General features: G+C 46.3%; 3 protein-coding genes across 3 annotated transcripts; 2 read left to right on the forward strand and 1 right to left on the reverse strand.

Moving 5' to 3' along the window:
- Window positions 1–4,340: 4,340 nt before the first annotated feature.
- Window positions 4,341–9,292, forward strand: LOC123401374. Its single transcript, XM_045095161.1, has 14 exons — window positions 4,341–4,621; window positions 5,268–5,955; window positions 6,029–6,143; window positions 6,342–6,459; window positions 6,628–6,726; window positions 6,817–7,110; window positions 7,187–7,294; window positions 7,600–7,671; window positions 7,738–7,824; window positions 8,055–8,126; window positions 8,246–8,335; window positions 8,405–8,512; window positions 8,595–8,663; window positions 8,758–9,292. The coding sequence occupies exons 1-14, from the start codon at window positions 4,367–4,369 to the stop codon at window positions 8,830–8,832; spliced, it is 2,250 nt and encodes a 749-aa protein (XP_044951096.1). The 5' UTR covers window positions 4,341–4,366; the 3' UTR covers window positions 8,833–9,292.
- Window positions 9,293–10,973: 1,681 nt separating this feature from the next.
- LOC123401375 (wall-associated receptor kinase-like 8) lies at window positions 10,974–18,194 on the reverse strand. The gene is made up of 4 exons (XM_045095162.1): window positions 16,903–18,194; window positions 12,928–13,398; window positions 12,438–12,587; window positions 10,974–12,369 (listed from the first exon to the last, which is right to left on the reverse strand). The coding sequence occupies exons 1-4, from the start codon at window positions 17,807–17,809 to the stop codon at window positions 11,120–11,122; spliced, it is 2,778 nt and encodes a 925-aa protein (XP_044951097.1). The 5' UTR covers window positions 17,810–18,194; the 3' UTR covers window positions 10,974–11,119.
- Window positions 18,195–19,830: 1,636 nt separating this feature from the next.
- Window positions 19,831–26,349, forward strand: LOC123401376 (wall-associated receptor kinase-like 8). Its single transcript, XM_045095163.1, has 4 exons — window positions 19,831–21,587; window positions 22,916–23,377; window positions 24,641–24,790; window positions 24,892–26,349. Exons 1-4 carry the CDS (start codon window positions 20,399–20,401, stop codon window positions 26,136–26,138), a joined length of 3,048 nt encoding a protein of 1,015 aa, XP_044951098.1. The 5' UTR covers window positions 19,831–20,398; the 3' UTR covers window positions 26,139–26,349.
- Window positions 26,350–72,089: the final 45,740 nt, after the last annotated feature.

The following is a 72,089-nucleotide window of genomic DNA, read 5'->3' on the forward strand; positions in this document are numbered from 1 at the left end:
CGGCGGCAGGAGAGGCGGCGGTGGAGCAACGGGGAGTCTGCGGCGCGAAGCACGGGGCAGGGAAGGCTGGCGGCGCATGGCGGCAGCGGCGAGGGGGCGCACCGGCCGGCGTAACTCCGGTGGGGTTCCGGCCTGTGGGGATCCTGTTGGGGAACGTCGCATGGGAAACAAAAATTTTCCTACGCGCACGAAGACCTATCATGGTGATGTCCATCTACGAGAGGGGATGAGTGATCTACGTACCCTTGTAGATCGTACAGCAGAAGCGTTAGAGAACGCGGTTGATGTAGTGGAACGTCCTCACGTCCCTCGATCCGCCCCGCGAACAATCCCGCGATCAGTCCCACGATCTAGTACCGAACGGATGGCACCTCCGCGTTCAGCACACGTACAGCTCGACGATGATCTCGGCCTTCTTGATCCAGCAAGAGAGACGGAGAGGTAGAAGAGTTCTCCGGCAGCGTGACGGCGCTCCGGAGGTTGGTGATGATCTTGTCTCAGCAGGGCTCCGCCCGAGCTCCGCAGAAACACGATCTAGAGGAAAAACTATGGAGGTATGTGGTCGGGCAGCCGTGAGAAAGTCGTCTCAAATCTGCCCTAAAAGCCCCATATATATAGGAGGAGGGAGGGGGACCTCGCCTTGGGGTCCAAGGGATCCCCAAGGGGTCGGCCGAGCCAGGGGGGAGGACTCTCCCCCCCCCCCCCCAAATCGAGTCCTACTTGGTTTGGTGGGAGGGAGTCCTTCCCCCTTCCCACTTCTTCCTTTTTTTTCTTTCCTTTGATTTTTACTCTCTTGGCGCATAGGGGATTGGTGGGCTGTCCCACCAGCCCACTAAGGGCTGGTGTGACCCCCCCAAATGCCTATGGGCTTCCCCGGAGTGGGTTGCCCCCCTCCGGTGAACTCCCGGAACCCATTCGTCATTCCCGGTACATTCCCGGTAACTCCGAAAACCTTCCGGTAATCAAATGAGGTCATCCTATATATCAATCTTCGTTTCCGGACTATTCCGGAAACCCTCGTGACGTCCGTGATCTCATCCGGGACTCCGAACAACATTTGGTAACCAACCATATAACTCAAATACGCATAAAACAACGTCGAACCTTAAGTGTGCAGACCCTGCGGGTTCGAGAACTATGTAGACATGACCCGAGAGACTCCTCGGTCAATATCCAACAGCGGGACCTGGATGCCCATATTGGATCCTACATATTCTACGAAGATCTTATCGTTTGAACCTCAGTGCCAAGGATTCGTACAATCCCGTATGTCATTCCCTTTGTCCTTCGGTATGTTACTTGCCCGAGATTCGATCGTCAGTATCCGTATACCTATTTCAACCTCGTTTACCGGCAAGTCTCTTTACTCGTTCCGTAATACAAGATCCCGCAACTTACACTAAGTTACATTGCTTGCAAGGCTTGTGTGTGATGTTGTATTACCGAGTGGGCCCCGAGATACCTCTCCGTCACACGGAGTGACAAATCCCAGTCTTGATCCATACTAACTCAACTAACACCTTCGGAGATACCTGTAGAGCATCTTTATAGTCACCCAGTTACGTTGCGACGTTTGATACACACAAAGCATTCCTCCGGTGTCAGTGAGTTATATGATCTCATGGTCATAGGAATAAATACTTGACACGCAGAAAACAGTAGCAACAAAATGACACGATCAACATGCTACGTCTATTAGTTTGGGTCTAGTCCATCACGTGATTCTCCCAATGACGTGATCCAGTTATCAAGCAACAACACCTTGTTCATAATCAGAAGACACTGACTATCATCGATCAACTGGCTAGCCAACTAGAGGCATGCTAGGGACGGTGTTTTGTCTATGTATCCACACATGTAAATGAGTCTTCATTCAATACAATTATAGCATGGATAATAAACTATTATCTTGATACAGGAATTATAATAATAACTATACATTTATTATTGCCTCTAGGGCATAATTCCAACAGATCCGTCGAGGGAGAGGCGAGGGGCGACTCCGGCGGTCCAAGCTGCTGCCTCGGGCACGGGCGGCGCGGAGCGCTACGGGCGGCGGCGGCCGGATGGGCTCGGCCGGGCCCGATCTAGGCCTGGCGGGCCGGCGGCGCGGGGGAGGAGAGAGAGAGAGCAGGTGGGAGGCTAGGGTTTCAGGTAGGTGGCACGGATTTCGAGGCAGAGGGGGAGTGGCTCTCTAATTAATGGCATGGGGGCTATATATAGACAAATGGGGGGGGGGCTCGGTTAACCGGAATCGCGTTCCGGATCCAACCGCGGGGTCGGATTCGGAATGCGGGTATGGGTATGCGGCCGTGTAGAGGGGATATCCGGAGACGAGAGGGAGAACGGGCGGCGCGGCACGAATTTTAAAACACCGACAAACGTCCGATGGTAGACCGAATACGGTGCCGCTACGGTCGACCGTTCGGGTACCAGACGGTCTCCGATCGCGACGAAATTCGACAGGCGGCCTAGCTATAACTAATCACGACCGCACGTCAAATCTCAACCCGATCACAGAAAGTTTTAAACGCACTTTAAAAACAGGGTTTCGACGGTGCCGCGGGCGCGTGCGTGTGCGATCAGGCTCGGAACGAACAACGACGAACGCAAAGAGAAGCGGCAACTAATAACGGATGCAAGTTTTGAAAACTGGCGGCAACGGAGATGCCGATGCAATGCAGATGATGCGCATGATGCGATGATGATGCGACAAATAGAATAAATCACACGATGAAAATGAAAGAAGGGGGAATCTTCTGGAACGTCGGCATCGGGCTGTCACAAAGGCCGACTGCCCGAGGGGCGGCGCGCGGGGCGGAAGCGGTGGGTGGCGGCTAGGTCTAGAAACTTGCGGCAGATACCATGTTGAAGGGAATATAGGGATTGGTGGAATAGTTGTTGTATTGCTTGAGCCTCATGGGCATATATATAGGAGTACATGATTAACTTGGAGTACAAGACAAGTTAAAACAATTCCTACTCTATCTTATGTTTTCTAACTAATCACGATACTGAACAATGACCACAAAGTTTCATTTTTTTTGAAATGTTTTGATATATTTTCTTGCGTGGGTGCACCGAGCAAGGTGTAGGATAACCACTCTCCATGAACATATGAAAATCAATCATGAAAAACAATTGATGCATCTTTGTCTATTGATATGATACACTCCTATGACTTTGTTGCAATAATGATGAACATATTAGACCGTTGATTGGAACAAATCTAATGGTTGGTGAGGGGTCGGATCTTTTCGAATTATTGATCCGCGGACTCATAGCACCGCGCATAAAAAACGGGAGCTGCTACAAATCACCCGACTGTCCTGAGATGTTAGATCCAACACTTGCAAGCCGTTGGATTTGATCAACGTTCGCCATATGTATTTCTCCGCATCGCAACAGGACGTCCGCTTTGAACTTCTCTGACTGCAGCACCGTCCGTGGCCTGCACATTGTGGCCAGTAGAACCGGAAGCGTAGTCACTGCAAGCATCATAGCCGCCAGCAACAAGAGCTGCGCTGCAGCACTGTGAGCTGCCGACGAAGCTTCGTTGCAACACCGGGTGCTGCATCGCAGCTCCGGGGCCACCAACAAGCGCTTCATCGCAGCATCGAAAGCCGACGGCGAAGCTCCAATGCAGCACCGAGGTTTCATGAAAGCTCCGTGCCGCCCACGAGCGCTTCATTACTGCATTCCGGGAGCCATCGGCGAAGCTCCATTGCAGCACCGAGGTTGCATCGCAACTTCGGGCCGATGCTGAGTGCTGCATCACAGCTTCTGGATCTGCCGACGAGCGTTCCATTGCAGAGCCGCCTTGCGACCATCCGACCCTTGAAGCACCTCCATGCGACCCCATTGCAGCGCCGGTGACCCCCTTGCACCAGCGTCGACCGACTGGCTTGTAGCGGCCGTCGTCTCCTAGCTCGTCACTGAAGCACATGGGCAACACCCCTCTCCCCAAGGCCGTCGTGCTGGAACGTCGGCGACGGGCCCTTGCGACAGCATCGCCTCCGCGTGGTCTCCGGCTGGCCTTCCAGTGCCAGTGAGTTTGCCTCATCTCCACCGGAATTGGAACATCTGGTTCAAGAAAAGAGCTGACACCGGCGCCTCACAGAACACAACTCTACACTCAGCTGCTGCTTCGATTCACCGGTGAAAAGGATGGAGGGGAGCAATGACAAGAGGGAGGAAAATGATCTAGGTTTACGATCGGACGGTGCAGGGGGCACCACGTGGCGCAAATCCGGCCATCCACGGCCTCCCGGCCAGGAGAGAAGGGGGGCCAAGGCAGGCCGCAGGTTTATCCGTTACCACCGACCGCGCCTCTCCATTCCGCCAATAAACCTCTCCGGCCAGAGCCATGGAAGCCTTCGCCGCCGCCCCCGCGGCCGGCGTCTTCGCGGCCGCGCGGCCCTCCGTCGCGCTCCGCCGCCGCGGCAGAGGGGCCTCCTCCTCCTCCTCCTCCTCGCGCGTCGCCGGCGCCGGACGGGTGCGCCTCGTGCGCGCCCGGGGCGGGGACGGCGGCGGGGACCTGCCGGCTCTGGACAAGTGGGACATGATGGAGCTCGAGTTCGGCCGGTTCCTCGGGGAGGACCCCAAGCTCACCCTCGCCAAGGTCGCTCCTTTTGCTCCCCTCCGTTAGTGTTGCCGCGGGCCGTCTCGTCCCTAGGCTCCGGATAAGGTTTCGAAGTGGTGTCTCACCTCAAGATTTGAAATTCAGAATGCGAATCCGCATGTCGGCATGATCGCTCTGAGAACCTCAGTAGAAATGTTTGGGCGTGATTTTTGCGTTCAGGCGTAAGCTGCATTTGCCAGTACTTTAGTTTCTGTCTTGGCAGTGACAAACCACTGCAACTTCCAGTTCAAAACTTAAAATACACTGTCCCATGTACTGTTATCTCTGTTGTTTAATTTAGTTTAAGCTGGTATAGTTTTATATACTGGTTGGGAAGTTTCTAGCAACACAGTCAGACTGTTCCCTGTTGTTATTCGTCAGAGAGTCATAAGCAGTTCTTTGTGCGAGTGGGCGTATTACTGTCATCTTACAAGTACGGAAGTATGCTAGCCGTATTACTGTTTTTTGCAAGTATGGAAGTAGAGAGATCAGCTCTTGCGATCTGTTAACCATGAACCCGTCTGTCACACAATATGACAAATTGGCAATACACATTTGGTGTTGTGTTCTGAAACATGTTGGTTTCTGTAGCTTCATTATTCTCAGCAATCGTGATCCCTCATTTGTTATGGATTTACTCCTTCAGATACTTCTCAAGAAGTCAGACCCAGACGCTTCATCCCTCGACGTAGAGAAACTAGTTGCCAGCAAAAAGGACACGCTGGACGTTATTTTGAAGGAGTTCATGGAAGCTAATAAGCAGGACAAGACTGCCACCGCAGGAGAGGCAATAAGCGCACCAATGAAAGACAAACAGCCTTTGGGTGTTTCAAGGCCTGCACTGAGCAAACCAAAGCTGGATGAGGCTTCTTTGGCTATGATACGGCCAGCAGGAAGCAAACCGAAGCAAGTTGACCCTCCTTTGACTTTTGTGAGACCAGCAGCGATCAAACCAAAGGTAAACAAGCCTTCTTTGACCTTGATGCGGCCGATGGGGAGCAAACCAAAAGTACAAGCAAAGCTGGTGCAGGATAGTTGGCCTAGCAAGGAGAGTTTAGCTGCAGGGACAGAGACAAGTGAGGTTGGAAGTACCACAACAGAGGATATTGTGGACGTCACCTTGCGTAAACCCGTTGTGCATCAGAGTGAAGATGATGAACAGGAGCCGGAGCTGAAGATGAAACCAAATCTGGACTTGAAAATGAGGAAGGATATGGATGAGGATTTATCCAACATTTTTCTTCTTCAAAAGCCAGAGGCCGCAAAAGAGATGGCTAATGCACTTGGGTCGACCTTAGTTGCTGCTGGAGAGGATACCAATGAACGTGAGGAAGGTAAGGAAGGCATAAGAGATTTATAATTAGTTTTCTATTATCCATGGTGCTAATGTTATGTAGTATTCTCAAGGACTACAACCATCTGAGGAAAGTTTAACTCAACAAATAGACTCGCCTGCTCTGGATAACCCATCAGTGACTGACAACAATTTTTCAATGCAAGCTTTCTTGCAAGGAAGACCGAGGTACATTCTGATGGAACACTACAGTTATATTTTTATCGAACATTTTTATCACTTGGTATCCAATGATTCGGTGAAGCTCGAATTGCACTATTTATCCCCTTTGTCTCTGCTCTTGTGTTTGAGAAGTAATATTGTCTTTGTGGCTTCCTCCATTTTGATTCACCTGGCAAGCTAAATGTGGCAATTATTACATTGTAGGAAAGACCTGCCCGTTGAAACTTCGCCATCTCAAGTGGATGCTGAGAAGAAAAGTGATAGTGATGATAAAAAAGGTTATGTTGACGATGGGGGGAATGTCTTATCATCAACATTAGAGGTAATGCAAATCTCCTGATATTTGAGCTTCATCATCCGATTGTCATGCAGAAATAACAACCGAATTTACTGGAGCGAACACAACTTTTGTGGGAGGAGATAGTCCCCACTAGTAGTCTATTTTAGTTCTTGCGAATATGGATATTGAGCCACTGAATCACTAATACAGGACATTACTGAGAGTGACTGGACAAGGCTAGAGCATTACGCAAGTACTGGAGAAAGGGTTGAGGTGGAACTGATTAACTGCAGTGCGAAGGGATTTGTGGTATGTACATAGTCCTCTTGAAATCAATGCTTATAATTATCACATAATATCCCTGTTTTTGTCTGAGCTTTGTCTTGAATTCCTCACCAGGTGTCACTCGACTCAATGATAGGTTTCTTACCATATCGTAACCTTGCTACAAAATGGAAATTCTTAGCTTTTGAAACTTGGTTAAGAAGGAAGGGTGGTGATCCTTCCTTGTACAAGCAGAGTATGAGCATGGAGGAAGGTTCCGAGGTTAATGATAGGAGCATAGAACCAGAATCAGTTTCAGAAGTAGCTCATCAGGACCAAGGAACTCTGCAGTCTAGACTCAAATTTGAAGAACTTCTTCGAACATATGACGAAGAGAAATCCAAGTTCTTATCATCATTTATTGGTCAAGTATGACTCTGGTCCTCGTGTCCCAATGTTCAACTACTAATTTGTATTCTTTTGTAACATTGCCATTGTTTTGCAGAGGCTCCGAGTATCAGTTGTCCTGGCTGACAGGAATTCCAAGCGACTATTCTTCTCCATGCGGCCAAAAGAAAGTGACGAGTTGATTCAGAAAAGGAAAAGTCTGATGGTACTTTTGCACTCATTAATATTCTCGTTTTTATGATGAAATTGCAGAAACATATTAAACATTTCAAGTTGAATTGTCTCATTGGTTTAGCCAAGTTTTACACAAGAACATTTATTGAACTTCCTGTACGTGCATCCTAGTTCTTACTAGTTGCACCCTTCACTTTAATATAATCAGAAATAAATTATCTCGGTGACACAATCATTCTTTGAGCTGAAATAGATCCTTGCCAGCATTTAGTATCCTATTGGAGTAATGTCATTGTCTATTTATCTGATTCTGTTGGCTATTTTCTTATTTTGCAGGCTAGGCTTAATGTTGGAGATATAGTCACATGCACCATCAAGCGATTTGTTTACTTTGGGATATTTGTTGAGGTGGGTATCATTCCTTGTTGTATGTCTTTTTTCTTCAAGTCCAGCAGCTAACTGTTTCTTTCAAAGGTTGAAGGAGTTCCTGCACTGATTCAGCAGTGGGAAGTGTCCTGGGATGAGACCTTAGATCCATCAGTTTCTTACAGAATTGGTCAGGTAATATTTAGCGTTGTGATTAGTCCCGTTGTTTAACTTTTTGCTCTTTCAAGTTTTGTATTGAAGCTCCTAATCTCTGGATAATGAAGCTATATTTTTTCATGGAAATAACCATGTGTTTTCCTCATTTGTTACATGGTTCGCTGTATATTTAACATCTCAATTCAGTAGTGCTAAAATGCTCATAATTCTACATAATTTTTGGATGCTAAAGTTGTTTTCATTTCCAGGTTGTTGATGCTAAAGTAATTCAACTGGATTTCAACAATAGCCGCATCTTTTTGTCACTTAAAGATGTAAAGGTACTGGGATGTTCGGCGGTTCACCCCTTGTCCTCATGTTATCTGTCTTAAGTCACTAGTTTCAGATAGTTTTTTTTTTCTTCTCACTTGTTGTTCTTGTATTTCTCCCTGCTATGCAGCCAAGTCCGCCAGTTGGAGCATTGGAAGCAGTCATTGGCGATGAAGCGTCACTTGATGGATCTCTGGAACCTGCACAAGCAGATTTTGAGGTATGTACGAGCTATGTTTCATTGGTCACCATTCAAGGGTATTGGATACTGAAGTCTAGGCTATTGTAGTGGCCTGAGGTGGATTCCCTTATCGAGGAGCTGAAAAACATTGAGCAAGTTAAAGATGTTTATAAAGGAAGGTTCTTCCGGAGCCCAGGATTGGCTCCAACATTCCAGGTGAGATGAAAGTTTCAATGTTTAGTGGTCGCAGAGTTATGCAGCCTGGTTCCTGGAACTGAAGCCATCTATTGCTTACCAGGTATATATGGCATCTTTGGTTGGCCAAAAGTACAAGGTCCTCGCGCGGTATGGGAACAGTGTGCAAGAGGTACGAGCTTCCGAATTTAAGCTTACTTAAATCAGCAAAGGATGCTGGAAACTCCAGCTGCTTACATACATAGTGTTGGCCTACTCGTGTGCAGGTGATGGTGGAGACGTCACTAGACAAAGAAGGGCTGAAAGAGGCAATTATGATGTGCACAAACAGGGTGAGCTGATCATGACGGTTTTCATGCTCAGACTGCACGCGGCCAATTTTGATGGGATCATTTTGAGGTTCGAAAGCTTATGCTCATACTCAACCTCGCCGGGGAGGAAGAGACCCTCGGGGCGAAGACCTCATCGGCGCAACCACATTGTGCCGATTTCGACCACTTTGTAAATCTCTGGGTTTTTTCTTGTTGTTGCCTGCAAAACCATTATGTAACTTCCACGACCGGAATGGGTCATCACGACACGAGTGAATCACCAATCTGGAAACAGAGCGCTGCGGTTAGTATAGTGCTAAGTTGGCTCTAGATTGTGCTGAACTTTTTGGTTTTTCTTTTGAGCGCCAAAAATGCAAATAGTGTGTCTGAGTGCTGGCCCATATACATCAAATGTATTGCAAGTTGGCAGCTTTTCCAGGCCATGGACGCACAGATTGAGGTGATTTCAAGATGACCATGATCTAGTATCTATCTAGCATTCGAGGTCTAGCCGTCTGAATTCAACCAAGCACATTTCTGTTACTAGTCACTGAACCTGAAAACATTGATCTTCGTTGTATGCAGGAGCAGGACAGTAAGAAAAACTAGACAATGGTCCAGAACATTAAATGCGGCCGGACAGGCTGATCTCCGTTGTGAATGTTTTTGTACTGTTGGTATCCTGCCGAACTTTTTCCCTCCCACAAAGATAGACCTCCGAAACTAACGAAATGCCAACAATGTTTCCGGGACGCAAAGATAGACGATGTGCAGCACTGATAGCCAACAAAAAAAAATAGCGCGCTATAACGACGCTATAGCGCTGTTATAGCATATTAGGAAAGTAAACACTATATTTTAGCAAATTTAGCCGTTACGGCGCTATTCGTATAATTAGCGCGCTACATGATGCTATAGCGTTGTAGCATGTAGCGTTATAGCGTACATGATGAAAATATTCAAAAAATAGGAAAACGAGGCTACAACCCAGCAAGTAGATGTAGAGTCGGTGCTCAATGTTTGAAGTTGATATGTTAAATGAATTGACTACAGTTTAGATTTGGCATTTATGCATGTATTGCACTTGGGAAAAATTTAGTTGCTGAATACTATATTTCTGGGCTTATTTATCTTTTTTTCTTGCAAACGTTATTTTGAAATATAACATGCTATTAGCATGCTATAACTTGTGTAGCATTTGAAGAAGGGTCTCGCTATATTTTGTGTGCATGCTCTCTGGGAAGCTAAGAGCATCTACAACGGCAAACATCAAATCCGGTCCTTCAACGCCCGCGTACGTTCGTACGTTCCCCAAACCTGTGTACAACTCTTATTTTTTTCCCTTTGCATCCGAATACCTCATATTTGATATTTTAAATCGAATGTCGACAATCTCCGCGCCGAACTCTGGGTAGATGGCCGCCTTCCTCAACTTCGGCTCCGCCTGCTCCTCCTCCGCCTACAAATCGATGAACACCTCGTCGATCTCCGTCGCTCGCTGGTGAAGGAAATGGGTTTAGCTTCCACCTCTGCCTCTGACCGGATGAAGGTCAGGATGACCACCTGCTCCGCTGCCGCCTCTGCCTGGACCACCTCGTACTCTGTCAGTGCCTCGTGCATGCCAAAGTACGCAAGTGTCGGATCTGCCTCCTCCGCTTCCAGCTCTCCCCCCTACTCCCCCGCCTCCGCACGCTCCTCCTCCTCCTCCTTCTCCAACAAGTTTGGAGGCAAGCTGGTCGTGACCGGACTTCGCGCCTAGCCCAGATCTCCTCCGTAGCTGTAAGCACCGCTCCGGTATGCGCGGCAAAGATGGTGACCTTTTGGCGGGCCGTGGTGGCACGAAGGGAAGGGAGATGAAGTGGAAAATGGGATGCGGCTAGGGTTGGTGTCGCCGCCGGCTTAAATAGCCGGGCTTGGGTAATCGGGCGGCGCGTCGGAGTGATGCTATGCGACGCCCTCAATGCGTCCTTACTGCCCTCGTCAACATTGGACGTTACACTCGTCAGACCCATGGTTTCCGACTGATTCCGCGTGGGTCCATGCGGTCAGTCTGAGGTGGTGGACGAGCCCGGACGCGCCTGGGCTTTCGCATATCAGCCCCAGATTTGGACCTTGAGCGCATGTGCATGGAGGAAATACTTCAATTCGAGTTGAATTACTACAATACAAGGTAGAGTGCCAATGGGCATGGAGGTATATATCAGTGCAGTACACTTTATGTCTGAAGAGTATATTTGGTTCGAAATCAATATTTTGCAGTCCGTTACAAAAATAGTTGAATATTTATAATATATACGCACACTCTAGACTAACAGTGTTAACGTCGTCGAGTGGTTGATGTGCTGGACTCTTGCTCCAAGCTGTAGCAATTTTGGCTCGATTGCCAGGATGAACTGGCCGGGTCTTCGCAATCTACACTCAACGACTGATAATTAGCTCTTGTTCTTGCATTCAGTAACGGTTTTCTCTCTGCATCATTGTCTCTAGTAACTGGACGAGCACTCAGCCTTTTTGCTTGTAAAATCTGCAATTTGGTCTCAACTTGCTTCATGGTAGGTCTTTCCTCGCCCCTCGGCCTCAAGCACATCTCTGCAAGTAAGGCAATATTTTCCATTTCTTCCTCTGTTGCTTCTTCAAGGACCTGAGCTGCCACAATCTCTGTAACCGGTCTCGTATTTATCTCTGTCAGAAAGTAGTTGGACAAGTTTTGTTTGAATCCTGAATGAACTGTAAAAATAGGCTCTCTTCTAAGGAGCAGCTCCAAAAGGACCACGCCAAAACTGTAAACATCACTCTTCTGATTTAGTTGAGCAGTGTAGAAATACTCTGGATCCAAATATCCATGAGTGCCTTGAACATTTGTAACAACATGGGTCTTATCAATGGGGACCAATCTTGAAGCACCAAAGTCTGAAAGTTTGGCGGTACATTTTCCATCCAATAGTATATTGGAAGACTTGACATCACGATGGAAGACTGATACTGATGCTGACGAATGGAGATAACAGAGAGCTCCTGCAGTTTCTGCAGCAATCCGCAGGCAGTCGTCCCAGTGCAAAGCCAGTTCACTACTTGAATTTCCATGTAGGAGCCCAAATAATGAACCATTAGGAATAAAGTCATATACCAACAATGGCACTTCAGCTTCAAGACAACACCCAAATAGCTTTACTATATTTCGGTGATCAATTTGGGAGAGGATTACAACCTCATTAATGAACTGATTGATCTCATCTTCTTCAATAACCATTGCCTTTTTAATTGCCACAACATGTTTGTTAGCTAATATGCCTTTGTAGACCGTCCCATGGCCTCCACGCCCCAAGATGCGCGTTGGGTCAAAGTTATTTGTTGCCTTCTTCAGATCTTCGAATGAGAAAATCTTTGCCTTGTCACTCGCATTTTCATCGGATGCTATCAGTTGTTCCAGGAGAAGGCCTTTGTTTTTTCGGAAATGTGCCCTTCTTTGTTGCCTTTGAATGTTTCTTTTCCATGTTACTACCAAGAATATCACAAATAAGCCCAAGAGTAGAATGCCGACCCCACTGCACAGTCCAATGATAATACCTACAATGGACATGCTCCGTAAGTAATCTACCTTCTCGCTGATGTGTCCAGGAATAAATATGGCTTACCTATCAGGAGATTTTGCTGTTTTGTTGGAGTGCATTGCCGTTTTGTGGGGTCATATTCTGTTTTGGGAGGACAATCAGTACAAGTGAAGGTTCCGACAGTATTAAGGCATATCCCGGTACAATTGTTTGGTGCAAGACACTCATCGATATCTGCAGTTAGCCATGTATATCTTGTTCAGGTGCAAAGCATAATCTATGAAATGAGGAAATTTTCTATTGTACATATTAAAAGTATGATGATATGCCAATTACAAAAAGAGGCAATTCAGAGTGCATGGAGTTCTGCTAAATTATACCAACTGGCTAGATGGCAGTTGTGTGTGCATTTAATTTTAGTTAGTGGTTTCTTTTTCATAGTACTGGAAAAGAAACCATGCAGAATAAATATTTTCTTGATCAGTTAAGTGAATTCTCCTTCTATACTCGAGGTAGTGCATGAGTTGCAAATGACCGGTGACACAGTTTACGCACACGTGGATCAGGGTTTTACCTTCACAGCCTTGTTTAATATAGGGATTTCCATGGAAGCCATCCTTGCACTTGCAGCGATAACCAAAGTAACCACGGTAAGAAGTAACAGGTACGCATGTACTTTGGGAACTCACACATGCATACCTTGAGATCTGTTGAGCCTCCAGACAAGTTAAATTGGCAACTGCCCATTGCCGAGAGGATGTTTGGTTGGAACCTGTATAGTATAATCTTTGCCCTTGGAGAATAGTTAAGACGGTTTCATCCCATCCAGTCCCGGGATCCACATACTCAATGAGTCCCTCATTAACATTTATGTTGGTCACATGGTAGTATTGATCGAGCAATAGAACAGGTGACGTTGAATTTGTGCAATTGAGGTAAAATATTTCTCTTCCGAAACAATCTTCCGCCAAGCCAAAAGTGTATGGAACACTGACGTTGCCACAAGAACGAGTGCAATCATCTTTCTGTTGCGCGGGAATATAGCCTAGTTACGATGAAGAGGCAAACACAGTTACGAGCTTATTGCCACAAAATTTTAGCAATGCAGACTATCTTTTTATTAAGTAAAAACTCTTGCTTACATAGGGACGTTTTTTTATTTTTTTGACAGAAATCCTTGCGTTTTCCTTTTACATGCACGGAATTCATAGCCCAATTGCATTTTCTATGGATGACATGAAGATTTCCGCTTGTTATATTTCAAGATAAGTACAACCTCCATTCCATAATACTTGGCGCGGAGATCGCATCTGTTCGCCCGACCCGCTCCCGCGAGCGGGGAAGGCGAACCCTCGCCGCGCCACCCCCAGTCCTCTCTGCTCCGTCCCTCCCCCTCACCGCCGCCAGCGCGCACCGCTGGGCAAAGCCCGGTCGGTGGAGGCGGCGGGGGGGAATTCCCTTCCCCTTCCATGGGTGTGTGCAGCGCGGGCTGCCGCATCTAGTTGGAGGCGCACCCTTGCGTGGGGCGCGACGGCGGCGAGTCGTCCGACGTGTCGGAGGCGTGGTCGGAGGACAGGGTTGCGGCGGCTTCGCGGGGATCTGGTGCGCGACGGGCCTGCGGTCGGCTGGCGGCGGTCGTCACCTGATCCGATCTGGGATCCGCGGGCGTCGGCTAGCGCGGATGGCGCAGATGGTGGTGGGAGGCTCGGCTCCGTTGATGCGCGTCCTGGAGGTCTCCTGCAGCGTCTTCTCCGGCCTGGGGCCGTGGTGGTTCGGGCTGGGGGATCGGCTGATCGACTGCCTACCATGATCAGGATCTGCGGGCGGCGCGAGGGATGGTGGCGGCCGAAGTGGGCCGCTGCAGGGGTCAGGGCTCATGGAGTCGTTGACTCTTCTGGTGACCAGCGACAGCTGATCCGGTAACTGTCCTCTGGCCCCTAATCGGTGTGCTTCTCTCCTGCGGGTTCCTGGCAGTGCCAGTGTGGCCGCGGATGAAGCTAGTGGAGGAGATTCAGATTGGGGGAAACCCCTTGGTCAGCCCTGGCCGGCCGCGCCGCCGACAACGCTCAAGGGCGCCGTTGTTCTTCTTGGAGACGTCGGTCTACGTCTGCTCCTCCACTTCCTGCCTCACTGCCTCTCGGGTGAAAACCCTAACTCCGGTGGGCGACGGCAGCGTCCTTGACGCCGTGATCTTCCTAAAGGCGTCGCCTTGAGGGCTGAGTGGTGGTGGGCACTGTGTGGGTCCTTGACGCATGCTGGAGGTGGGCACTGCTTCAGGGGAAACCCTAAGATCTGGCCTTACAGATCGGACGATGGCGGTACTGTGCTGCCGTTTTTCTCTTGGGAGCATCGTTTGTGGAGCAGTGCTGGATGGCAGAAGCTGGAGATGGAGTGCCTTTGTCTTGCCCGAAGATTTGGTGGAGCTGTCAAGTCATGCCTGGCCGACAGGTGCTACGCCGAGTCATGCCTGCTTGGCAGGTGCTTCGCATGACAGTTCTTCCAGAATCTTCACGTCTGGACGGATGAGCACAGGGCGGTGGCGTTGTTTTGCATCGTGGTGGCGTCGACGGATGTTCGGACTGGTAAAGATGATACGGATTTCTCTCCTGAAGATGGATCAGTGGACCGATGATGATGGCGGCTTCTAACATGTGCATGTGGTGTGCGTTTTAAGTCTGCTGCATCGGCTGTTGGTCCCGATACGTTATGTGGATGGATTGGCGACAACACCGGTTTTAGATATGTGGAGTGAGAGCATTTCACATTATCGAGTCTGTAGGTGTGAATGGTGGCTTCAGATGGTGTGTTGTATATCTTTGTCAGACCTTCATGGAATAATTAATAAAGATAGTTGTATGCATCGATTGATGCAGAGGCTGAGGGCCGAACCTCATTTTCTAAAAAAAAATAGTTGGCGCGGTTTACTAAACCTCGACAAGTATTATGGAACGGAGGGAGTATCAAACATAAATGTGGAATTAGTGTCATGACAGATAAAACCATCACAATGGTTTATTTCTATTTAACAACGTGCAAGGGGGTGAACTTCCCCCTTTAATCACATTTTTTATCACTATCAACACCGAATTTACTCTACTTGTTTTTTTATACTGAATTTACCCTATTTTGTTTCTTGATTTGTACATCAAATCTAGATTTAAATTTTTGTACACCGATAGATGCATGATGCATCTATATATGTGCTTATTTTGATTTAGAATCATAACATGTGGGTGTACCGGGACTCAAGACATGGGAGCATAGGATTCATTCTCTGTTTCCCCCTGTTTTGGATGCTACAAAAAAGCCGGGGCAAAGGCCCACAAAGTTACAGGTACTACATCGCTTAAAGGCAAGACCAGCAAAGTATAAAGAAGACAACACAGCCTGGTGTTTTTTGTTCCTACCACCTGATCTATGCTCTATCAGCAGTGATAAATGACTTCTGCAAATTCACTATAAGACAATGAAGTAGTGTGTGAAGAAAGTCCAAAAAATTATCTGAAAACCCAAGCAGTGACAGGTGTCTAAACTGAAAATTTACTCCTTACATAGATGCATCTACTGAAGAGAGAAGAATGACTAGCGAACTCGCCGGGGAATATTCACTTGTTTCTAATGCATCACAACTCGATATTGAATATATTCACCTCTCTCGTCCCACTGACGCTATATTCAAATTCTGCGGTCTCCTACAGCAGTGGCGTCCCCTGAGCAAGCGAAGTGACTGGTCAGCCATCGACTCCATGACAAGGAAATTCAAGGAGCTAGCATCTCTGCTGCCTATAGTGACATATCCTCCTTGAGCCGTGCATGTCTATTTTGGGGTCTGTGTTGAGCTGTTGCCCCAGCATGAGCCTTGTTTAGTTTGTGTATTTTGGGACCAGTTTATACCCTTGTTTTTCTTTTTCATACTTCGGTTTGTCGGTTGAGACTATTGTATCTGCGTGCGGGTTGCTTTATTTATAAAATATGACGAAAGCCTTTTTTGATTAATATTTACTTGTCATCACATTTGGTCATGTGCCACTGAAGTGCTGTGGTGCATGTTGTGATTCAGGGTAATAGCTGATAGGTGCTTGGGCCATGTATGGTGCACCCGTACATCCCGAAAAACCAACGGAACTGTTAACACTTGTGCAAAATCAACCTACAAGTTATAGGTGCGATTTCGATGTAAAGTAGTTATTTGAAGACTAAAAACCACATCTCAGTATGTTAGCGTGGTTCCTAATAAAGTACTCCCTCCGTTCCTAAATATAAGTCTTTGTAGAGATTTCACTAGTGGACTATATACGGATGTATATAGACATACTTTAGAGTGTACATTCAATCATTTTGCACTGTATGTAGACACCTATTGAAATCGCTTAAAAGACATATATTTAGGAACGGAGGGAGTAGGCACTAGCAGTTTACGGTTGACTACCATTTACATGTTTTCTCAGGTAATAATAATATGCATCTAGGTAAACCAGAAAAAGGCAACACTACACAGTTTTATACACAGCACTGTTCGTCAAAAGAAGATTATTAATAGATTTAGCACCTGTAGTGTCACGTGAGCACCCCTCGAGAATATATGGATTGCCTCCGTATCCATCGTCGCAGTAGCAGTAGTACCCAAAACCATCAGCACTGAGGCACCTGCTGTCTTTGCTAATACAAGCATAGTTTGTCTTGTTTTTCTCTGTGTAATGACAGTTTGCTTGATCAACGATACTCCACTGGAGTGAGGTAGAGCTAGTTATATGGATTCTGTCCCGTAAGGAGCTATCACTATTACGTGGCTTGAGCTTGCCATGTTCATGGCGGACAAACTTGAGGTGAAAGGTGCGAGGCGCAAAACCATAATCACTGAAATTAATGGAGCAACACCCAGTACCATTACAGATCTTCCTAGCCACCATGTCCGTGATTCCTTCAACGGGGCAGGAAGCCTCGCAGTCATCCAAGGCTGAACCTGTCTCGTTGCCGACCAGGTACGCATGGAAGCCACAACCGGTTATATTAAGCTGGGCATATGAGAGACTAAAGGATCTCCCTGGAGATTTCCAGAACATATGGTAAACATCGACACCAGATCTCATATCAATTTTGTGTGAAATGTTAATTGGGATGCGGAGGTTCAAAAAGCTGTACAGCACCGGAGAGAAGTTATCAATAGTAACAATGTTTTGGAAAACCTGAGTGGTGCCATCGCATAAGAACAGCTTGGGCGGCTGAGCGGTGTCGTCGCAGGTGAGCTTGAAGTCGGGATTGCGGAAGCAACCGGTCCCGATGCCGAAGGGATAGTCAAAGGTGAGATTGCCGCAGCGCTTCGGACAGTCAGCGAGCATGGCTGCGGAGGGAAGCGTCCCCTTGAGCCCCGATGCTCTCACCATTATCAATACTGGCAGCAGTGGACATAGGACTAGGAGCAGGAAGAGGACCAACAGGACACCTGCGATGCCCATGACCGCCAGTACTAATCTTGAAAAGGTGCGAATGGTGTGGTGGAAGCGTCGGAATAACAGTTTAGAGTCTAACAGCAGGCTATATGTGAGGTTGAATTATTTTTCCTGTGTGGTGGATCAGAATACGCACACGCTACAAAAGGTAGCTAGCCAATGAAAGTAAGTGGAAAATAATACAATACTTTAATTTTGTACTGAACCCTCCAACTGGACCCCTGCAGGAAGCGTGCTAGATATTTCGTTCAAAGCTGATTTTTTTCCGCCAGGTCCAGAATTAGTGTAGTTTTAGAGTTGCCCTCGTCAAGTCTTCTCTATTGTGTGTGTGGTTCTCAACAATTTCACACATATGGAATATATGTCTGTGAGGAGACTAAACTTAGAGAAAAAGGATCTCACTAGCTAAAAGCATCTACAACGGGTCATCTCCAGGAATTTGAGGGCCCGGAACAAAATATAAAATCAGGTCCTAAATTTTTAAAACCTCATATAACTAATGAAGTATCCAAAGAATATATCATATTACACTGGCCAAATAATACTTCGCTATCCAAGGAACTCCTCATGCCAAAGCATACATAAATTTGCTCGACTGCACAATATATGTAGAACTGAAACTCAATGCTTGACGACGAACCAAACAGATTAAACATGACAAAAAAAGTACAATCAATACTAAGGGAACACATAAATACCAAATCAACAGTTTGCTTCATCCATTCCCATATGTACAGACACTTCTGCTGTTCAGCTGGTTTCCAATCAATCATCTTATTTTTCTGTAGCTGAAATAAAAATATATGAAAACGCATCAATTCGGGTTTCATCCAGACATGTACACATTTCGTTTCAGTTGAATCCATAGTTAATTGTTCAAAGACACCAATTTAGAACTCAACACATACATCATGTGAGTTAAACTTCAAATGCATACATTCTATTGTTGTTTGTGCACTAGTAAAAAAACAATGCTTTGGTCCAGGTGAGAAAAGAGTTTTAATCCCGGTTCTGTTACGAAACGGGACCAATGGGTGCATCAATCCCGGTTCATGAGCCCAGGGCGCCGGTCGGGCCAGGGTCCCGGTTCGTTTGACCCCTTTGATCCCTATTCCAGACACGAACCGGGACCAATGGTCCTCGCCGTGAGCCCAAGGCGCCGGCCGGGCCCGGGTACCTTGAATTTCTCTCTAGTCGACACTTTGTGTAGAGCAATAAGAAGTTTTAATCATGCTTTGTTAAAATAGAGAGAAACAGAAAAATGACGATTCATTTTTATTAGCTAAGTGATTATCTTCCCTTAATCATTGTATCATGCAAACATCAATTGTTACAGACAACACAAAAGGATGTAAAATATTTTATTGGCTGTTGCCAAATGATGTTAAATTTATAAGAAATGAATAGCTTATCAGTCATTATGTATGCATTTAGAGATTGAAGTGATTAAATTCAAAGTGTCCCATGCTTAGTCAACCATGAGCATGACATGATTGGAGACTTGTATGATAGTGGAAAATTGGTCAGTCGTTGCTGCACGAGCGTGACATGGTTGGAGACTGTATGATGATGCATATTTGTTTGGTCACCGTCGCCTGGCCGGCGGTGACATGGTTGGAGACTCGACTGATCATGGATAATTGTCCGGTCGTTCTTGCATGAGGGTGACATGGTTGTTGCTTTGTATACAATCGTGGATAATTCTTCGGTCGCCGTCAACTATTTAACCATTGTGTATGTGGTCCCCGTCAATTCCATGCGCATACGGCATATTGTGAGGATGCCAAACATCCAGGAAAAAAGGTCTGGCTAGCTAACTACCAGCACCCATATGGAAGGACATAGCACAACAAACTACTCATGATATCGTGGAGGGTCTCCCTACCTACCAGCACCCATGATGGTCCAGCCAGCAACATACCTTGAATTTTTCTCTCTTGTAGACACTTTGTTTAGAGCAACGAGAAGTTTAAATCATGCTTAGTTAAAATAGAGAGAAACAGAAAAAAGATGATTGACTTTTATTAGCTAAGTAATTACCTTAATCTGACATAGGAAGGTATGATCCTTTTACCCCCTTTTTTCTTGTTCATGTGCTAGCCGGATATATTGTACTCATAGATGTCTTGGTTCTATGTTTTGTTCGGTCTCACGTGCTTCAGTTTCGGTATGAGCTTCATACTAATTTTGATATATTCATGATTTACTTACGGGTTAAATCAATCACAAAAATGCTAATATTTCCAACAGTATGACTAGCCTTAGCAAAGAGATGATCTCCCATTAATTATAAGAGCATGCGTACATCAATTGCTAGAAGTAACACCAAAAGCTCTATAATATGCTTTTTCTAATCGTCGCTAAATGATGTGAAATTTACAACGACTGTATATCTGTATAGAGGTTCAATGGATTAAATTCCTAGTGTCCATGTTTAGTCAAGCATGAGTGTGACATTTCTCAAAATTAAATTGAAAAAAATAAATGAGTGTTACAAGACGAGACTGTCCTATCGAGCTTTGTAATCGTAGGATCGGGGATTAGTCTACGGTCTTTGTCTACTCGCACATTGTGTGTGTGGTCCTTGTCAATTCCATGCGCGCACGGCATATGTGTGTGAATATCGTTTCGCGCAACTGCTTGGCTCCTGTCAACTACTTGGTCCAAGTTAGTTTCAGGCTTCCAGCGCCCTGTGCCTGCAAAACTCGCCCTGCACGCTGCTTCCTGGGTCATCCAAGCAAAGTCCGAGGCAGTACAAGCAGTCGCAACTCGCAAGTGAGTAAAACAAAAGCCGCCTCCAATAGTTCGTCACACGTTACTTGTACCGTTAAAATAAAATTGCATTTGTTTAACTTGAAGGCGTGCAGGTCCGTCAGATCCGTGAAGATGAGTCGATTTGGCGCGGAGTTGTATCTGCTGCTTCTCGTACTCAGGACGCCATTCCTGGGTGCTGCAAACGGCGTCGGAAGAAGACAGGACGCCGGGAATAGGACGCTTCCCTCCGCAGCCACGCTCGCTGACTGTCCGAAGCGCTGCGGCAATCTCACCTTTGACTACCCCTTTGGCATCGGGTCTGGCTGCTTCCGCAATCCTGACTTCGAGCTCACCTGCGATGACACCGCTCAGCCGCCCAAGCTGCTCTTGAACGATGGCACAACTCAGGTTGTCGACTTACTCATGGATCTTGTTGGATCGGATGATCTCTACTACGACACAGTTCGCATCGCCTTTTCCCTTGAAATTCTGCTGATATCTGGTGTCGATGTCTACCCCATGTCCTGGAAAACCCCAGGGCGGTCTTTCAATACCCGGGGTTTCATGCTGAACATCACTGGTTGCGATTTCGATGTGTACATGGTGGACAATTCAAACGAGGCCACACTGCGCTGCACAACTTCCTGCCCGGATGAACGGATCACGGAGGCTATGGCTAAAGAGAACTGCAATGGCACCGGGTGTTGCTACTTCATTGAGGATGCTGTCCTGACAACCATCAAGCTTAGGTTTGATCGTCACAACAAAACCAAACTTAAACCGCTCGATGGGGGATCACTGTGGGACAGAATTACATTAAGTTCCGACCAAACCGACCTCTCATGGGCCATTGTGGATCAACCGAACTGTGCAAGCACAGAGGGAAATAAGTCAAATTACGCATGTATCAGCAGCGACAGCAGCTGCACCGACCAGGGTAACTTGTTGATAAAATATGGGTACATCTGCCGCTGCAATGATGGTTATTTTGGGAATCCCTTCATTCTACATGGTTGCTCACGAGACAAAGGTATCTATTCCACCCCACAAACAGTAGCATTGACTACTTTGAATCTTTGATATATAGATACTCATACTGGATGAGAAATTACAAACACCCAGCCTAATTTATATTGCTTTAAAGCAAAGTTTAGTTACCGGCGGTCACTGCTTTCCTCATATGGAATAAAATGTCAAATATAATTGAATTCTGAGACAGTGTGCTTCCAACATGCATGCTAGTACAGTACTTCCTCCGTTTTAAAATAAGTGTCTCGACTTTATAATATCTCGAGTACAAAATTGTACTAAGCTTGAGACACTTATTTTCAGACGGAGGGAATATTGCAGAGTGTATAACTCCCTCCACTCGGGTGTGTTGGGCACCAAACCAAAATCAAAATCTCCGGATGTATTAGTCGCTTAAAAATTAATTAGCTTTCCGGAGTAGAGTAATGCCCTACGAGCATGTTGATTGGCTAGTATGAACCCCAGGGGCTCAACAATCATTTCATTTCATTACATGAGTAATGACAAGTAAATTATGTTCTGATTGACTTCATCTTCGCAGTTATTGATGCTAGCCCCAATATTACACATCCTGATAGAGAGAGTATTTCTCTTCGACTTTTCACACGCTAATCCCTAGAAAAGACATCTCCATCTTACTGGAATCATAACTTGTACTAGCTCCGTCCCAAAATAAATGTCTTAAGCTCAGTATAATTTTGTATTAGAGCTAGTACAAAGTTGAGACAATTATTTTAAGATAAAGGGAGTATTAACTAACCTGTATTTGTTATAATGGTAGTACTACTCTCTAGATGATGGAATGAGCATGTCTGGCCGGCCCTAAGAGCACTTTGTCTGAAAATGTACTTTGGAGCTCGAGCTCCATGGAGCACAAAATTTTGATAATTCAAGGTCAAGATTTACATGTGTGAAAAATCTATAAATAATATTCACATGCATATACAGATGTATTCAGCATGTACATAATTAAGATTTCATTATGATATACTTTTTTTACGGAAACTCATTAAGATATACTTTAGTGAGATACACAAAAGACAGATCTGTGGATCTGTAATAGCAAACAGTTCATGTACTGTTTGCTCAGCATTTTTCCCCTTCCTTTTCAGTTTTCTCCTAATACAAATTTGAAGATACGAAAAATATGTGCATATGTATATGTAGAAAAATATTCAGATACTTTTGAGACCTCAGCATTCATTTTTTATTTTTTCAACAAAAAAGGCTTCCATGGAGTCCGAGCTCCTAAACGCCTCCTAAACTTCTTTTATTAGAACATGATACTGGCCACTGACTATTCTGATGAGCTCATTTTGTTTGGATCAGGGTACAATCCAACCGAACGAAGGGCTAGCTGTGCACGTTCCTGTGGGAACATTAGCATTCCTTTTCCATTTGGCTTGGAAGAAGGTTGTTTCGCGAGGAAAGAATTTTTCCTAAACTGTACAAACATATCTTATGTCACCCTGGGTTACACTGTCCAGGTGACCAACATAAACATCAACGAAGGTTTCATCCAGTATAGATCAATTGACACAAGAGAGCTTAGTGATGGTGAAGGTCCGGAACTTTATGTCGATTCTGGTGAATCATCGTCCATGCAATGGGCTGTTGCTAACTTAACCTGCTCAGAGGCACAGCAGAATACCTCTGGATACGCATGCGTGAGTACAAACAGCATATGTATACCGGTCAACATAACTGAGGATTTCACATACAACATAGGCTATCGATGCAAATGTTTGGAAGGTTTCGAGGGGAACCCGTACGTACGAAATGCTTGTACAGGTTCTCTCTCTCTCTCTCTCTCCCTCCCTCCCTCCCTCTCCCTTGACTTTTAGATATTATTAATGGATTCCCATGTATTCAAGCATATAAAAAATAACTTCTTTAAAGATAAGCATCATAACTTGCAGCCTTCATTTCACCAGTTAAGTGGACTAATTTGTTAGAAAAAGGCTAGTTTTAGTAAATCCTAGCTTCTTAAACCAAGCGAATCAATTATATGTCTATAATGTGTTGGGCCCTTTGACACATCGAGAAAGGGTAGGTATGTATTGTTACTGAATGTTTTCTCTTCTTCTAAGAAACACCGAGTACAAGTGTACAACGTACTACATGCACAACTTGCAGCCTTCATTTCACCAGTTAATGGACTACTTTGTTATCTGAAAAAGGCTAGTTTTAGTAAATCCTAGCTTCTTAAACCAAGCGAATTAATTATATGTCTATAATGTGTTGGGCCCTTTGACACATCGAGAAAGGGTAGGTATGTACTGTTACTGTATTTTTTTTTGTCTTCTAAAAAACACCGAGTACAAGTGTAGAATGTACTACATGCACGCACGGCCTCACAAAACAATTTAATTCATAAATTCAGGAGGAAGTTAATTTGAACAAGACTTTATTTGATGTATCATATTAAGAGGTATGTGAGTTAACACAGTTAATTATCTTGAGCTTCCCATGAAGACATACTAGCCATGAATACATGTAGTGTCAAAACCTAGCAATTAAAAAGAAAACACATGTATAATTACTACAAAAAAATAGTGATTGAAAATATATATTCTTTTTTATAGATAGTGATTGAAAATATGTAAGTTCCATGATTTAGCCACGTGGAAATGAGAACCATATTTCTTCAAGTGCCTTAAGATTAGAGGATTTGTAAGCATCGCTTAATGCTACACAGCTTTGTCAATGTTGTATTGCTTTCTAAATTTTCATCAAAGATTGTATTTGTAGACAGGTACTTCAATGGTCAATTGGATATATATGTGTTATGTCCATTATTCAAAAACATATTTAATTGCAACTCTCATGCGCGTGTGTTCTATCCATAACGTTTTCTGACTTCTCTATGTATTCTGTGGCACAAACTTACAGACAGCTATAGATAAACTCAGTTGGGATCAATGCAAACTGATTGATACCCATATCTGTCTATAGGACCTAAGACACATTTAGTGTAGTATATGCAATATTCAAGCCACAAGCCTTAATATTTCTTTAAAAACTACGTATATAAGCCTTGTTGTCAATTTGCAGATGTTGATGAGTGCCTCCAGCCAAATATTTGTACCGGAATATGCCATAATACGATAGGAGGCTTCTATTGTAGTCGGTGCCCCCACAAAACCGAGTATGATGCTGCAAAAATGAAGTGTTCCCCAACAAAGCAACAAAAATTTCTCTTGGGTAATCCTATAATATTTCAGCGTTGCAGGCAGAAAATTATATCTTCTAGTACCTTTCCTGGATCAGGATGAGACTAATCTAATAGGACATAATTATTGCAGGCATCATCATTGGACTGTGCAGCGGACTAGGAGCTGTACTTCTCATCTTATTTGGGATATTCCTTATGGGTAGATGGAAAAGAGACATAAAGAAGCGACTAAGAAGGAACCATTTCCAGAAAAACCAAGGGATTCTACTGGAACAATTATTGTCACCGCTGGAAAATGCAAGTGACACCACTAAGATTTTCTCCTTAGAGGAGCTTGAAAAGGCAACAGATAATTTTGACCCCACACGTATCCTGGGCCATGGAGGACATGGTACTGTTTACAAAGGAATCTTATCTGACCAGCGTGTGGTGGCCATTAAAAAGTCTAAGGTCATTGAGGTTGGTCAGATCAACCAGTTCATCAATGAGGTTGCAATCCTCTCTCAGATAAATCACCGAAATATTGTTAGTCTGTTTGGATGTTGTCTGGAAACGGAAGTCCCATTGTTGGTATATGACTTTGTCTCCAATGGTTCCTTGTTTAAACTTCTTCATGGCAATTTGACTAGAGAATTCTCTTTATCTTGGTCTGACATCCTAAGGATTGCCACAGAAACTGCGGGAGCTCTTTGCTACCTTCATTCTTCAGCATCGGTGTCAATATTCCACCGTGATGTAAAATCATCAAATATACTTTTGGACGAAGACTACACCGCTAAAGTTTCAGATTTTGGTGCTTCCAGATTGGTTCCGATTGATCAAACCCATGTTGTCACAAACATACAGGGTACATTTGGATACTTGGATCCAGAGTATTACTATACTGGCCATCTGAACGAGAAGAGTGATGTCTATAGTTTTGGTGTGGTGCTTCTGGAGCTACTTATTAGAAAGGAGCCTGTTTTTACAAATGAGTCTGGTATAAAGCAAAGCTTGTCAAATTACTTTCTATGTGAGATAAAGGTGAGGCCAATTACAGAGATAGTACATGGCAAAGTTCTTGAGGAAGCAACTGAGGAAGAGATAAAAAATGTTGTCTCTCTTGCGGAAATGTGTTTGAAGGCACGGTGTCACGAAAGACCTAGCATGAAGCAAGTGGAGATGGCGCTGCAGTTTTTGATGAGAAAGGGGCTGAACTCATGTCTGGTAGATCATGGAAAAGAAGAGATGGAACAGTTTCTAACTGCAGGAACTAGATCAATTTCTGACTCGTTGCCTGCTGACCTCAATAACAGAGCTAATTCATCATCTAAATGCAGCGACAGATGCTATAGCTTGGAGCAGGACATTTTGCTCTCAGCTACTTTACCGCGCTAGCTACATATACTGCTTTTGAGTCTTGGAACATTGGTGACATATTCAAGATCCCATTATCGCTTGTTTACATATACGGTGCAGCAGGGGCGGATCCAGTGGGGGTGCCGTGGCGCCCCCTATAAAATTGTACACTATATTTCTTTTTTGTATTTAACACTAAATAGTTATCAAAGTGATGCTATTTTAAGACTATTTATTGATACTACAATGATAATTAGTGTTAATTATGAATTGTGGCATCCCCAAAGCTGAGATTCTAGGTCCGCCACTGCGGTGCAGACATATTGGGGGCAGTGAAGAACAACAACGGCGCGAGGCTTCAGCCGTACACAGTTAGTCGAAACACATCAATGTAGCAAATCAAAAGCCACGTTTATTTATTCTTGCTTGAGTAATCAAGGGCCATAGTTATTTTTCAAGTTCTTCCACTAATGGGAGGTGCCAACTGCCAACATGTGGGCCTGTAATCGCATTACGCAGTGGCTGCGGTTGCGTCAGCAAGTAACGAAGATGCGCGTGGACATTGCTGAACTTGTTCGTCTGGTGGGTGGATGGTCGCTGCCGCAACTGGTGGACGCGAGCCGGGTTCGGTCCGAGCCTGGCTTTGGCTCGCCCCGTGAGCGAGGTGGCTCGTGTGTGCGTGAATGTGCCTGCGCGCGCGCGCAGTGTGTTGTGGGCGTGGCCGGGTCCCTTGGTCATCGTCAGAAGAGGAGGGCGAGGACGGGAGGGGGCCAGGGTGGTCATACCTGCTTGTGCTGGCCTGCTGGGGACGGCGAGGAACTACGTACCGGAGCGACGAACGGCGGCCTCCGGCGCGGCGATGAAAGGGCGTATCCGCCGTCGGTGTCGAGGGCGAGGAGGAGGAGGGCGTCGGGTGGTGGGAGTCGCGAGACGGCGGCGGCGCAAACCTCGTCTGCATTCGCTCGCGCTCGCTAGGGCACAGGGGAGTCGCGGTGCTTTGTAATGGGCTTGGGCTGCGACGCCGATACACACAAAACGGGGCTGCAAACTCCGGCTTCTTTTGGTAGGTGGCCTAGGTTGCATCTATACTACTAATAAAAGATCGAACGAAAATTTCTTTAAGTAACACAACTATTACCCCCACAAAAACAAACACCAATCACCACCACATAATTAGTCAACAAATTACAATCTAACGGCCTTCCACCATCCGTTCAGCCCGACGGTGTGCAGTTACCAAATTAACAAAGGCTGACCGTGCTCCACCTCCTCCTACAGCGAACAAGTGTTGCACCTCCCCGGAAAAAAAGAGTCAATCAACTACAGAAAATTAGGAAGAATTAACGGCACCCAGACGCCCTGGCCTGCACCATCGCCGTCGCCTCCGCCTCCGCCTCCGCGTCCAACTCCCCCTCCCCATCTGCCTCCTCCCCTCCCCTCTCCGCACCCGCTCGCTCGCCCCGCCCGTTGCCTGCTCGCCCCGCCCGCCGCCTCTCCCCCTCTCAGCCCCGCCCTCCGCCTGATCGCCCCGCACGTCGCCTGTTCCGCCTCTCCCCTGCTCAGCCCCGCCCTCCGCCTGCCCGCCCCGCCCGCCGCCCTCCGCCTGCTCAGCCCTGCCCACCGCCTGCTCGCCCCGCCCGCCGCCTCCCCCCCCCCCCCCGCTCGGCCTCCCAACACTCGACGCCATGTTTTCCTCTCTTGCGCGAGAGCGAGCCCCGGCGGCTTCCAAGAACGTCGAGGACGAGAGGCTCCGCCACATGCACGCAGACGTGGCGGAGATGCTGCTCGCCAACACCACCCCACGCCGCCGCCGGGTGAGGAAGCCGCCTCCGGCCGCGCCCGAGGAGGAGCGGCGCGGGCGCGCGCGCTACGGCTGCGCGTTCGAGGAGGAGGAGGGCTCCGGGTTCGCGCCGCCCCGGATGGTGTGGGCGAAGGTCAGGGGCTACCCGCGGTGGCCGGGGCAGGTGTTCGACCCGACGGACGCGTTGGGGCACGCGCTGCGCGAGCGGCGGGCGACCAGGGCCGCGACGGCTCCTTCGTGTGGGCCGGCGCGGCGGACCTCAACCCGCTCTGCGGCGACTTCCCGCACCTCGCCGGCGTCGGCCTAAGGAGCAACTGCAAGGTCGAGTTCGCCCTCGCCCTGGACGGCGCGCTGGCCAAGGTCGCGCGCCGCGTCGACGCCGGCCTCTCATGCGGGTGCGGCGGCGCCGCCGCCAAGGGGCAAGTGTTCCAAAACTCCGGCCTTCGCAGAGGCGCGTCCGTCGCGGCCGTGGACGCCGACTTCGCCCGGGACGCGCTCCGCGGCGAGGCGTTCCTCTGGTACGTTGGCGCGCTGGCAGTGGCGCCGGGGGACGGTGCCGACAGGCTTGACGATGCTGTTAGTATGAACAGGTGGGTCGAAAATAACCAGGACTCTGTATTTTTCTTTGAAGATTTTTCCGATAATGATACCTTTGTCCTGGGCATTCAAACAGATTGGCAGCTACACCGGATGATTCAGTATGGCAACCGCAGTTTACTGGCTTCCGATTCAAAGTTTGGAACAAACAAGTTAAAGGTCTGTCAATGTCATCTGGTTCATATTTTGTTTTTTCATAGCTGTTTAGTTTGCTTGATTTCATAGTAGTATCGTTGTTTGCCATTGCAGTATCCTGTACATAGCATCCTTGTTTTCGACCAGCAGAAAAATGCAATTCCTGTTGCTTGGATCATAACTCCCAATTTTACACATGGTGAAATACATAGATGGATGGGTGCTCTATATGATCGTGTTTGTACAAAAGGCCCGACATGGCAGTTGGGCGGCTTCATTCACTGGTGGAAAAAGGGCCTTTGGTCGCGGTTGCGCAACCGCGACCAAATAGGCGCGACTAAAGCCCCCCCCCCTCTTAGTCGCGGTTGCTTAAGAACCGCAACTAAAGGCCCGTCCACGTGGGCGCCAGGCGGCCGTCGGGGCGGAGGACCTTTAGTCGCGGTTCTTCTGGCCAACCGCGACTAAAGGCCGCCACAGGGTTTAGCCCCCCCCCTAAACCTGTTTTCTGTTTAATTTGTATTGTTTTATTTCTTTTGTGCTTTATTTTAATTTTGAAGGAGTTTCACATATTCTACGGTACTACATACATGCATATGAATGTACAATTTCAAACAAATTTGAAATTAGAACCAAAAAGAATTCAAGAGGAATATACAATATATATTCAATATCATCGGATGACCATATACAATTTTGAACAAGTTTCCATACATAATTTAATGCATATAAAGTTCTACGTCCTCGTAATGGTGTTCTCCTTTACGATGGAGGACTTCCCTCCTGAACCATCCAGCTAGTTCCTCTTGAAGTGGTCGGAAGCGAGCTTCTGGACTAAGCATCACCCGGAGGTTATTCCGCTGAGCATTGGTATCACTCGGAACCCGCTCAGAGGTGTATCTCCGGATCATCTCACAGACATAGTATCCACATAGATTGGTCCCCGCTGGCTGAATATCCCCACCATTCTTAGCCTTTGACCTTTTGAATTCTAGCTCTTTTTTGAATTCACCGACCTTTGTATCTACGAACCGTCTCCAAACCCTACGAGGCAAAGAAAATTAAATGAACAAGAGAGTTTTAGTTACTTGATATTAGGAAATGAACGAAATAGGCCGATCGATATAGAGCGCAAATGAATGAAAATAATTACTTCTGCAGCATTCTTCTCATGCCGCCCCAAAGCTTTGGATCCATATTCAGAGAGTCGTGGACGAGACATTCTGAGGTTTCAACTTTAATTACTAGAAGAATCCAGTGGAACCTGCGGACACGATACATGCACAGTACGTCATGCATAACTCATCGATTAGCCGGCCACATACCATGCATGGAGTAAACAAAAGAGAATGTGCTCAAGACAGAAACACTCACCCAAAATGGTAAGGAAATAGAATATCACTTTTGTGTTCCTGCTTTGTAAGAAACTGCCACAGGTCTGCCTCCATGTCGGCGGGGTGATGCTCCAACACATATCCATTAACGATGTGTGGGTCAATGAACCCAACATCATGGATGTTCCTTACTCTGCATTCCTTAATCTTCATTCTGCATGTATAATAGCGGACACAACAATATAGTTACGACATATATATAGTGCAGGCAATATGAACGAGATGGGGTATAAATAAATCACTTACAGAACGTAGCAACTGATGATAGATTTGTCGAGCTCGCGCAGATTGAAAAGCTGGAACAATTCACTCAGATGAATTTGTACATAGTAATGTTTGAAGTGATGCTCATATCTAACTTCCGCATAAATATAATCTTTGGCGTTTTTATTTTTTATGTAACCCTTGTACCATTTCAGCAGACCTTTCATTTGTGGAGGTAGATCCTCTTCCTGCGCAGGCTCGACGAGAGGCCCATTCTTCACATATGTAATTACTACCTCCTTCACTGGCGCCTCATCAAGGCCTAACATTTCACGAAGAGTAATACCTAAGTTGGCCGCTTGTTCTCTGGCACTCGTTACAGTCAATCCATGTGCTGCCGCAGCTGCTATGATATCGGGGTCATCCGGACCGGCGGCTTTCACTATAAGCGGGGCAATCGATTGTTTACTTTGTTCCCCGAGCTGGGCAACTCGTTTCCCGCTTTTTTTACTTTCTAATTCCGTTTTCTCGGCCTCCTCCAAGGCTTTGTTCTCCTGGTTCTCCGCCCGCTCTTTCTTCTCCTTCAACATGAATGCCTGCCTACGAAGTTCACGTGCATAGTCGTCAGGCAGATTCTTCGCGGCTTGGGACGGTGTGCTCAAAAATGACTTAGCCCACTTCTTTTGCTCATCAGGAAATACTGGCTTGGGCTCGGGCTCTCTTTTCTTTTTGCAGTCCGCCTTCCATTTCTCATGATCAGCAGCCGCCCTCGCGGCAGTTTCCTCGGCACTACGTTCCCAAGGCCTTGTGGGGAGAGGCTTCAGTGATGGCTCCGGTACCTTTGTGGTCTTAGGTACATAAGGGTCCGGGTTAATAATCCAGGACTGCTTCTGCTTCTTTGCCGGAGGTGGATTGGGGGGTGGCGTCTGATCACCCGCCGGACGAGGACTGGGGGGCGGCGTCTGATCACCCGCCGGACGTTGTGGACTGGGGGGCGTCGGCTGACGTGACGGAGGTGTAGGTGAACCGTCACCACCACCACCACCACCACCGCCGCCACCGCCACCGCCACCACCACCACCGTAGGGGGGTGGACTTGTTGTCCTTGGCGCCTCGCCTGGAAACTTGATAAACTTCTTTTGCCATAGAATGAAATGGCGCTTGACATCTCCAAGTCTTTTCTCCCCTTCAGGTGTAGCAATGTCAATCTTCAGGTCCTCAAACCCTTGGACTATGTCCTCCACCGTGACACGAGCATAGCCATCTTGAATGGGGTTGTTGTGGTGGAGTGCTCCAGGTAAACATGGTAAAGCACTGCCGATGGCTACCTTCATGGACATGTTCCCGATAGGATAATACAGATGACATTCTTTCATCTCCTTTATATCGTCCACGGGGTAGCGAGGAGGCTCCGGTGCAGTAATTTCGACCACCAGAGGCTCCGGTGCAGTAATTTCGATCGTCGGTGCATCTGCACCAGCTGGTGGGGCCTCCGTGGAAGCCACGCTGCTTCTCCGCTGCTGGCTTCCGAGATCCGCTGGATGATCTTCATGCTGCGCCCGAGCTACATCTCTTTCGGCTAATAGTACACTCACGGTTTTCTTCATCACATCCATTTCCGATGCCAACCGCGCCACAACATCTGCTTCCCGATCCATCTTTCTCTTACGGCTTCTGTAACCGTACGGGTCATCGTTCTGGGGGAACCCTATTTTCCACGGAATGTTCCCCATGCCTCGTACATGTCCTCCGTGTTCAGGATTCCCGAGGGCTTTTGTCAGCGCGTCGTTCTCTCTGTTGAACTTGATCTTCCCCTCTTGAGCATCCCTCATTGCGTCAATAAGGGCTTGGGTGGGTTTAATTAATTTGCCCCGGTAAACACACTCCCCTGTCTCCGGGTTCAGCGTTCCCCCATGCCCGTACCACCAGCTTTTGGCCCTTTGGTCCCATCCCTCCGTACCTGGACGGATTCCTCGCGCCCTCAGCTCGTTCTCCATCTTCTCCAACCTAGGCACCCAAATGCGATACCCTCCTGACCCCATAATATGATTGTACTCCTTCTTAGCCGCATTTTCCTTATTTCTTTTTGATATTTGAATGAACTGCTCCGATTTCTTTTGCTTCACAAATTCTGGCCAATCATGTTTCAGTTTCTCATATTGTCCTTTGAAATCCGGAGTCTTGTTCTGCTTGACAAAGTCATGGGCTAGATTTTGCTTGAATTTCCGGAATGCGTCGGCCATCTTATGAAGAGCGAACTGTTTGACTAGCCTCCTCCTCTCCTTGTTTTCCTCAATCTTGTTACCCTCCTCATCGAATTTGTTGTATTCCGGAGGTAGAACGAAATGTTCCATAAGCTTCTTGAAGCAATCTTTTTTTGTTCTCTTATCGACAAAAGTGAAACCAGCAATTCGTACCTTCTTTGGCTCATTCCACTCCTGGACGGTGATCGAGACGTTGTCTCTAACAACGGCTCCGCATTGGCTGACAAACTTGGTGGCGTTCTTGCGGGGCTCCAGCGGCCTGCCGGTTGCACTGTCGACAACCTCGATGGTGCATGTTTCTCCTTGTTTCATCGTCTTGGTTGCGCCACGCTTTGACGACGTACTCGATTGTTTCGACGATCCGGCCGAGGGCTAAAATAAGAAAGAGAGTCGCGCGCGTTAGTACACACATATTTATTCAAATCAGTTAGTTTGTATCACCAGAGGCTCAATGTATATATATACCTCGGCGCCGGAGGTGGTTGCTACTTCCATTTGAAGATCGTCGTTTATCGACGTTTGTTCGGCATCATCTTGCTGACGGCGCCCTTCATCTTCACCGTCAAGGTTCAGATAAGAAGAGATATCATCTTCTTGATCTTGTCCGGTCGGCACATATAGAATATCGCCGTTTATGATGCCGAACATATGTGCTTCACCGTCCGGATCATAGTTGTCCATAATCGGGTCAGCTCTATCGTCCGCCATTATGTCAGTCCTGAAAACATGTAGTAAAAACAAATTAATTAAGTGAAGAAGGGGGGCGGTGGCGGTGGCGGTGGCGAAAGGGCGGTGGCAAAAGGAGGGGGCGAGGAAGGGGTGGGAGAGGGTGTCGCGGTAGAGCGCGAGACGGGGCGGCAGACGACTACTTGGCCTCCCTTGTCCTATTTTTCTGGCTCCGCCACTGACCCTATCTCTAGGAATGTCTGCTTCCACTAACACATACGAGCATCAATGTTAAGTTTAGAACTTAAATTCTGATGGGTTAGGATATCACTGTATTCCTAACAAAGCTCCAAACTTGCAAGGTAAACATCTTATATTTGTGAACAGAGGGATTATTTCACTTGTTGCAAATATGGTATAAACTTAACCGAACACGAGAGCTCGTACACACGTTATATATAACAAAAAGATCTCAAGTATCCGGCCTTCATCGTCGTGAGACATATAACCATCACTATATATAAAAAAGACCCGGATTCAGAAAAATAAAACTAATTCAATTCAAAATGTTAAAAATACAAATAATATATCAAAAAATTCAGAAAAATAAAACTAATTCAATTCAAAATGTTAAAAATACAAATAATATATCAAAAAATTCAGAAAAATAAAACTAATTCAATTCAATATGTTAAAAATACAAATAATATATCAAAAAATTCAGGAAAAAAAAACTAATTCAATTCAAACGTCCTTATCCCACCGACAGTTTTCTTAGATGACACAAAAACCACATTTAGTCCCGGTTGCACCAACCAGCCGGGACTAAAGGTTAGATGACCAGCTCTGGATTCCTCTTCTTCCCGCCATTTCTTCCCTGTCTTCCCGCCTCTTTCTTCCCGCCACTTTCTTCCCGCCTCCTGTCTTCCCGCTCCCATTTTTCCCGCCATTTCTCACTACATATATGTAGCCCGGCTTGGCCAGCATTATCACATCTCTACAATCTCTCATCACTCTCTCATGGCTTCCACCGCACCCACTCTAACCTACCAGCAGGTGGAGGAGCTTTGCGCCTCGAACTACCCTTGTCCACCGGGCTACCGCGTCCCCACCGGCTGGAGCCTAAGCGCCGGCGGCGTGCCGGTCCCTCCCGTCCCTCAGGGTACTGCGCGCCGGGCGGCCATCACGAACCACTACTACCTCGACCTCACGCCGGAGCAGCGGATGAATCCCCGCTGGCATCCCGATAACCAGCATACTTGAGACGCCTTCTTCATCAATCGGCGTGAGAGGGCGCTCGCCAGGTATGAGGAGGACGGTCTGCCTCCTGGGAACTTCCACGAGGCCGGCCGTCGGCTATGGTGGTACGGCCGGACTCTGCAGAGCGTCATGGACTACATCACGGCCGGCGATATCCCCCGCCTGCGCTACCCTCAGTTCGAGCCACGAGCGCCGCCCGACGACAGCGACGACAACAGCGACGACGACGGCGGCAACTTAGAAGGCGACGACTACCAGTACAACGACGACAGCGGCTATGAAGACTACGAGTATGCATATTATACGCCTAGGCAGGAGTATGACTAAATCACTCCAAATTTCATGTATCATCAGTGGTATCTCGAATCATTCGAAAATGGACACCAAACACATCACGGGTAATATAATTCACATGATCCATTCAACAAAGTTTGGTACAATAAATTATTACACATCATTTCTTCCCTTGTGTCCCTGCTTGCTTACGATTGTGCCGTATCCATGGAGCATCCTCATCATTTAACTTAATGCTTGGGTCGGTGTTCACTTTGAAGGGCGGAATTTCAGCAAACATATTATAATCTTCTGACATGTCTGTCTTGTCCTCCACTCCCACGATGTTTCTTTTTCCTGAAAGAACAATGTGGCGCTTTGGATCATCGCATGATTTACTGATCGTTTTCTTATCTTTCCGTTTCCTCGGTTTGCTACTCATGTCCTTCACATAGAAAACCTGAGCGACATCTTTCGCTAGGACGAATGGTTCGTCAAGGTAACCAAGATTGTTGAAATCCACCATTGTCATTCCGTATTGCTGGTCCACCTTTACCCCACCTCCTGTTAGCTTGAACCATTTGCACCGGAACAAAGGGACCTTAAAGGAGGGTCCATAGTCAAGTTCCCATATCTCTTCTATGTAACCATAATATGTGACCTCTTGCCCATTCTCGGTTGCTGCATCAAAGCGGACACCACTGTTTTGGTTGGTGCTCTTTTTATCTTGGGCGATCGTGTAAAATGTATTCCCATTTATCTCGTACCCTTGGAAAGTCGTTATAGTCGAAGATGGTGTCTTGGCCAACATGTACAGCTGATCTACAACATCATTGTCATTCATTAAATCTTTTCTCAACCAACTGCCGAAAGTCTCCATGTGGGCCTTCCTAATCCAGGATTCAGGCTTCCCCGGGTTGTCCGAGCGTAAAATATTCTTGTGTTTCTCAAAGTACGGAGCCACCAAGCTGGAATTGGTCAGTACAGTGTGGTGTGCTTCAGTCAGAGAATGGCCGTCCATACATATCGTTGATTTCCTTCCGATCGTGCCTTTTCCACTTAGTCTCCCCTCGTGCCGCGATCGAGGAAGACCAATCGGCTTAAGGTCAGGAACAAAGTCAACACAAAACTCAATTACCTCCTCATTTCCATAGCCCTTGGCGATGCTTCCTTCTGGCCTAGCACGGTTACGAACATATTTCTTTAATACTCCCATGAACCTCTCGAAGGGGAACATATTGTGTAGAAATACAGGACCGAGAACGAAAATCTCTTCGACTAGGTGAACCAGGAGGTGCGTCATAATATTGAAGAAGGATGGCGGGAACACCAGCTCGAAACTGACAAGACATTGGATCACATCGTTCTGTAACCGTGGTAGAACTTCTGGATTGATTACCTTCTGAGAGATTGCATTGAGGAATGCACATAGCTTCACAATGGCTACTCGAACATTTTGCGGCAGGAGCCCCCTCAAAGCAATCGGAAGCAATTGCGTCATAATCACGTGGCAGTCGTGAGACTTCAGGTTTTGGAACTTTTTCTCCGCCATGTTTATTATTCCCTTTATATTGGACGAGAATCCAGACGGGACCTTCATACTGCTCAGGCATTCAAAAAAGATGACCTTCTCTTCTTTGGTCAGAGCGTAGCTGGCACGACCTTGAAACCATTCCGGATGCCGGTCATCAGGGTCTTTCAAACGTTGCTGGTCCTGCCGTGCTTCCTTTGTATCATTTGTGTTCCCATACACGCCCAAGAAGCTTAGGAGGTTCACGCAAATATTCTTCGTAACGTGCATCACGTCGATTGCAGAGCGGACTTCTAGGACTTTCCAATATTCTAGCTCCCAGAATATAGATTTCTTCTTCCACATGGCTGCGTGCCCGTCAGCTCCCTTCGGAACTGATTGTCCGCCAGGACCCTTTCCAAAGATGACTTTCAAATCCTTGACCATATCAAATACCTCAGCACCAGTGCGTTCCGCAGGCTTCGGCCGGTGATCTGCCTTGCCGTTGTAATGCTTGCCTTTCTTTCTTACTGGATGAATTTTCGGAAGAAATCGACGATGCCCAAGGTACACGTTCTTCTTACAATTTGACAAATGTACACTTTCAGTCTCATGTAAGCAGTGCGTGCATGCATTGTATCCCTTATTTGACAGTCCCGAAAGGTTACTAAGAGCAGGCCAATCGTTGATGGCTACGAAAAGCAACGCTCGTAGGTCAAATTCCTCTTCTTTGTGCTCATCCCACACACGGACACCAGGTCTGCCCCACAGCTGTAAAAGTTCATCAACTAATGGCCTTAGGTACACATCGATGTCGTTGCCGGGTTGCTTCGGACCTTGGATGAGCACTGGCATCATAATGAACTTCCGCTTCATGCACAACCAAGGAGGAAGGTTGTAGATGCATAGAGTCACGGGCCAGGTGCTATGGCTGGAGCTCTGCTCGCCAAAAGGATTCATGCCATCTGTACTTAGACCAAATCTTATGTTCCTTGCGTCAGCTGCAAAATCTTTGAACTCTGTGTCGGTCTTTCTCCATTGCGTTCCATCTGCGGTGTGTCTCAACTCCCCGTCCGACTTACGGTCCTCTTTGTGCCATCGCAACAACTTGGCATGCTCTTTGTTCCTGAACAAACGTTTCAACCGTGGTATTATAGGAGCATACCACATCACCTTGGCGGGAACCCTCTTCCTGGGTTTCTCGCCCTCAACATCGTCACCAGGGTCATCGCCTCTGATCTTATAACGCAATGCAGTGCATACCGGGCATTCATTCAAATTCTCGTATTCACCGCGGTAGAGGATGCAGTCGTTGATGCATGTAGGGATGAAAATGGAGTGGAAACTTTCCGCTTTTCCGGAGGAAAAATGAAAACGGAGAGGAAATATGAAAGCGGAAATGGAAATTTGCAAAACGAAAATGGAAATGGATTTTTTAATGTGAAAACGGAAACAAAAACAAAAGAGTGTTTTCCGGTGGAACATATGTGGAAATGAAACTTTTCGTTTCCGTGAATATGAAAATTTCCCATTTTAACTATAGGCCTATGGCTGCTTTGTAGCCCGACCATCAAATAACACACAATGACACAATGAGCATAATGGACCATTTGAGGCCTAACTTATACTACCATATATGTACTCAACTAGACCCTATACACAATTGTCATGTACTAATACAATACTAGGATATGTTGCTAACATAATCAAATTATTTTGTAGACATGTTAGCAATTCATTACTTCTTGTTTTTGTCTATATTACTCTATGATTCAAGGGGTTTTATAGTTTCGGTCAACGCCCACTTCCATTTCTGTATCCGTTTTGTATTCGCTTCGTGTCTGTTTCCGGTAGTATTTGTTTGCGTATTCATTTCCGGGGTTTCTGTATTCGTTTCCACATCTGCAAAACAATATGGAAACAAATGTGATAGCACTCAGTTCCGTCCGTTTCCGCTTCGTTTTCATCCCTAGATGCATGCATGTATCTTCAGAACCTCTAAACCTAGAGGGCATACAACCTTCTTTGCTTCGTACGTACTGGCGGGCAACTCGTTATTCTTTGGAAACATATTCTTCAACATTTTCAGCAAGTTTTCAAATGCCGAGTCAGCTACACCTGCCTGTGTCTTCCATTTCAGCAAATCCAGTGTGCAGCCCAGCTTTTTCAGACCATCATCGCATCCGGGGTACAACGACTTTCTGTGATCCTCTAACATGCGATCCAAATTCTCCCTCTCCTTTTCAGTTTCGCAGCGTCTCCGTGCATCAGCAATGGTCCGACCAAGATCATCAACGGTCTCATCACGTGCCTCTTCTTCACCTTCACCTTCCCCTTCACCTTCCCCTTCACCTTCCCCTTCACCTTCAGCATCCTCCATGAAAGTATCACCGAAATGAGCAAGATAGCTTTCATCCATGAAATCATCCCCTTCTTCATCTTCTTCCATTATAACCCCTCTTTCTCCATGCTTGGTCCAACAATTATAGCTTGGCATGAAACCGTGCCGAAGCAGGTGCAGGTGAACTTCTCTTGAGGAAGAGTAACCCTTCTGATTCTTACAGTCAACACATGGACAGATAACAAAACCCTTCTGCTTGTTCGCATTAGCCACTACGAGGAAATCTTTCAAACCCGTAGTGAACTCGCGGGAGAGTCGGTTACCGTACATCCATTGCCGATTCATCTGCATTATTATAATATAAAATATATAATTAACCATCATGCATTTGTTAAACTAACTAGCTATAAACAATAGAAATTAAACAATGAACAACACACATGCATATTTTATCAATGACACACATGCATGAAAGGTTCAAGTTGCTAACCGCGATCGAGGAGGAAAAAATAAATGAGGAACCTCAAGTGTGGCTCCAACACTTCATATCATGTTTGTTTCACGCTCTTGGGGCATTTCATCAAACACCTTGTGTGCATAAGAGGAACCAAAAGCAAACCTACACCCCCTTGTGAAGCTTGTGAAGAGAAGTGGCACCAAATGGCTAAGTGAGTGTGCTGAACTGGTATCTATAGGGGAGGAGATTTAGTCGCGGTTGGCATGGCAAACCGCGACTAAAGGCCTTTGGGCACCTTTAGTCGCGGTTGGCCTGGCCAACCGCGACTAAAGCCCCTCACGTGCACCAGCTGGCCACCGAGCGCCCTGGCCCAGGCCTTTGGTCGCGGTTCGTCTGCCGAACCGCGACTAAAGAAATCATTAGTCGCGGTTCCTACAGTGTCGCGACTTATGGGGCTGGACGGAAGCCTCTTTTTCTACCAGTGATTATTGATGATCCATTGACTGATGTGCGCACTATAAGGTAACTCATGCTTCTCTGCCAGTGTACTGCTTCCTGGGTTTGTGGTGCCTGAGTATGTTGCTTGCTGAACAGGGAAGTGTTTCTGTGCCCGGTGTTGATTTCCTTATGGCGTGTCCGTCACGCTTGGCATAAAAAATTGATGAACAAGTGTTCAGATTTTGAGAGGCGTTCAATGATGTCTAAACGACTTGGGGAGGCAATATCCAGCATCTGCAGACGAAACGGCGATATAGAATTATTTCAGGCCTTCCTGGAAGATTTTATTGATTGCTCTGGCTTTGTAGACTACTTCAAACCTCTATGGTTTCCAAGATTTGGTTGGTCCATGTACCTTGCTTTTCTGGCCGTACCTGGATTTTACTTGTTACAAGTTATTTGATAAGTTCTCTTATCCAACTTTTTAATCTCAATATCTTCCAGGGGCATGGACAAGCGTATTGAAGACCAACCCGTTGGCTACTGCTGAGGTAGCTTCAACAATTGAGAGGTACCATCACCTGCTAAAACTTCGGCTGTTGAATGAGACAGATGAAAGCATCTACCAACGTGCAGACTGGTTGGTTCACAAGTTGGGTATAAAGGTTCACTCTTACTATTGGTTGGATGAATTTTCTGGGAAGGACAGTTTCTCTCGCTACTGGAGGAGTGAGTGGAAAACCGGCCCAAACCCATTGTAGCAGGGATTGCAAATTCCAGATTCTGATATTGTAATTGAAGGCAATTGTGCTAGAGTGGTCTGCCAGAAACACAAGGAGAAGTCCCATGTCGTTCTGAACCCAAGCTCTGAGCTTGCATTGTGTGACTGTAGCTGGTCAAGGAAGGGAAACCTTTGCAAGCATGCAATGAAGTCGGCTAAGGTTTAATAAGTTATATAACAGAAATAGAATTTAATTTGTGTATGGTGTGGATTCCAAAAGTAATCTGCTTCTACTGGAACGCTCGCTTGTACTCCCTCCGTCCCAAAATAACTGTCTCAAGCTTAGTACTAGAATTTATTTTAAGACGGAGGGAGTACTAGAATTTTTCTAAAGCTAATGGAATCCCCTTGTACTCCATCTAAAGCTTTCATGATGACTACTTTTCCAAGATACATGTGAGAAAGAGGAGGAGCTCAGGGAGCTGAATGTGAAAGGATAAAGTAGTCAGGAAGGAGAAATCATATGTTGGCTTAACTAATGCTTCCTAATCAGTATGCTTTTCATATTGCCGTTTATATTGAACTAATATATATAGTTCGCTTTTGATTAAGGATCTTGACATGGCACCTAGCTGTTTTTGATTTCCTGTAGTTTTTGTTGATCTTCTCCTTCTTCGGATTAAATTGCTCATTGTTTTTCCTATTCTTTTGCAGGAACATGAACCCTATGATGACCCATAGTTGGATGTATGTGAGAGGTACAGGTGTTATCTTATAAGCATACCAAAATACAATCATGACGTGTGTAATTATTCAGTTATACTTTTTGTTCATGGATCAACAATCGACCAAATTAAATGACAGGATGAACATTCAGACATCCTTGATGACTGGTATTCTAGGAAGACGATCACATACTCGACCAGCCCACCTGTCACCGCGAGAATAATCCTGGTAACAATGTAGCTGATCTCGGGATTCATATTGTGTTCCTCCAGTTATTTTGCATCGTTTGATCTTTTGTGTCTATATACTCCCCCTGGTGCGTCATTTTCCTAATCACAAGCATTTATTTCCTTCTTTTTGTATCTTGCTTAGTTTTAAGAGAAACATACAGAGAGAAAAGTACTTTCATGATGGATCTGCACTCTGCAATTTGTTTTGCATATAACATGGGACTGTTACTTTCAATACAGTTGATGTTAGGAGTACTAGATGCATATATGAAGGAGTTCCATCAACCAGGATTTTAGATGTTGCATTAGAGTCAAAAATTTAGACTGATTTGCAAGATGGAATATCAGAGAACATGTTTCAAACATTCAGTGACCACCCAAAGAGACTAATATGCCACATACCTGTATGTTTCCTTTTTCGTCTTTGTACAAAACTAAATGTAGAGAAGTATTCATTTCTCACTCAAACTTATATTTGTTTTCTATTTAAGAATGTTGATTCATAGAGCCCAAATATGCTCTTTCATTTCCTGGTGAGTTTACTTAGTATGGGTCAATGTAAGGTAATAAAGATGATACTGTCGGTAGCTTCATCATCATTGATTAATTGTTACTCCTTATTTCAGAAAATCTACAACCATGTTTGTGTCAGACATCTTTAATAACTAACGTGGAAGTATTGACAGTTCTCCACAAGCTAATTGTTTGATGTGATTATCTGGTGGTGCTTTTGCTCCAGCTTCAATTGCATTGCTTCTGCTGTATTGATCGACTCTTTTCCCTTCGGTCATTGATTGAACCGAGTTGATTCTGCATAGCCGCATAGGGATAGGTACTTTTGATAGTCTACTATACAAAAATATTTGGTCAGTTATTACCCTCCCTATGTATCTATTCTTTCTCAAGTTTGAATTGTTAATATATCCATTAGAGGATTAGTTATCCGTCTGCGCAAGGACCAATACAGGTTAAGCACCCATTGTTTTAAAGTAGATTGTCTCTATTCTCATGCACGTGGACTTTCGGGGTATGGATACAATGAAGTTCCATAATGATTCTCTTAATTTCTAGGTTTCAGTATCTTTTAGATTGGTGTTCAAATCATACAATTTTTTTGTCCACTTGGTTGGCTTGAATTTTGGTACATATGATTGTTAACATCTATATATGATCATGATAGCGGAAATATATGATCGCGATAGCACAAAGGGGAGGGACGGTTTGGGGTGAGGAGACGTTTTGTTAGCCTATTGGAAATGGATAGTGTGCAAAGATGTTACTTATTCTTGGAGACTATATTTTCTTTCAGATATACTTTCAGACTAAAGAGTTAGGGCAGGGTTTGAAGACATCTAATAGAAGTCATCAAAACTAAAGAGAAAAACCGGGTATACGAAAATGATGGCATGATGAGATTGGGAGGAGACACACGGAAGAAATGGCGATGGACACCAGGGTGTGTGTGTGTGTGGGGGGGGGGTTGAAGAACCTCATAGTGGCTGAAGTAGAGGAGCGAATATGCATTGCGAGGGTTACGAGTGTGTGGGCCATGTCATTTATTTGTACACAAGCGTTTTATCTATGAATATTCTTTCTATTTCGTGGCAACGCACGTGCACATGTCTGTTGTCGGTTCCATTTCCACATGCATTACAACATACATTAGGCTTGATTACAGGTAAGCTCTGGGCTAGCTTATCTTGCCGAGACAACAACTAAACAACAACTCATCTGACCGGAAAGAAGAACGATATACAACATGCTAGCCAAGCTGACTGAACTGAAGTTTTGACATAAGATGGGACAGAAACTGACGATAAAATACATATGTGTGTAACGCGAATTACAACGTTAGGCTTACAAGTAAAATCTTGGCTAGCTTTATAGTTCATTGTTTTCATCCCACATTATTCGATTATACGTGCGTTGCACGTGCATTGTTACTAGTGCCTGGAAAAAATCAGTGACGACACGAGCACTCCCGTCGTCATCTTTCTTATCTTTTTACAACAAAATCCTTGTTGCAAAACCTCTGTTGCAATAGGATCTTTCTTGCAAAAGCATCTCTCACCTCTTGTTGTATTTCTATAAGAAGACCCTTGTTGCAAAATTTGCAACAATAACTTTAGCCTTTTTTCCTGTATTCCCGTAACAAAATCATGTGATGGACTAATTTTTTTTACTAGTTATGGATAAAAATGTCACGTCACATACTATTTGCATGAACCGGCCAGGCGCTAGAAGAAAAAAAACGCCTGTCCTAGGCTAATTACTTGCCTGGTTTAGAAGCCTAGCTAACTAAGTTGTGGTGTCCAGGTCAGGCTGCATTACACTTTTTCAGGACAGCAAACAAACATCCTCCGCACATCTCAAGCAGCAAAAGTTTATTATATTTATATAAAGTTCAGTAAATTTGAACAACGTTCATAAAAATTTAAAAAACTTTCATGTATTTTTAAAAAAAGTTCATTTAACTGTAAAAAAGTTCAAAATCTTAAACATATTCATCCATTTTCAAAAATATGTTTATCAAATTTCAAATAGGTTCATAAATATTCAAAAAAGTTCATAAATCTTAAAAAGTATTCATTAAAATTTATAAAATAAACATCGATATTCAAATAATTTCACAAATTTTTAAAAATAAAAGCATCACAAGAGCACAGACGGGCTGGCCCAGTTCAAACGCTACAAGCGCCAGTTAACAAAAATGCATGTTAACTGGCGCCTGTGGCGTGAAATAGAAAATGCCATTGCGATGTGCACGGCCACCTTTGCCTACAGGGCGCCGATGATGGGCCAGCCCAGTAGGACCTGACCTGCTGATGTCATCCTGATGTCTTCTTTTATCTAAATTAAATATATATTTTTATAGCATATTTTTTGTTAGCACAGTTTTAAATACTGTTGATAACTTAAAACAAGATTGTAACAATAAAACTGCTCCTGCCTTTCAATCAAATGTGTGCGATTTTCGTACGGAAGTGTGTATACAATGTAAAAACAATGTTCCTTAATTTAAAAAAATGTGTTGTGCCATGAAAAAAAATGGCACATTTGATGGAAATATTTCTGCCCTCAAAACACATGGTGACTTTTAAAGAAATGTATTACACGAAAATGCTCTTTGGAGGACGAGCTCCATGGAGCTCGTTTTTTTGAAAATTCGAATATCATATTTTTAAGTTTCAAAATATTCTAAAAAAATCATACACGTTCATACGGATGTATAATACATGTGTGTGAAATCTGACGATGAAATACATTACAGTTAGAGCTACATAAAAAAGACAACATCGTGTTTTTTGAAAGGGTGAACAACACATTCACTGTTCGCCAAAAAAATGGAGGAATTTGTCTTTTTTGTGTAGCTCGCTGCTACTGGGACAACAGACCTTCCCTGGCAATAGCGCCAGGAATCCTTCTGCTACGGGCTACGCCTATAGGGACTTCCTTGGCAAATATGCAAAGGATTTCCCCGCGTCCTTGGAGCCTTGCGTTGGTGTTCCCTTGAAGAGGAAAGGGTGATGTAGCACAGCGGCGGTAAGTATTTCCCTCAGTTTGAGAACCAAGGTATCGATCCAGTAGGAGGATCGCGTCAAGTCACAAGTACCTACACAAACACAAAGAGCTTGCACCCAACGCTATGAAGGGGTTGTCAATCCCTTATAAATTGTTTGCAAAGTGAGAACTGAAAGCAAAAGGTAAACTAAGCAAAGTAAAAGTAAAAGTGGAGACGATAGTTGTGAATAGACCCGGGGGCCGTAGTGACAATAGTGGTTTCTCTCATGAAAGCAAGTAGACGGTGGGTGAACGAATTACTATCGAGCAATTGATAGAACCGCGCAAAGTCATAATGTCATCTATGGCAATGATCATATCTATAGGCATCATGTCCAAAACAAGTAGACCGATACTTTCTGCATCTACTATTATTACTCGACACGTCGACCGCTATCCAGCATGCATCTAGTGTATTAAGTTCATAAGAACAGAGTAACGCCTTAAGCAAGATGACATGATGTAGATGGACAATCTCAAATTTATGATGAAAGCCCATCTTGTTACCCTTGATGGCAACAACACGATGCGTGCCTTGATGCCTCTTCTGTCACTGGGAAAGGTCACCGCACGGTATGAACCCAAAACCAAGTACTTCTCCCATTGCAAGAATCATAGATCTAGTTGGCCAAACAAAACCCAAGACCCGGAGAGACTTACAAGGATATCAAATCATGCATATAAGAAATCAACAAAGACTCAAATATAAATCATAGATAATCTGATCGCAAACCCACAATTCATCGGATCTCGACAAACACACCGCCAAAGAGGATTACATCGGATAGATCTCCATGAAGATCATGGAGAACTTTGTATTGAAGATCCAAGAGAGAGAAGAAGACATCTAGCTAATAACTACGGACCCGTAGGTCTGAAGTGGATTACTCACGAGTCATTGGAGAGGAGATGATGTTGATGTAGAAGCCCTCCAACTCCAAAGTCCCCTCCGGCAGGGCACCGAGAAGGGTCTCCAGATGAGATCTCCCGGAAACGGAAGCTTGCGGCGGCGGAAAAGTGTTTTCGTGGATGCCCTGATTTTTTCTGCGATTTTAGGAAATTTATAGGCCAAAGAGCTAGGGCAGGGGAGCGTCAGGGAGGCCACAAGCCTGGTCGCCGCGGGCCCCCTGGCCGTGGCAACAGGGCTTGTGGGCTCTCTGTGGGCCCCCTGCCTTGGCCCTCAAGTCCCCCGATCTTCTTCTGTTCTGGAAAAAATTATTTCGGGGATTTTATTCCGTTTGGACTCTGTTCCAAAATCAGATGTGAAAATAGTCAAAAACACAGAAAAAAGGAACTGACACTTGGCACTGAATTAATAAGTTAGTCCCCAAAAAGATATAAAAGATATATAAAACATCCAAAGTTGACAAGATAACAACGTGAAACCATAAAAAATTATAGATAAGTTTGAGACGTATCACTCGCACCATAATGTATTTCATCGTCAGATTTTACACACATGTAAAACACATCCATATGAACTCGTGTATGCTTTTTTCAGAATGTTTTGATACTTAAAAATATGATTTTTGAATTTTTCAAAAAAGAGCTCCATGGAGCTCATCCTCCAAAACGCCCCACGTATAAGGTAAAACAATATTTGCATATGCTAAAAAGTATTTCTTTTTAGTAAAAAATATACCGTGAGGTTTTAAACAAATATTCCCATGTTTAAAACAAGTTTCCATGAAATTTCTCAATATTTTTTTACAATGTAAAATATATTTATTACCATTTCAAAAATGTACAACATGTATTTGAAAAAGTGTTCAAACCATGTAGTTTTGAATAATGTGCATCATATATTTGAAAATATTCAAAGTGTATGAATCCTTGTTGATGACTCTATCATCCAAGCAACCAAAGCTCACACCCTAGAAAGTACTCTCCGAAGCCGTCCGTTGCCACTTCCACACCAATCTCGAGGTTGAGCACCAGCCCAAGCGACGAGAGCCAACACTACGCAATGTGAAGATGAATTCTGAAGTCGTTGCTCCGGCTTTCACACCGGTCCCAAGACCACACACGTGCCTAGTGGACGGTGAAGCTACAAGACAATATAATCCATTGTTGTCTGATAGAAAATCAAACATCCAAGACAATGCCCTCAAGGGGACGCAACGTGACGTCATTGACCCCTGATCTGACAAAAGCTCGAGCTCCCAATGAAAAAGTAAGATGAAGGGCCTCCATGACAAAGGAGGGAAGAGACGTTTGAGGATGCCTTTATCGCAGACATCGACTGAAATCAGTGCAAGGTTTTCATGTGGAGCGCATCAAACCAAAAACCACCGCATCACGCCCAACCATCCGCCTCAGCGAAGTAGCCATGCGTACCCTACAGGTCCTTGCTGCCAACAACCACAACCATGGCGGCAGACCACAAGAACACCACAATCCATCGTGGCTATCCTCGAACAAACCACCTAGAGCGTGCGCTGCCGAGCTGCCATCCTCCATCCTTGGCACACCGTATTTGTCATGGCGCCGCACACTTGTGGCTGGAGTCATCACTGCCCGACAATATCATGCCTATTGAATGATCCTTTTTTCTGTTGGATTACAGCGAAGAAGAACTTGGAGCTTTATTCAAGACATACTGAAGAGTTCCTTGTGAATGTAATCTGCAATAAAGAAGGGCTGAAAGAGGCAATTTTAATGTGTACAAACAGGTGATCTGATCATAATCGTTTTCGTGGGACTGCATGCCGATTTCAACCCTTTTGTAAATCGTGATTTTTCTACCCCCCCCCCCCCCCCAAAAAAAACTCGTGTACCTGCCATGATTCGAACGGTGCGGATGCATCATAATGCTAGGTTGGGTTTAAATTATGCCTTGGCCCTTAAATCTCAAAATGTTTGCACTAAGTGAACTTGCCCATGCACCATCCGTGTAAGCTGTCTGCTTGCCGAAGTTTATCAACAAGAATGCATGTTACATCATGATAAAGTTTAATGGTCTTTCATGGCATGTAGAAGGGTATGGGTAGATAACGCCGTATGGTGGGAAGAACGCATCCGTCCACACGTTAACACACAGATTGTGTGACGTCATTGCATGTATGCATGTAGGGATATTTTTGGATTTTCAGTTTTTAAAATGTTTTATCTTATAAATGAAAAATTCGTTTGAAGATCTGTTTTCACCATTAAATCTATCGCAAAGAGATCTTCGAAACTAAATATCATATCAATATGTTTCGATGATATTTTTTGGGGTTAAAAATTGTTATGTCTATTACACTTGAATTGTCATGGAGTTTACATTGAAGTTGCCATGATATGTTTCATCTATTTTTTCTTCTACATTCAAAAGTAAATTTTGACGTATTATAAAACAGGTAATTGAGAAACTAGACTTGCCATGAATGATAAACTAAAATTACCATGGTGAATTACTTTTTTGAACACAGTACAGACGCAAGCGCTCATACATACGCGCATACATTCACATGGTGAATTAGTTAAATTTGCCATGATATATACACTTAAATATGCCATGGTTCATAAAAAAGATAATTTCCATGTTTAAAGTACTGGAATTGTCATGATCAAAATAGTAAAATTGTCATGATCTATAAACTAAATTTTCATGATGGATTACTAAAAATTGCCATGATTCATGGATTAAATTTGTCATGGTTAATTACTAAAAAATGCCATGATAAATTAATAAAATTGTCTTAAAAAGTAGTTGAAAATATAACGATAGCTTTAAATCTAAAAGAAAAAAATTAATAGAACATGTCATGGCAACTTTAGCGTAAACACTATGGCAACTACAGTGTAAACATCACGACAACTTTTGGCCAATTTGTTTTCATCGAAACATATTGACATGAGATTTAGTTTTAAAGATCTCGTCAAGAGGGATTTAATGGTGAAAATGATTTTTTTAATTGGATTTTTTAATTAGAATATAAAACATTTTTAAGCCGAAAATCAAAAAGATTCTCGCTGACATCATCTGTTTTCATGTAGCAAGATGGATGATAATGGAGGCGTTTGGGCCATGTTACTTCATGACACACGTGTGGACGTTAACATTAACGTTTATTTTTATTTATTTCATATAAAACAACATATGAACTCTAAACTTCGTGCGACAACAAAACATTCTTACTACAATATGGGGAAAAACTTTCATATTTTTTCGACCAATATAAATATATAAAATGAGTTTTTTATTTAAAAAACTCATTTAGTATATTTATGTTGGTCCAAAAAATCTGAAAGTTTTTTTACATTATAATAAGAATGTTTTATTGTCGTGCAAAGCTTGAAGTTCATATGTTCTTTTATGTAAAAGAAATAAAAAGGAGAAAATTACATATAGTAAGTTAATTGCGTAGCACAGATCTTAAAACAACATTGATGTGTAAGGATAAGAGGTGTCTGAAAATGTATGCTTGAAAAATCCACGTTCGGCATCTGGGCTGAACAACGGGTAGTCCACGTGACCGCAGTACCCATCCTACTCGGATCCCTGGACGCCTCTCTTCAGCATCATGTAAAGGTTCTTGTGGCCTTCGTCTAGGAATAGGTTGTTGTGCTCCAGCTCCTCCCTTGTATTCCTCGAGGGCTGCAGCTGCTGCAACTCCAGCTGCAACAGCTGCTGCTGCTGTTCATGTTGTGAGTTGCCCTTTTTTTTTCCAAAAATTCCCTCGTAGACTAGGAGACAAATTTCTTCCCGTCCGGGCTGCTTGATGGAACGCATTGTTTTTTTTTTGAATGTCAGCAGTATCACTGCTAAATTCATTGAACAGAAGGAGGATTGGTCCAGTTTATAAGGAAAAACCGGACCCAAAAACCATACAAGAGTTGCCAACCGGCTTACAACGCACAACCACACGCACAACAACAAGGATAGGCCTTGCCTAAACCCTGCCAAAATGGCGAAAGATCAGGACAGAGAGCCACAAAACCGCTTCACAACCGAAGCAAACAACTCAAAGCGCAAACCAAACCCCAGGCAAGCACGTGTCAACGTACAGCCCACCCATGTCGCCGAAAGAGAGTGGCGAGTGGACAGCAGGACCTGGCTGTGCCTAAGGAAAGTGTCGTCGAAGAGATGCCGCAACAGTGTACATTGCGACCTAGGGGCCCACGCTCTAAGTGGAGGCCAGATGCAACATCAAGCACTATAGTGGGACTCCGCGAGCAACCCGAACAGTGCCTCCAAGAAGGTAACGACGCCGTAGCGCCGCCACTGCGTGAACCAACTCGCTGGATCCGGGGTTTCCCCCGTTGCACGGGAGGATGATAATAAGGGCCTAGACGACGCCTTCAAGAAGGTCACGGCGTCCGCAGACGTCGCCGTCGTCCGCAACAACATCGGATTTCTCCAGCCCAACATCATCCCCACAATCCACACACAGGCCACTGAGAGCGAGACCACACCACCGACGAGAGGCCAAACCATACCGCTGGCAGTGGTGACGACGACCACCTCAAGCAACTCCCACAACAGACCGACGTGCTGCCAATCTAACATTCGCTTCCCCGCCTCGGACGGGTGGACGCAACGCCCATCAACAGCGCCATTCATCACCCGCCGACCACAATACCCTCACGTCATCCCCTGCCACAGCACGCCGACCCTGCCGCAAATCCGAAGGATGCAACGCCACAAGACGGTGGCGCCATTTCTCTCCGGCACTCTCCACCACCACCTCGCAACTGCTCCCTCGAGGCAGCACCACCATCACCTTCGCCGGGACCGGCAAAGCACTGTCAGCCCAGGACTAGCGGGCCCGTTGAGCCAAGATCTGGCTCAAACGGGCCCAGATCCAGGCTGTTCTCGGCCTGGGGTTGCCGCCCCTCGCCTCCTCGCGCCACCCCGCCAATCGCGCGACGTGCGCCGTCCAGCCTGCTCGCGCCACCCCGCCAGCCGCGCGACGTGCACCGCCCAGCCACCCGCGCACGCATCGGCCGCGCGCCCCGCCTCCATCTTGCGCCGGCCGCGCCCCCTTCGTGCCCCCTTCGCGTCGCGCCCCGCCACCTGATGTGCCGCCCGAAGCCCGACAGGAGAACCGGAGCCCAAAGCCCCAGACACCATCGCGCCGCGACGCCCAGCGCCCGCGCCGCACCCAGGGCGGAGGGGCCACTCCGCGCCGACCCCGACCACCATGAGAACGCGAGGGGGCCGCCGCCGCCGGCTCCGGTCAGGCTTTACCCGACCGAGCCCCGGGGCGGCGATGTTGGAATTATGCCCTAGAGGCAATAATAAATATAGTTATTATTATAATTCCTGTATCAAGATAATCGTTTATTATCCATGCTATAATTGTATTGAATGAAGACTCATTTACATGTGTGGATACATAGACAAAACATCATCCCTAGCAAGCCTCTAGTTGGCTAGCCAGTTGATCAAAGATAGTCAGTGTCTTCTGATTATGAACAAGGTGTTGTTGCTTGATAACTGGATCACGTCATTAGGAGAATCACGTGATGGACTAGACCCAAACTAATAGACGTAGCATGTTGATCGTGTCGTTTTGTTGCTACTGTTTTCTGCGTGTCAAGTATTTATTCCTATGACCATGAGATCATATAACTCACTGACACCGGAGGAATGCTTTGTGTGTATCAAACGTCGCAACGTAACTGGGTGACTATAAAGATGCTCTACAGGTATCTCCGAAGGTGTTAGTTGAGTTAGTATGGATCAAGACTGGGATTTGTCACTCCGTGTGACGGAGAGGTATCTCGGGGCCCACTCGGTAATACAACATCACACACAAGCCTTGCAAGCAATGTGACTTAGTGTAAGTTGCGGGATCTTGTATTACGGAACGAGTAAAGAGACTTGCTAGTAAACGAGATTGAAATAGGTATGCGGATACTGACGATCGAATCTCGGGCAAGTAACATACCGAAGGACAAAGGGAATGACATACGGGATTATATGAATCCTTGGCACTGAGGTTCAAACGATAAGATCTTCGTAGAATATGTAGGATCCAATATGGGCATCCAGGTCCCGCTATTGGATATTGACCGAGGAGTCTCTCGGGTCATGTCTACATAGTTCTCGAACCCGCAGGGTCTGCACACTTAAGGTTCGACGTTGTTTTATGCGTATTTGAGTTATATGGTTGGTTACCGAATGTTGTTCGGAGTCCCGGGTGAGATCACGGACGTCACGAGGGTTTCCGGAATAGTCCGGAAACGAAGATTGATATATAGGATGACCTCATTTGATTACTGGAAGGTTTTCGGAGTTACCGGGAATGTACCGGGAATGACGAATGGGTTCCGGGAGTTCACCGGGGGGGGGGGGCAACCCACCCCAGGGAAGCCCATAGGCCTTGAGGGTGGCACACCAGCCCTTAGTGGGCTGGTGGGACAGCCCAAAAGGGCTCTATGCGCCAAGAGAAGAAAATCAAGAGGAAAAAAAAAGGAGGAAGTGGGAAGGAAGGGGGACTCCCTCCCACCAAACCAAGTCCAACTCGGTTTGGGGGGGGGGGGGAGTCCTCCCCCCTTTGACTCGGCCGACCCCCTTGGGGCTCCTTGAGCCCCAAGGCAAGGTCCCCTCCCTCCCACCTATATATACGGAGGTTTTAGGGCTGATTTGAGACGACTTTTCCACGGCAGCCCGACCACATACCTCCACGGTTTTTCCTCTAGATCGCGTTTCTGCGGAGCTCGGGCGGAGCCCTGCTGAGACAAGATCATCACCAACCTCCGGAGCGCCGTCACGCTGTCGGAGAACTCTTCTACCTCTCCGTCTCTCTTGCTGGATCAAGAAGGCCGAGATCATCGTCGAGCTGTACGTGTGCTGAACGCGGAGGTGTCGTCCGTTCGGTACTAGATCGTGGGACTGATCGCGGGATTGTTCGCGGGGCGGATCGAGGGACGTGAGGACGTTCCACTACATCAACTGCGTTCTCTAACGCTTCTGCTGTACGGTCTACAAGGGTACGTAGATCACTCATCCCCTCTCGTAGATGGACATCACCATGATAGGTCTTCGTGCGCGTAGGAAATTTTTTGTTTCCCGTGCGACGTTCCCCAACAGTGGCATCATGAGCTAGGTTCATGCGTAGATGTCTTCTCGAGTAGAACACAAAAGTTTTTGTGGGCGGTGATGTGCGTTTTGCTGCCCTGCTTAGTCTTTTCTTGATTCCGCGGTATTGTTGGATTGAAGCGGCTTGGACCGACATTACTCGTACGCTTACGAGAGACTGGTTTCATCGCTACGAGTAACCCCGTTGCTCAAAGATGACTGGCAAGTGTCGGTTTCTCCAACTTTAGTTGAATCGGATTTGACCGAGGAGGTCCTTGGATGAGGTTAAATAGCAACTCATATATCTCCGTTGTGGTGTTTGCGTAAGTAAGATGCGATCCTACTAGATACCCATGTTCACCACGTAAAACATGCAACAACAAAATAGAGGACGTCTAACTTGTTTTTGCAGGGTATGCTTGTGATGTGATATGGCCAACGATGTGATGTGATATATTGGATGTATGAGATGATCATGTTGTAATAGAAAATATCGACTTGCACGTCGATGGTACGACAACCGACAGGAGCCATAGGGTTGTCTTTATACTAACGTTTGTGCTTGCAGATGCGTTTACTATTTTGCTAGGATGTAGCTTTAGTAGTAATAGCATGAGTAGCACGACAACCCCGATGGCGACACGTTGATGGATGATCATGGTGTGGCGCCGGTGACAAGAAGATCGTGCCGGTGCTTTGGTGATGGAGATCAAGAAGCACGTGATGATGGCCATATCATGTCACTTATGAATTGCATGTGATGTTAATCCTTTTATGCACCTTATTTTGCTTAGAACGACGGTAGCATTATGAGGTGATCTCTCACTAAAATTTCAAGACGAAATTGTGTTCTCCCACGTGATGATCGGGTGTGATAGACTCAACGTTCACATACAACGGGTGCAAAACAGTTGCGCACGCGGAACACTCGGGTTAAGCTTGACGAGCCTAGCATGTGCAGACATGGCCTCGGAACACATGAGACCGAAAGGTCGATCATGAATCATATAGATGATATGATTAGCATAGGGATGCTTACCACTGAAACTATACTCAACTCACATGATGATCGGACTTGAGCTAGTGTAAGTGGATCATGAACCACTCAAATGACTAGAGAGATGTACTTTTTGAGTGGGAGTTTAGCGAATAATTTGATTAAGTTAAACTCTAATTATCTTGAACATAGTCTAAGTCCACTTTGAATATATTTGTGTTGTAGATCATGGCTCACGCGACAGTCATCCTGAATTTTAATACGTTCCTAGAGAAAGCTAAGTTGAAAGATGATGGAAGCAACTTTATAGACTGGGCTCGTAATCTTAAGCTAATCTTACAAGCTGGGAAAAAGGATTATGTCCTTAATGCTGCGCTAGGAGATAAACCACCCGCTACGGCTGATCAGGATGTTAAGAACGCTTGGTTAGCACGTAAGAAGGACTACTCAATAGTTCAATGTGCAGTCTTGTATGGCTTAGAACCGGGACTTCAACGTCGCTTTGAGCGTCATGGAGCATTTGAGATGTTCCAGGAGTTGGAGTTTATCTTTCAGAAGAACGCCCGGATCGAGAGGTATGAGACCTCCGATAAATTCTATGCTTGCAAGATGGAGGAAAACTCGTCTGTCAGTGAACATGGGCTCAAAATGTCTGGGTACTCAAACCGTCTAGCTGAGCTGGGGATTGAACTCCTGCAAGAAGCTATCACTGACAGAATCCTTCAATCACTGCCGCCAAGCTATAAAGGCTTTGTGTTGAACTACAACATGCAAGGGATGAACAAGTCTCCCGGCGAGTTGTTTGCGATGTTGAAAGTCGCAGAGCCTGAACTCCGTAAAGAGCATCAAGTGTTGATGGTGAAGAAGACCACTAGTTTCAAGAGAAACGGCAAAGGCAAGAAGGGCAATTCGAAGAAGAGCGGCAAGACTGTTGCCAATCCGACGAAGAAACCCAAAGCTGGACCTAAGCCGGAAACGGAGTGTTACTATTGCAAGGGTATGGGTCACTGGAAGCGCAATTGCCCCAAGTATCTGGCAGATAAGAAGGCGGGCAAAGAAAAATCAGGTATATTTGATATACATGTTATTGATGTGTACTTAACCGGCTCTCGTAGTAGTGCCTGGGTATTCGATACCGGTTCTGTTGCTCATATTTGCAACTCGAAACAGGAACTGCGGAATAGACGAAGGCTGGCGAAAGATGAAGTGACGATGCGCGTAGGAAATGGTTCCAAGGTTGATGCAATCGCCGTCGGCACAGTGTCACTTCAACTACCATCAGGATTAGTGATGAACTTAAATCATTGTTATTTAGTGCCTGCGTTGAGCATGAACATTATATCTGGATCTTGTTTATCGCGAGACGGTTACTCTTTTAAGTCAGAGAATAATGGTTGTTCTATTTCTGTGAGTAACATCTTTTATGGTCATGCACCGAATGTGAGAGGATTGTTCATATTGAATCTTGATAGCGATACGCATATACATAACATTGAGACCAAAAGAGTTAGAGTTAATAATGATAGCGCCATATTTTTGTGGCACTGCGGCTTAGGTCATATTGGTGTAAAGCGCATGAAGAAACTCCATGCTGATGGACTTTTGGAGTCACTTGACTTTGATTCACTTGACACGTGCGAACCATGCCTCATAGGCAAGATGACTAAGACTCCGTTCTCCGGAACAATGGAGCGTGCAAGTGACTTGTTGGAAATCATACATACCGATGTGTGTGGTCCGATGAGCGTGGAGGCACGCGACGGATATCGTTATTTTCTCACCTTCACTGACGATTTAAGTAGATATGGTTATGTCTACTTGATGAAGCACAAGTCTGAAACATTTGAAAGGTTCAAGCAATTTCAGAGTGAAGTGGAAAATCATCGTAACAAGAAGATCAAGTTCCTACGGTCTGATCGTGGGGGTGAATATCTGAGTTTCGAGTTTGGTGCTCACTTAAAACAGTGTGGAATTGTTTCACAGTTAACACCGCCTGGAACACCACAGCGTAATGGTGTGTCCGAACGTCGTAATCGTACTCTATTAGAGATGGTGCGATCTATGATGTCTCTTACTGATTTGCCGTTATCATTTTGGGGCTATGCATTAGAAACAGTTGCATTCACCTTAAATAGGGCACCATCAAAATCCGTTGAGACGACACCATACGAACTGTGGTATGGCAAGAGGCCAAAGTTGTCGTTTCTTAAAGTTTGGGGATGTGATGCTTATGTCAAAAAGCTTCAGCCTGAAAAGCTGGAACCCAAAGTGGAAAAGTGCGTCTTCATAGGTTACCCAAAAGAGACAGTTGGGTACACCTTCTATCTCAAATCCGAGGGCAAAGTGTTTGTTGCTAAAAACGGAGCTTTTCTCAAGAAGGAGTTTCTCTCGAGAGAATTGAGTGGGAGGAAGATAGAACTTGACGAGGTTGTCGAACCTCTCATCCCTCTGGATGGTGGCGCAGGGCAAGGGGAAACCTCTGTCATTGCGATGCCGGTTGAGGAGGAAGTTAATGATGATGATCATGAAACTCCAGTTCAAGTTTCTGTCGAACCACGCAGGTCGACGAGACCACGTACTGCTCCAGAGTGGTACGGTAATCCCGTCTTATCAATCTTGTTGTTAGACAACAATGAACCTGCGAATTATGAAGAAGCAATGGTGGGCCCAGATTCCAACAAATGGCTGGAAGCCATGAAATCCGAGATAGGATCCATGTATGAGAACAAGGTGTGGACTTTAGAGGTACTACCTGAGGGCCGCAAGGCCATTCAGAACAAATGGATCTTTAAGAGGAAGACGGACGCTGACGGTAATGTGACCGTTTATAAAGCTCGACTTGTGGCAAAGGGTTTTTCACAAGTTCAAGGAATTGACTACGATGAGACATTCTCACCCGTAGCGATGCTTGAGTCCGTCAGAATCATGTTAGCAATAGCTGCATTTTTCGATTACGAAATTTGGCAGATGGATGTCAAAACGGCGTTCCTTAACGGTTTCCTTAAGGAAGAGTTGTATATGATACAACCCGAAGGTTTTGTCGATCCTAAGAATGCTAACAAGGTGTGCAAGCTCCAGCGATCCATTTATGGACTGGTGCAAGCATCTCGGAGTTGGAACAAACGCTTTGATGAGGTGATCAAAGCATTTTGGGTTTATACAAGTGGTTGGAGAATCTTGTATTTACAAGAAAGTGAGTGGGAGCTCTGTGGCGTTTCTAATATTATATGTGGATGACATATTACTGATTGGAAACAACGTGGAGTTATTAGAGAGCATAAAAGGTTACTTGAATAAAAGTTTCTGTATGAAGGACCTAGGAGAAGCTGCTTACATTCTAGGCATTAAGATCTATAGGGATAGATCAAAACGCCTGATAGGACTTTCACAAAGCACATACCTTGATAAAGTTTTGAAGAGGTTCAAAATGGAACAGTCCAAGAAAGGGTTCTTGCCAGTTTTACAAGGTACGAGATTGAGTAAGACTCGGTGCCCAGCAACTGATGAAGATAGAGAGCATATGCGCTCCATCCCCTATGCTTCAGCCATAGGTTCTATCATGTATGCAATGCTGTGCACTAGACCGGACGTTAGCCTGGACATAAGTATGGCAGGTAGGTTCCAGAGTAATCCAGGAGTGGATCACTGGACAGCGGTCAAGAATATCCTGAAGTACCTGAAAAGGACTAAGGAGATGTTTCTCGTGTATGGAGGTGACGAAGAGCTCGCCGTAAAAGGTTACGTCGATGCAAGCTTTGACACAGATCCGGACGACTCTAAGTCGCAAACCGGATACGTATTTATTCTTAATGGGGGTGCAGTAAGCTGGCGTAGTTCCAAGCAAAGCGTCGTAGCAGATCCTACATGTGAAGCGGAGTACATGGCTGCCTCGGAGGCGGCTAAGGAGGGTGTCTGGATGAAGCAGTTCATGACGAATCTTGGAGTGGTGCCAAGCGCACTGAATCCAATAACCTTGTTCTATGACAACACTGGTGCCATTGCCTTAGCAAAGGAACCACGGTTTCACAAAAAGACCAGACACATCAAACGACGCTTCAACCTCATCCGCGACTACGTCGAGGAAGAGGACGTGAATATATGCAAAGTGCACACGGATCTGAATGTAGCAGACCCGCTGACTAAACCTCTTCCACGGCCAAAACATGATCAACACCAGAACTGTATGGGTGTTAGATTTATTACAATGTAATTCACATGGTGATGTGAGGGCTAGATTATTGACTCTAGTGCAAGCGGGAGACTGTTGGACTTATGCCCTAGAGGCAATAATAAATATAGTTATTATTATAATTCCTGTATCAAGATAATCGTTTATTATCCATGCTATAATTGTATTGAATGAAGACTCATTTACATGTGTGGATACATAGACAAAACATCGTCCCTAGCAAGCCTCTAGTTGGCTAGCCAGTTGATCAAAGATAGTCAGTGTCTTCTGATTATGAACAAGGTGTTGTTGCTTGATAACTGGATCACGTCATCAGGAGAATCACGTGATGGACTAGACCCAAACTAATAGATGTAGCATGTTGATCGTGTCATTTTGTTGCTACTGTTTTCTGCGTGTCAAGTATTTATTCCTATGACCATGAGATCATATAACTCACTGACACCGGAGGAATGCTTTGTGTGTATCAAACGTCGCAACGTAACTGGGTGACTATAAAGATGCTCTACAGGTATCTCCAAAGGTGTTAGTTGAGTTAGTATGGATCAAGACTGGGATTTGTCACTCCGTGTGACGGAGAGGTATCTCGGGGCCCACTCGGTAATACAACATCACACACAAGCTTTGCAAGCAATGTGACTCAGTGTAAGTTGCGGGATCTTGTATTACGGAACGAGTAAAGAGACTTGCTAGTAAACGAGATTGAAATAGGTATGCGGATACTGACGATCGAATCTCGGGCAAGTAACATACCGAAGGACAAAGGGAATGACATACGGGATTATATGAATCCTTGGCACTGAGGTTCAAACAATAAGATCTTCATAGAATATGTAGGATCCAATATGGGAATCCAGGTCCCGCTATTGGATATTGACCGAGGAGTCTCTCGGGTCATGTCTACATAGTTCTCGAACCCGCAGGGTCTGCACACTTAAGGTTCGACGTTGTTTTATGCGTATTTGAGTTATATGGTTGGTTACCGAATGTTGTTCGGAGTCCCGGATGAGATCACGGACGTCATGAGGGTTTCCGGAATAGTCCGGAAACGAAGATTGATATATAGGATGACCTCATTTGATTACCAGAAGGTTTTCGGAGTTATGGGAATGTACCGGGAATGACGAATGGGTTCCGGGAGTTCACCGGGGGGGGGGGGGCACCCACCTCGGGGAAGCCCATAGGCCTTGAGGGTGGCACACCAGCCCTTAGTGGGCTGGTGGGACAGCCCAAAAGGGCTCTATGCGCCAAGAGAAGAAAATCAAGAGAAAAAAAAAGAGGAAGTGGGAAGGAAGGGGGACTCCCTCCCACCAAACCAAGTACAACTCGGTTTGGGGGGGGGGGAGTCCTCCCCCCTTGGACTCGGCCGACCCCCTTGGGGCTCCTTGAGCCCCAAGGCAAGGTCCCCTCCCTCCCACCTATATATACAGAGGTTTTAGGGCTTATTTGAGACGACTTTTCCACGGCAGCCCGACCACATACCTCCACGGTTTTTCCTCTAGATCGCGTTTCTGCGGAGCTCGGGCGGAGCCCTGCTGAGACAAGGTCATCACCAACCTCTGGAGCGCCGTCACGCTGTCGGAGAACTCTTCTACCTCTCCGTCTCTCTTGCTGGATCAAGAAGGCCGAGATCATCGTCGAGCTGTACGTGTGCTGAACGCGGAGGTGCCGTCCGTTCGGTACTAGATCGTGGGACTGATCGCGGGATTGTTCGCGGGGCGGATCGAGGGACGTGAGGACGTTCCACTACATCAACCGCGTTCTCTAACGCTTCTGCTGTACGGTCTACAAGGGTACGTAGATCACTCATCCCCTCTCGTAGATGGACATCACCATGATAGGTCTTCGTGCGCATAGGAAAATTTTGTTTCCCGTGCGACGTTCCCCAACAGGCGGCGGGGGAGGCAGGAGAGGAAGGGGAGGGGGCTGGGCGGCGGATCTGGGATCCCCCCCCCCCGTCGCCGCGCGGGGGCGACCTGGGAGGGAGACGCTAGGAGATTGAGAGAGAACATGGGAACGCATTGTTGAACCCACCATAGGTGAGTCTATGGAGTCTGGACCTATAGCTGCACTGCATCGCCAGAGGCGTTATTGATGGCCTAGATCTCCATCGACTTCCAAGCATTGAAATAGGTGCTAGTGCTAATGCAGACGTAGAGGATGTCCTTGTCGTGATTTTGGTTCGGCACAGGGGAGAAGATGTTGGCTTTTGAACGTGCGTATGCAGCTGTACAGGCGTGCCGACGCGATTCTTGCTTCGGCCGGCTACTTGACGGAACTTGCATAACTAGCGACACGAATAAAACGGATCGATGGATTTCATGGCTAAAGGCCCTTGTCGAGCCTTTGCTTTGTATTGCTTTTCGCTTTTCTGGTGTTACAATCAACACCCCTAGGGTGTCTTTTATACACGTCCACAAGGGACTATGGAAATAGACTAGGACTAGGAATCCTAATACTACTAGGACTCGGTTTGATTTTCTTTCCTAATCCTAAAGAAACAACATGATTAACTTCTACATTCACCTCCTTAATCTTGTTGCTTGACTTCACTTCTTGCATGCCGACTTTCCTCCTCATCTCGATGAACTTCCGTCGACCGAGGGACTTGGTGAAAATATCGGCAAGTTGGTCTTTCGTGTTCACATGTTGAACCTCGATCAACCCTTCAATGCACTCCCGGATATGGTGGAACCGGGTATCTACGTGCTTGCTCCTTTCGTGATGAACTGGATTTTTGCACAACGAGATTGCAGCTTGGTTATCGATCTTCAGTGACACCTTCTGCACCTCCCGCTTTGCAAGAATAGCTAGGAGTCTTCTCAGCCATACTGCTTGACAAGCCGCCGTGCTTGCCGCTATGTATTCTGCCTCGTATGAAGACAGTGCCACCACCTTTTTCTTATGAGAATTCCAGCTAATCGGATTCAGGCCAAGGTAGAAAACCATGCCCGTTGTGCTCTTTCGGTCATCAACATCACCTGCCATGTCACTATCTGAATATCCATGAAGGATCAATCCTTCCTTTCCCTTTTTGTACGTGCATCCAAGATTAATGGTGCCTTTCACATAGCGCAAGATTTGATTGACCGCGCTCATGTGCTCGGTTGTCGGATTCTCCATGAAACGACTCACGATCCCGACTGAATAAGCCAAGTCAGGTCGAGTATGCACCAAATATCTTAGGCTGCGCACAAGCTTCGATACATTGTGGTGTCCACCGGTGGATTTGAACTACGCTTGCTCAACTTGTGACGTTGGTCCATTGGAACTTGTGTCTCGTAGCAATCTGACATGCCACACTTTTCCAATAACTTGACCGCATAAGCCGATTAACATAGGGAAATCTCTCCGGAGCTTTGCTTCACTTCGATGCCCAAGTAATATCTGAGTAATCCCATATCGCTCATGCTAAACTTGTTCTTCATTTGCGCCTTGAAACGTTCAATTTCTTGTACGCTATCTCCGGTGATAATCAGATCGTCGACATAAACTCCAACTAGCAGGTTTGAGCCTTTGGAGTTCTTTGTATAGACTGCGTGCTCGAGGGGACATCTCTTGAACCCGAGCGAGACCAAACTTCGGTCTAACTTTGAGTTTCAAGCTCTTGGCGCTTGCTTCAACCCATAAAGTGCCTTCTTGAGCTTGTAAACTTTCCCTTCTTCGCCTTTTTTCTCGTAGCCGAGGGGTTGTTCCACGTACACTTCTTCTGTGAGATCGCCATTGAGGAAAGCGGATTTAACATCCATATAATGAACCTTCCAATCCTCTTGTGCTGCCAAAGCTAGGAGCACTCTCACCGTCTCGATTCGAGCAACTGGTGCAAACACCTCATCATAGTCTACTCCTTGACGTTGTACGTAGCCCTTTGCAACGAGTCTTGCCTTGTACTTCACAATGACACCCTCCGTGTCCTTCTTTAACTTATAAACCCACTTCAAACCTATTATCTTTTGGTTTGGAGGTCGGGTTACCAAAGTCCACGTGCCATTGCTCTCAATCGCCTTCATCTCCTCATCCATGGCGTGCGTCCAGCTAGGACTTTTGCTTGCCTCTACGAAGTTCTACGGCTCCTCAACTCCGAAAAACATAGTCCGGAGTATTCGAGCGTAACTGGCTTTGTGTACTTGTAGACTTTCTTGAGGGTCTTGTAGTGACGAGGCCCTGAGGAATCCGTTGTGGCTTGCGAAGGAGGTGACACAAATTGTGTCGATGTTGATGCACTTGAGGAAGATGGCTGAGTATCGGGCGTGTCATCGACATCCGCGTCGTCGGCGTAGTCGTCGTGATCATGATCATCATCTTGATTGTCATCGTCACTATGCGCCTCGTTGTCGATGTTGTCGTCGAGATCTCCACCCGTGCCGTGCGCTTCGTTGTCGCTATCTCCTTGCGACCTATGCACGTCGTCGTCGGTGTCGGCACCATGATGATCACTACCATTGTGGTCACCTTGGTTGGGCGTCTTATCAACCACTTGGACATCCTCCCCTGCATCATCATCAGTTGGAAATTCAACCGTGAATATATTACTGTTTGGAGCATTGTCGGCTGCGGCGCTCCAATTCCACGCTTGGTTCTCTTCAAACACGACGTCGCGTGAAATTCGTAGACGCTTGGTTTGTGGATCATAGAAGCGGTATGCTTTGGTGCCGGAACTCCTCTCGTATCCGATGAACACCATCTTGGTGCTACGATCGGCAAGCTTTGAGAGATGCGGCTCCGCCGTCTTCACATGTGCCACACACCCGAACGTCCGTAGATGAGACACATTCGGCTTACGTTCGTAAATTGCTTCATACGGAGTCTTGCCGATCACCGTCTTCGTTGGAGCCCGGTTGAGAAGATAGACCGACGTCGAGACAACTTCTCCCCAAAAAGTCCCCGGCAGGTTCTTGCTCTTGAGTAAACTCCTTGCCATGTCAACGACGGTTCGGTTGCGCCTTTCAACGACCCCGTTCTGCTGCGGCGTGTAAGGTGTCGTGAGGAACCTTTTTATGCCAATCTTCTCGCAGTAGTCGTTGAATTCGTTCGACGTAAACTCTCCGCCGCGATCTGTCCGTAGAGCGCGAACCTTCAACTTGTGTTCCATCTCCGTTGCAGCCTTAAGCTTCTTGAACGCTTCAAATGCCTCATCTTTAGATCGTAGGAGAATGACCCACATATATCTCGACTAGTCGTCTACCACAAGGAAGAAATACTTCTTTCCCGTGTGAGTTGCCGGGATGATAGGGCCACATAGATCATCATGGAGCAGCTCGAGTGCATCACTTGCACGATAGGTAGACTGAGCAGGGAACGGCCTGCGGTGTTGCTTTTCCGACCAAGCACCCGTCACATACTCGATCAACATGGTCGATAACTGGCATCCCGGATACCATTTTCATCTTTGACATCTTCTTCAAGGCGCAGAAGTATCCGGGATGCCAATTCTTGCCTCGTACATAAGGCGCAACCCTTGGTTGGCGGCTATCAACACCGTTTTGAACTTGTTATCGACGAAGGCGAGCTTGGAGCCGTCTTTGGAGATGGCCGAGAGCACAACAGACACCCGAAAGAAACCAATGTCCTTCACTGGGGACTTCATCCTATGCAAGTTCCTGGAGACGTGGTCTCCGTGCTGTACAAGGTCAGTCCCACTCCTGCAACGGAGGTATCCCATGCGGCCACCACCGTCCAACACGAAGATGTTGTAGTGGTCGCTTTCGGGTCTCATCTTCTCGGTGATGTGCACCGGCTGCAGCCAATTCATGTCGAAGACCTCAATGTGCCGGTACTGTGCCATCAATGGGGTGTTGGGATAGACCCCAGACCAATCTTCCTCGGCGACACATGCCGAGCAGCCTTCCAAGGACACAACCGTCGGACGAAGGCAGACGAAGGAGACATCATGAATTTTCTGACGACGAATGACGCACGAACGCCTGCATCTTGGTTTTATTTCTCACAACGTCTCGAACACATACACTAAGGTACACACGCACACATGCGACACAACCTAAGAGAACTCTCACGTTGACATGACGCACACCATGGTTCCGATGGAGACTACATCTTCTTAGGTCCCTCTCATTTGGCTCGACAACCCACCGACGCCCACAGCTTGACACATACCGGCGCAACTCGCAACCAGTACACAGGACCTTTTTATACCCGGGCTAGTACAGGAGTAAAGTCTGATTTAAACCTTGAGATTGTAGAGCTGGATCGAAATGAACCCCAACTTTTAAATCCCTGAAGTTGATACCCTGACCTTGCTAATCCCGGTCATTCTAAAACTTTGACGTGTTTGGCGCATCGGGAAAGATCCATCCCGCTCGGGACCAAAGTCTACTCTCACTTACATCCCTACCCTACATGTCATATCCATCTCTATCCCCAATCCTCTCTCTCTCTCTTCAAATCACCACCAGCGCCTCAACACCACCAACACAGTCGCGTTCCCGCTCGAGCTGCGTGTGAGCTCTTCCAGTTCTCCCGCCACTGCAATGCCGTCGTCGAGGATATCAAAGGCCACGTCCAACAAGAAGCTTAGAAGCACAACACATGCATCAACAACCCTTTCCCGCAAGCAACATGGAAAAGGAGGCAAGGAGTACGGGGGAGTGTTGCCTTATGCAGTAGCAGTGCATGCCCACAGGGTATTCGACAGAATGCTGGCAGCTCAGGAGAGTAGAAATAGGAGAAAAAAGGGGAGCCTAGTGAGCGGGGATTGATTTCAGGAGATACAGGAGAGGAGGATAAGTGCGACATCGAGGCCAAGAGCATAGAAGCAAGCTTGTGTGGGCATGGCAGGAGAGGACAGGTGAACCCGATGGCCACTAGTCAGCTAGATGGGCACGTACTGCTCCTAGAGAAATCAATCAAGCAGCTTCGGACGTACGCCAAACCTATATTAGTGAATCGATCTAGTCTAGGATTCTAAGAGCAATACCGCCTTGGAGACCGACGACGCTGTTGATACAGCCGATCAAAACGTGCGGCGTTCGCCTCGGCCTCCACGGCCAGCACATAAAAGGTATGGAGTGTTGCGGATGGCCGGGTTGCTGGACGTAGACGCATCAGCGACGAGTGCATGGCACGTAAGCGCCAAATCCATCGTGGGCTCGTGGCGCTGGCGGCGGCGGCATGACGAGCAGGGGGCAGAACTAATGAGAGGGAGGCCAGGGAAGACGAGCACATGGTGTCATCGTGCTAGAAGCAGGCGCACGGAGGAGAACATTGATCCTTCCATCACGGTGACAAAGGAGAGAGGAAAGTGCATCGGGCTTGGGAGTGAATTTGCGTGAGAGTTCGAGAGAAGGATTGGGGAAGAAGATGAATAAAACATGTGCGTCCGCATAATCAGTGAGAGTACAGGTTGATCCTGACTGGGATTGTCCTTTTTCGGATACAACAAACAAGATTTTAGTTTTTGGAGGTTAGGATTGACCGGGATCAGCAAGTTCAGGGTACCGATTTCAGGGTTTGGAACGCCAGGGTTTATTTGCAACGAGCTCTACAACCTCAAGGTTTGAAACAGACTTCACTCCTAGTACTGACCAGCGATTTGGATTTCGTTTTGCAAATTTTACAGCCTCCAAACGAAATGGGTGAAATTAGGAAATTTCGGATTTTTTTGGAAAAAATTCCGATGAAAAGACTAACCCAAAATTTGAATTTTGAACAAAAAACAAGCGAAATTAGGGTGAAAAAAGCCGAAAATCTATCAAAAATTGAAATCCTGCAGCAAAGGCTGGCCGGAAATGTAACGGGCCAAAAAAATCAAATAGGGCCGAAATATTTGGCCGGCTAACATATCTACCAGACCCATCACTAAAACTCTGGTAGAGACGCACGCACATCACTAACCCGACCACTATTAGCACGACCGACTCACCACGCACACACGACCTACACGACCTGGCTCCATGTAGCTGTTGGAATTATGCCCTAGAGGCAATAATAAATATAGTTATTATTATAATTCCTATATCAAGATAATCGTTTATTATCCATGCTATGATTGTATTGAATGAAGACTTATATACATGTGTGGATACATAGACAAAACACTGTCCCTAGCAAGCCTCTAGTTGGCTAGCCAGTTGATCAACGATAGTCAGTGTCTTCTGATTATGAACAAAGTGTTGTTGCTTGATAACTGGATCACGTCATTAGGAGAATCACGTGATGGACTAGACCCAAACTAATAGACGTAGCATGTTGATCGTGTCATTTTATTGCTACTGTTTTCTGCGTGTCAACTATTTGTTCCTATGACCATGAGATCATATAACTCACTAACACCGTAGGAATACTTTGTGTGTATCAAACGTCGCAACGTAACTGGGTGACTATAAAGATGCTCTACAGGTATCTCCGAAGGTGTTCGTTGAGTTAGTATGGATCAAGATTGGGATTTGTCACTCCGTGTGACGGAGAGGTATCTCGGGGCCCACTCGGTAATACAACATCACACACAAGCCTTGCAAGCAATGTGACTTAGTGTAAGTTGCGGGATCTTGTATTACGGAACGAGTAAAGAGACTTGCCGGTAAACGAGATTGAAATAGGTATGCGGATACTGACGATCAAATCTCGGGCAAGTAACATACCGAAGGACAAAGGGAATGACATACGGGATTATATGAATCCTTGGCACTGAGGTTCAAACGATAAGATCTTCGTAGAATATGTAGGATCCAATATGGGCATCCAGGTCCCGCTATTGGATATTGATCGAGGAGTCTCTTGGGTCATGTCTACATAGTTCTCGAACCCGCAGGGTCTGCACACTTAAGGTTCGACGTTGTTTTATGCGTATTTGAGTTATATGGTTGGTTACCGAATGTTGTTCGGAGTCCCGGATGAGATCACGAACGTCACGAGGGTTTCCGGAATGGTCCGGAAACGAAGATTGATATATAGGATGACCTCATTTGATTACCGGAAGGTTTTCGAAGTTACCGGGAATGTACCGGGAATGACGAATGGGTTCCGGGAGTTCACCGGGGAGGGGGGGGGGCACCCACCTCGTGGAAGCCCATAGGTGTTGGGGGTGCCGCACCAGCCCTTAGTGGACTGGTGGGACAGCCCAAGAGGGGCCTATGCGCATTGGGAAGAAAATCAAAGAGAAAAAGAAAAAAAAGGAGGAGGTGGGAAAGGGAAGAAGGACTCCACCTTCCAAACCAAGTAGGACTCGGCTTGGGAGGGGAATCCTTCCCCCCTTGGCTCGGCCGACCCCTTGGGGGTTCTTGGACCCCAAGGCAAGGCTCCCCCCTCTCCCTTCTATATATAGTGGGGTTTTAGGGCTGATTTGAGACAAATTTGCCACGGCTGCCCGACCACATATCTCCACGGTTTTACCTCTAGATCGCGTTTCTGTGGAGCTCGGGCGGAGCCCTGCTGAGACGAGATCATCACCAACCTCCGAAGCGCCGTCACGCTGCCGGAGAACTCTTCTACCTCTCCGCCTCTCTTGCTGGATCAAGAAGGCCGAGATCATCGTCGAGCTGTACGTGTGCTGAACGCGGAGATGCCGTCCGTTCGACACTAGATCGTGGGACTGATCGCGGGATAGTTCGCGGGGCGGATCGAGGGACGTGAGGACGTTCCACTACATCAACCGCGTTCACTAACGCTTCTGCTGTACGGTCTACAATGGTACGTAGATCACACATCCCCTCTCGTAGATGGACATCACCATGATAGGTCTTCGTGCGCGTAGGAAATTTTTTGTTTCCCATGCGACGTTCCCAACAGTAGCTAGCTCTGGAAATAAACACCCTCTAACTACATCCAGGCCACGCATTCGACTCCTTGATCGGCACGCTCCGGCCGCGCACGACGCGGCTAACCTACAACAAATCGCCAACAACCTTCGAGTCGACCTGGGCTAAACCAACATGATGAACACGAAGGCGGGCACCAACTCACGCGCCATCGGGACACAACCTAGTCACCACGGCGAGTTGTGATTTAATCCTAACAATCTCTCTCTAAATCACGAGCTCACCGTCGACGGAGTTGTTGCATCTCCCATCGCTGTCGTCGCCATGGACGCCTCCACTCAACGCCATGGCGTGCCTTCGCGTCCGCTGTGACGTGCCGCCTGCTTGTCGTGCCCGAGCCGTGGTGCCGTGTCGCTCGACGTCGATGCCATGTGCCACCACCGCGTCTGGACTTGCCGCCCGTTGCCATCGCCATGCGCCGCAGCTGCGCCACCTCGGCCTTCATGTTCACCGCCCTCGTCGCCGACTCATCGTGCGCCGCCTCCATGTTCACCAAGACAGCTACAGCGCCGCGCACCTCCATAGGCCGACATATGCCTCGGAGCTTCGCACTGCCGCCGACAAACGCCGCGACCGCCAGGACGCCTTCGGCACGGCGAACCACGTCCAACGCGAACCACGTCCAAGGCAACCAAACTCTGATACCAAATATTGGGATAGACCCCAGACCAATCCTCCTCGGCGACACAGGCCGAGCAGCCTCCTGAAGACACAACCGTCGGACAAAGGTAGACGAAGGAGACACCATGAATTTTTCGGCGACGAACGCCTGTATCTTGGTTTTATTTCTCACAACGACTCGAACACATACACTTAGATACGCACGCACACACGCGACACAACCTAGGAGAACTCTCATGTGGACCGGGCGCACATCACGGCCCCCACAGAGACTACTGGCGCCCATAGCTCGATACATACCGACGCAACTCACAACCAGTATACAAGGGCTTTTTATACCCAGGCTGTACTACGCACGTACACCACTAACCCGGCCATTACTAGCACGACCGACTCATGCACACACGACCTGGCTTCATGTAGCTAATAACCAGCTAAATACATGCACGCCACACATTCGGCTCCTTGATCTGCATGGTCCGTCCGTACACGACGCGGCTAGCCTACAACAAATCGCCAACAACCTCCGACTCGACCTGGGCTAAACCAACATGATGGACACGAACACGAGCACCAACTCACGCGCCAACGGGACACACCCTAGTCACCACAGCGAGTTGTGATTTATTCCTAACATGGGGTACTGCCGACCAATGGCCGGTGGATGGTCGCCATTGCTACCATAGTCTCATCGATGGCCACTGGAGTCAACGCATCCGACATCTCTGGAGTTATTCGGACAGTCCCATTGGTGTTGATGTTGTACCGGAAGTCCGGAACACAGCCAGTTGTTTGAACCATGTTGCACCACTGAATGAAACTGCTGGTGCATCGATGGAAGAAGATGATGTTTTCACTGCCCCAGGATGGCAAGCCACCATTCTTGATCAGTAGCTTGCGTACCAGGCCCTCCTCACTATCCATGTTCATCACATAGATGTCAGTCTTACGTTCTTGATCTCGCTGTTCCAACTCTTGCTTTCAAATGATGCCACCGCTAGCAGCTTTGCCCGATGGCGACACAGCTTGACTCAAATCAGACATACCTGCACATGTCATATATATAATGTAATTAAGTGGATTGTCACATGTCATATATACTATGATCAACTGGAATGTCAAGAACTTGTCCACCCATTGATGCATCAAGTATATATATTAATATATATATACCTTGAGGAGTCAGCCGCTCTGTCTTGTCTGCTAAAATGTTGGTCTTGTACATGGCCGTCTAGGGGCTGTGGTATTAATCCTTCACCGCCTCTTTGGTGGAGACGTAAATGAGAGCGGGGTTGATGGTGACAGACTCCAGATTCTATCCGCCGACAATGCAGCCACTGTCCTCCAGGCGTGTGCCACTGAAGTCCTGCTGTCGATAGTGAAGTGCAGGGCGATGTAGAGTGTCTCGTGGCCATCATCCCTCTCGGACACAAAGATGAGACAAGAGACACGGCCCGTATCAACATCAGCATCGCTTGTGCCGTCTTCTGCCAGCTTGGGGCTCTTGAGGAGGCTCTTCAATACGGCCGGAGGGATGAAACGACCGTTATAGTTACAGGACGCACCATCCGTCAGGTGCAGCTCTTCATCAGTGGAGGAAGCTGAGCAGGGCCGGGCCGGTAAAATACATGGCCCTGTGCGACAATAAAAAATAAAGCCCTATATCATTCAAAAAAATGAAATAACGAAAAATTATAATGTATATGATATAATGTCTCACTAAATAAATAAAATAATAAGAAATTATAATGTTTGACAATTAGACGAACCGTTTAAATCACCTATTCTCATGTCCTCTCTGGTTGAACAATTATACTATGATCTATAATCGAGGAGGGAAGAACTGATCTCTAATGATTTCCGTCAAAATTTAATTAATCACTTGGGAACAATTTTGCTAATAGTTTTGCTAAAGCACATTTAGATGTGTGATAAGTATTGCACGTCGAAGTCATATACCATTAATCTTAAGCGAAGATTCGTGTGGATGTTTTTTTTATTTTTATATGCTCGATTGAATCATTGAGATGTGTAATATCTATTAAGAGTAGTACTAGTAACCCAAGTTAATCAGAAAGGCTGAAAAGAGGACCTGTTGATTTTGTCTGAAAACCTGCATGCACGATATCAATCAAGCGTCGGTCTCTCTAGCTAGCTTCCTTTTTTCCTGCCCCCTCAAATAACTTCCTTTTTGCTTTTCTTGAGGAAACTCTAGCTAGCTTCATGTAGGCTGTAGCGACATGTAGGCTGCAGCGACGCGAGTTGCGGATTGATTTTGTGATCGATTCACTGGGTCCCGTCTCGATGGAGCAACCGTCGCTCGACGCCCCGACTCACGTGATCGGCCCAGCGCCCAGGGGCTATAGGACTATATAGAAATTTGGCCCCCCCAAAGTTACGGGCCCTGTGCGGCCTGCACATTGTGCACACCTATGGGCCCGGCCCTGAAGCTGAGAAGGGGCAGGAGATGATGTCGAATTTCTCCTGGTGCCTCCTGGTGGTTGCTAGAGAAAATGACACGGCCTCGGTGCTCTGCCATACAGTAATGAAGCAAGAAATTAGTGGCTATCAAGACCAAATGAGTTAGACGATGCACTAAGATTCACAAGAGGTACCAAAGTGTGCTAATATTTATAACTTTTCTTAGCACCTAAAAGTTTTCAAGGATAACACCTAAAAGTTTAGCACCGTCTGTTTCATGCAACTGTTTAGTTACTGGAGGGGTGCGAGTAACTAGATAGACAAGATATATTCCAAACATTCTTTTCTTCTAATCGTTAGTCTTATTCCAATTATACCCGGTCTGTGCACCAACAAGATGTCAAACAGACATCCAAGATGCACATAGCCTGGAAATAAAAAAAAGGAAAAAAGGCCTTGTCACAGTGATCAACTTCTCTTAGTAGGAGCTCAAAAACTATCACCAAAGAGAATACCCAAAAAATATAAAAGGTCTCCAAGAGATACGCCTTCAAAAAGAAAATAACGCACAAACACCGTTGTCGCCCGATTTAAGATCATAGGTTTTCACCCCGGAGAACATCAAGCTGTCAAAACAATCCCGTTAGCAAGGCAATTGCCAAACACAACTAATAAATGCCATATCTCAGGTTTTCACACCGAAATCACGACTCGGTGCCCGAGGAGCACCACAAAAAATGAGATCCTCCAATGTTGCCGCCCCAGTTGTCATTGTTGCTTCTGAAAGTTATTAAACACCTCGCTAAGCCCATTGCTTCCAAGGCCCCCTACGCCTTAATGATCCTCCGATCTCAGCCATCATGACTTTCTATGTCGCTGTTTGTGCCATGGAAATCGAGATGCCGACATGTCTTATGGTGTCAACAAACAATAGAGCTTCGCGCCACGGCCTCATCGAGCCGCGCAGGCTGACATGGACACTCACTACCGGGTTCTATCTGATCCAGATGTCCTTGGGCAAGATCTCCGATGTAAGTTCCGGAACTCGTGGATTACCCGATGGACGAGGAACGATCATGCATATTGTTGTCATGATGTGATAAGAGCACAAGGACCGCCACCACGTCGTTGCCTCCACCATGCTGACACCATCGCCGCCACGGGTGAGGACACCGGTCTGCGTTGCTCACAAGTTGCGGCTCCAAGCGTGAGATTTGACGGAGCTGGCACCAACCACCCCACGATCACGTCACGCCAGCCCGGCCCTCCATGCAGGTGCCGCCACATCCACGCGCTGCTGCGCCCCATGGCCCGGATGTCCGAATCGTGGTCGCAACACCCTGCGGGAGTGTCGCGCTCCTTGCGCGCTCACCATGTGCATAGCCACCGGGGAAGAGGGAGAA

Source organism: Hordeum vulgare, chromosome 6H (assembly GCF_904849725.1).
Source record: "Hordeum vulgare subsp. vulgare chromosome 6H, MorexV3_pseudomolecules_assembly, whole genome shotgun sequence".
Classification (NCBI taxonomy): domain Eukaryota; kingdom Viridiplantae; phylum Streptophyta; class Magnoliopsida; order Poales; family Poaceae; genus Hordeum; species Hordeum vulgare.

Excerpts from the sequence above, each read along its gene's own strand:
- LOC123401374 (XM_045095161.1), top strand. The coding sequence starts at position 4,367 with ATGGAAGCCTTCGCCGCCGCCCCCGCGGCCGGCGTCTTCGCGGCCGCG. Across the intron at positions 8,513-8,594 it reads GATTGGCTCCAACATTCCAG|GTATATATGGCATCTTTGGT; the intron begins GTGAGATGAAAG and ends ATTGCTTACCAG. Across the intron at positions 8,664-8,757 it reads ATGGGAACAGTGTGCAAGAG|GTGATGGTGGAGACGTCACT; the intron begins GTACGAGCTTCC and ends ACTCGTGTGCAG.
- LOC123401376 (XM_045095163.1), top strand. The coding sequence starts at position 20,399 with ATGCGCGCACGGCATATGTGTGTGAATATCGTTTCGCGCAACTGCTTG. Across the intron at positions 21,588-22,915 it reads TGGTTGCTCACGAGACAAAG|GGTACAATCCAACCGAACGA; the intron begins GTATCTATTCCA and ends TGTTTGGATCAG. Across the intron at positions 24,791-24,891 it reads GCAACAAAAATTTCTCTTGG|GCATCATCATTGGACTGTGC; the intron begins GTAATCCTATAA and ends TAATTATTGCAG.
- LOC123401375 (XM_045095162.1), bottom strand. The coding sequence starts at position 17,809 with ATGGGCATCGCAGGTGTCCTGTTGGTCCTCTTCCTGCTCCTAGTCCTA. Across the intron at positions 13,399-16,902 it reads GTGCTCACGTGACACTACAG|GCTATATTCCCGCGCAACAG; the intron begins GTGCTAAATCTA and ends CATCGTAACTAG. Across the intron at positions 12,370-12,437 it reads ACAGCAAAATCTCCTGATAG|GTATTATCATTGGACTGTGC; the intron begins GTAAGCCATATT and ends TGTCCATTGTAG.